Source organism: Helianthus annuus, chromosome 9 (genome assembly GCF_002127325.2).
Source record: "Helianthus annuus cultivar XRQ/B chromosome 9, HanXRQr2.0-SUNRISE, whole genome shotgun sequence".
In the NCBI taxonomy this organism is placed as follows: domain Eukaryota; kingdom Viridiplantae; phylum Streptophyta; class Magnoliopsida; order Asterales; family Asteraceae; genus Helianthus; species Helianthus annuus.
In genome coordinates this window covers 171,499,615-171,571,703 of record NC_035441.2, presented here as the reverse complement: position 1 = coordinate 171,571,703, position 72,089 = coordinate 171,499,615, and the positions used below count along the sequence as shown (strand labels likewise).

The following is a 72,089-nucleotide window of genomic DNA, read 5'->3' as shown; positions in this document are numbered from 1 at the left end:
CGATGGCTCCTCGGTTGTCATTCAAAGCCATTCTTCTATCTCCCTTGGGAGGTAGAAGGTAGCTTCATTCTCTTCGGTTTCCTGAGGAGGGACGCTCACCGGGACTCCTTGCACCACCCTTGGTTGAGGCACTTGGTGCATGGCGTGCCATTCGGCTGGAATGATGACCTCGGGTACCACATTCCACGCCCTTTGGGTTATCACCGGAACCAAAGGCGGGGAAGCGAGAAGGTTTAACCTTTGGTGCAGGAGGTTTACTTCTCGCAGGCAGCCCTCCAAACCCACCGTCAGATGATTAATACGGTCCACCAATGCTTCTTCTACTCCCGTCATCTCGTCTATGGCTTCCCTCAAAGCGTAAACGTAGTTTACTAGGGAATCCTCCGCCGTGGACGACCTCCTTCCATTCCGGTTATTTCTTGAAGATGTTCCGCTGTTTTTGCTGGCCATTTTCTGCGAAAGAAGCCGAAGATAACTAAATTTTTGCAAAACAGTACCTCGAACACGGCCCCGTGCTCAGTGAGCACGGCCCCGTGTTCAGCTGTCTGCAGGACTTTTGTCTAACGATTCCAGGTTTTTAAATTATTTTAATACACTTTTGTTGTGTTTTAAGCTCAGATAATTTAAAACAAAGTTATAGAACTAACTTTAGACAAGAATCCGTAGCTAAAAATCCTACAAACCTTTCATAGAAGATTGGAATCATGGGTTTCCAAGCTTCCATGGAGGTAATGTTTGAAAAATTTTTGGAAGAAGGAGAAATGAACAAAAGTGGAAAAGACAAGATGGTCCTTAGGAACCTTCTTTTAGCACTTTCCTAGGATGGTATATGTGAAGATCCCAGGAATCTCTGCTTGGTGAAGTGGTAAAAAATGAGCAGGATTCAGGCTGCATTTAAAGAAAACGACAGCACACTGGACACGGCCCCGGGTGTCCGCTGGACACGGCCCCGTGTGCAGAGAAAATCCTGACACATTTTGTCCGTATTCTGACAGAATCAGCAGAGAATCTTCTGAGTGAACACAGGGGCGTGTTGACCGGGCACGGCCCCGTGTCGGCAGGCTGTTTCATGGAGTTTTGTCTCTACTTAAGGAGCTAATTTATATCGGGTGGTTCTTGACTTGTTGGAACAACCCCAAAGTGCCTAAGATACCTTAATTGTCCTATACTAAGGCGAGAACGCAAGAGGTTATCGGTGAGGGTAATTCCTATTTTCATTCTAGGTGGACAAGTCCAACCCTTTTCCGGGCTCTCGTTAAAGAAGGTGTATGCCGAATCGCTCAGGTCTATGTATGCACCGAACGAAGTCGATGGGGAGTCCTTCACGGCATAATCGACACAGGGATGACTATCGTCCACGTCTTTTCTAGGTAAGAAGGTATTTTCGGGAGCAACGAGGTTGTCGGAATGCGGTTCCAACAATTCCTCATGGTCATCATCTTGGGATGGATCTATAAATCCTTCCTAAGTTCTTTTGACCAATTTAGAATTAGTTCTTCTAGTTGAAATAACTCGTTAAGGAGCATTTCTCCTAGAATATCTGGTTGGGCGCATTCGAGGGAGAGATAGTGCTTATTTTTACTTTCGCCCCTCTTAAGGTTACAAGGAATCGGTGGGTCTATATAGTGGGGCCTATAAGTGAGAAAATAACATTTTAATTCCTCATGTTCGCCTCCACATAATCGACACCACAAACCATAAGAGTGCCGAAAGTAAAAAGAATTACCATCACTCATGTTTGTGTCAGAAATTACCAACCGCCGGGATCTAACGGTTCTGCTTTCAGTAACTGAATCTTGGGCACGAGGGCGTGTTGAGTGGACACGGCCCCGTGTTCAGCCTACTGTCTGACTTAAAACAGGATTGCCAGTTCCAATGATTGAGCACGGGGCGTGTTCAGCAGGCACGGCCCCGTGTTGAGCTCTGCAGAAGCTGAAAATCTAAAAAAAAAATCCTAAAAAATTAAAGAAAAATAAAAATATGATTAGGCCGTTGATTCCTAACTTTCTTAAAATCCTTGTGTCCCCGGCAACGGCGCCAAAAACTTGATGTGCGTGAAATGTGTTATATTTTAGATGTATATTTAAGCCCTTTTTACACTTTTAGCCAAGTTTTAAATTTATAAAACACGATATTCACTAACACTAAACACACATATGGGCAAGTGCACCCATCGTGGACGTAGTATAGTGTTGGTAAGATACCGAGGTCGTCCAAGGACACAAGAGCTTTTAATACCGGTTTATCCTCAACGTCTAATCAAATCAAAAAGTGAGAAAAATGTTTTAAACTAAGAAAAATAAAAACTAACTAAATGCTGAAAAATAAAAATAAAATAAAAACAGATAGACAAGATGAATCACTTGGATCCGACATGTGTATTAGTATAACCTTTGATTATTTTCGCACTTTTGCACTTGTTTAAGAGATTATCTTAGTTATTGTAGTAGGCCCCTCTTTTGAAGGCGACGTTACCCTCAACCCAGTAGTTTGAGTCAGCAAGGATACAATCCTAAAGGGTCGGATTATTGAAAGATAATGAATTAAGTTATTAATGCAAATTGTGGTAGGCCCCGCTTTTGGCGGTGACGTTACCCTCGGCTAAGTAGTCTGAGTCAGCAGGGATACAGTCCTAAATAGCCGGGTTATAGTATTAATAGTAGTTAACTTATGAGGGGGTCAAAGAGTTTGGATCCCCGCCATCCAATACCTATGGGCATTGAAGGAGATCCTACTAAAATTGACCCAGGTCCCAAGCAGGACCTCTAAACGCTGAACAAGGGCAAGACCCTTACCAAACCGTTCCCTTAACCCCCGACCAGGTAGCCAACATACCTCCATATAGACCGTGGAGATATGAATGGTGAAAATCTTTTATTTTATATAGACAGTAAAATAATGCCAAGACACCACGGACAAACGATAAGGAAAGATCACCTTCAACATAAGTAACTAGTTATTAAAGTCATTAATACAAAACCAAATAAAAAGTGCAAAAGATTAAAAATAAAAAGTATTATACTAAACACTTGTCTTCACCAAGTGATGTAAGAGACTTAGGCAAACATGGCCTTGATTGTCAAGAACTCTTACTATCAATCTTGGATCCCGAGACGACTCACACACTCTACGATGGACAATGGATGATGGTGGTGGATGATGGTGTTATGGTGGTGGTGGGTGGTGGATGAAGTGTGAGAGAGGTGGTGTGCCAAGGGATGAGAGAGAATGAAACCAAGCTCCTCTATTTATAGGCTGAACAGAAGGCTGGACACGGCCCCGTGTCCGCTGGACACGGCCCCGTGCCCGTCTGACATTCTCTCTCTTCATTAATTGTAATTCGCAATTACAATTAATGCGCCTGCTGTACTTTCACCACGCCCCCGTGCCCACTGGACACGGCCCCGTGGTGGGCAATGGAAGCTTCTACTGGTTTGTCTTTTCTGCTGCTTCCTGGGCACGCCCCCGTGTTCGCTGGACACGGGGCGTGTTCAGACTCTGTTTTCTCTTCTTTGCCTTGGGAGGTGCCGTTGAGGGTCCGGGCAGTCTACTTTTGTTCCTTTTCTTGTGTTTATGCTAGAATTAGTTGTCTTTTTTGCTTCTTTTGTGATTTTGAGCTCATTTCATCCTGAAAATACAAAAGGAAGACAAAAACACTCTTTTTCCAACATTAGTACCTAAAAAGGGTTAGTTTTATGCCTTAATTGATGTGATTTATATGTTGCATTTTACACACATCAGAACCTCAGAAATCTAATCTGGCTCTTGTATCTTTAGACTCCATTTTTCCTAGCAAACTCCCCCTTGAATTGTGCTGGGATCGTAGTCTGGCCTTCACATGTTCACAGGTTCAGGATCGATTCCTGACTCTATACAACATCTACTCAGGATTTGAATCTTGGCTTACCTGCACACCCTCTACCCAAAACATAAGTTTCACAACAGATAAGATATAACAAATTTAGAATCTTTGCTAGCCACTTGTAATCAAAACATTCCAATATGGTTTAATATTTAAAACTCTAATGACCTATGTAGGAAAAACATCATTCTCAACCAAAAATTATTCCCAAAACAGTTCGTCATGTTTAGCACTCGGAATTTTGAAAATCAGCTCTTCAACATCAGTTGTCGAAAATCTTTTTGTACTTTTTCAAAATTTTATGCGAAAACATACTGAAAATCTTTTTGGATTTTTTTATAATGAAATGCAGTAAAGAAATATATACAAACAATATTTTTGTGAGTTTGTGTAAGAGGATCATATCAGTTTATGATACAAATCACCAACACCGTTAAGCTTTAAACATTTTAAATTCTAAACACTCCACTTAGATTGTCAGTATACTGATCCCCTTAAATTTTCACACAAAGTTCAATTGTTTCGAGATACGATATTAGTGTTTTAAGCACTTCAACTTATTCGCGTCTCCCACCTCAGAATATACTCTCGTATCCAGATTTCTATATTCAGTCTTACAGGTGAGTGTACACTAATGATATTTGTAAACGGGTAAATGCGAAACCATGAGAGCTCAGGTTAGAACTTCCGTTCAGACAAAGAGATGATGGCTCGTCTTTAGGTGTGTCCCGTTTGGGAATCTTTTCTTCAACAGCACATGATTAGCATTTTTCAGTGTTTCATCATTTTTTATGCTGAGAGCGAGCTTTAAAGATTAAAGCAATGCAAAGTATTATACAAGGACTAGGCTATTGCTTTCGCAAAATCAGAAGTCCATGTATAATACCCCAGATATCACCACACACAAAGACCTAGTATGTCAGAAATAGAAAGTTCTTCAAACAAGATTTCGGGGGTTACCCATATATCCGAGAGATGTTCCCCACGAAATAAGTAAGTATTTCTTATTTAGGTTTATATCTCAAAAACAATCTGTTGAATGTGTAAAAACCTACTGACACATCCTCAGTGAGACCGTTTATCACTTTTAACTTTACAATTCTTTAGCGTGCTGTGATAGTCCACTGATGTACTATCACTTTCTCTTTTTTCACAACAAAACTCATTTTTGATTTTTATCATGTTTTTGGCTTTTTCAAATTTTCTAATGTTTTTGGATTTTTCTGAAATTCTGACTCCCCCTAAAATTCAAAACCATTTAAAGAAAATTTTGAAAAACAAACTATACAAGTAAATTGACAACTGTTGTGAATTGCTTCAATTCGCCATCCACTTGTCATAAACAATCAGAACTCCCCCTTACAACAAACTATTTTCCCATTATGATTTCAAAACACTTAAGTTTGTTTTAATCAAAATGGTTTTTCAGGAAAATTAGTTTTGTTGATTTTCTCAAACCACTTGTAGGTTAGGGGTTCATTTCATCACTTTGTTTCTCTTTTAACCACTTTTGAAAAATTTAACATTTTTAGATGCAATCAATATCACATGAAACAATGATAAATCAAGTACAACTTAATGTCCTTGATTAACCACTTGTAGGTTGAAACCATTTTCGTGAATTTCTTAATAAAGATGCCGATTCATGCTCCACGATTACCAACTTGGGAGCTCTGGCAAGTCAGGTTCTTTTAAGTAGAAAATGTTGTCACCCAAGCCTGACCAGCCTTGGGTGGTTGTTCATCTCTATCCCACCATCTTTTTTATTTGTAAAAATATTTCACACCCTTTACCTTACCGTCAACCATTTTCCCAAAGATATGTTTGACTTTCCCATTGAAAGCCTTTTCAGCATCAAATTCTTCTTTACCAGCGAAGAATTGATCTGAAATCTCAATCTTTCCAACTTTCAACTTCAAATTTTCCTTTCACAAAGGTGGAAAGTTTTCATTGTTCAATTCTGGAACATAATTCTCAACATTTTTCTCAACAGATAGCTCCTCTGATTTTATGGAATTAGATTCATCGCTAGATCTTTTGTCTGAACTTTTGACAACCCATTTTTGTTTGTTTAAATCGACTTTTCTTTTGTAAAACCGTTTTACATTTTCACTTTCTTCAACAGTCAAATTTTCAAACCTTTTAAACTTCTCACATGTTTGTTTCTTTTCATCAACACGTTTTTCTTTCAATTTTGAGTTAAAAGAAACTCCTTGTTTTATGTTGTTGGACTGTTAACAATTCCAAGCAACGTGTTCAACTTTTTGACATTTGAAACATGTTCTTCTGTCAAATCTTGGTACAGATTTCTTCAAATTCTTCTTTCTTTCAGCAAGAAATTCTTGGTTTGTCTCCAGAATTGTTTCTTCTCTTCTTTTACTGTACTTGTTCTTGAAACGAATTTAGTTTTTGGTTTATAATTTTTCTCATTTTTATAATTTTATGGGGAAATAAAGCCTAAACCCTTCTTTTTGAAATTACTATTATGGTTTGGTTTCTTTTGAAAACCATAACCAGAATTGTAACCCATTTTCTTGTTTACTCTTTGTTTAATCCTTGAAGTGTACCTTTAGATTTTCCTGAAAGATTTATATCTTTTATTTCAGAAATATTAATTTCTGTCAATTTGAAAACCTGTTTGATCTGTTCAGTTTTGACACTTCTTATTGGAAATTCTTCATCAGAAAATAATTTGTTAGAATCATTTAAAGTATATGTAACTTTAAACGTTTCATCATTCAAATTAATTTTTGATAACAAGAATTCTTTATTGTAAACCCGTTTGACTGGTGAATTCGGACTCTTGTCTGACGAACTCGAACTTTCAGATTTGGACTCCGACTTTGACACTTCATCCATATCCAACACCTGATCGACCACTTTCTTTAATAACTCAGACTCATGATCAGTGTCAGACGCTGTGAATGTGACATCAATGTTATCTGGTAACTCATCAATGGTTTCAGACTTTAACTTGATGTTGACTGCCTTTTTTAACCGTTCCTCATTAGGCTTTCTAGGAGAATAACTATTCTAAATCGGAGGCGGACATTTATTATACTTGACATTTGGTTTCTTACTAGCATCTGTATCTTTTGTCTTTTTATCTTGAAAAGCTTCAAGTCCTGCAACAGTAGGATAAACTCTATCAATCAAATAATCACAAGTTGTATAACTCAACAGTAATCGTTTGATTCTTTCACTTTCAATCTTTTCAAGTACTAAATCCCGCTTCAGTTTAGCACAATCTTCAATATACTCATTGATCACTTTCTGCTTCGTCATTAATGTTGAACTCATCATTGTCATAGCAGCATCAACTTCTAAGTTTGTCTTGTTCAACCCATCAACTGTTCTGTTCAGTACATCATACGATTCCTTCACATACTTCACATCAAACAATAATTTTTCTTTCAACTCTTCAAGTTCACAAATATTCTTGTATTTCTCCTCACAATGTTTGCAAGATTCCAAACATTGTAGACAAGGTTTCGTAACTTCAACAATTTTTTCAACTTCGATGAATTTTTCAACCTCGACGATCGTCTCAACCTCGACGATTTTCTCAACTTCGACGATTTTTTCAACTATTTTCTCAACCTCAACTATTTTTTCGACTTCAACAACATTCTCCACCACTTTCTCTACTACCTTTTCAACCATATCCGATTCTTCATCAAATTCTATTTCTGCTTCCCATCCTTCAACTTCAATCTTTTTCGTCGAATTCTCCTTAACTTTTTCTTTTTCAGTTTCCAATTTCACCTTTTCTTCAGCAATTCTTCTTGCTTCCAAATCTTCCCATTCTCTTTTCAGTCGAGCAGCCCTTTTCTCTTTCAACATCTCGATCTTATCTGCAAAAAAAAAAAAAATTAAAACTGTAAGTATCTAAGCCTTTCCTGGCTTTATTAATATATTCTTCTTCGTCATCGGTATCTGCATCACATCCTAATTTACTAAAAATCGGTATTCTCTTTGGTTTAGATTTGACGAACCCTTCTCCCAAGATTTGAGCAACAAAAGCTGATTTCTTTAAAAATTCTTTATCTGGAACGTAGTTGTCCTAGCTAAAACCTTCTGCTAGTTTTTCATCATCCTGATTGACAAGAAAAGCTTTTTTCTTTCCATCTTCAATAGCACGTGATGACGATGGTTGTTGTTGAGCAAGCTGATGAAAAATTGATTTTTGATAATAATTGTTGTTTCCAGATGGGTCTTGTCTTTCAGTTGCTTCTTTATTTTTGCATTCTCGTTTAAAATGTCCCTTTTCTTTGCAACGAAAACAAGTGACCATTGATTTGTAAAACTCTATCTGAGATGCACCCATTTCACGAAAATCATCTCTACCAGTGATTTGTTGAATTTTTTTCTGCTCTTCTTACAGCACTGGCCAAACACCACTTTATATCCATCAACTCAAGTTCTACAAAATCAATTTGGTCATAATCCTCTTTGGTGAGCATCGGATTTCCAATTCGTCCAGCAACTAAACTTTCATACGACTCTAACATAGTAACAAGTGATGCCATGTGTTGCTTAGCCATTTCTGGAGAGAGATTTTGACCATTTTGAATGTTCAATGTAACATTGCATTGCAGATTTGTTGAATTCTATCGTTGAGAACTTGGTGTTGTGAAATTTGGATCAAAACTTGAATATGATGATGAAAATCCACCACTCTGAGTTACAGTACTAAGATTTGCTCCGGAAGAACCATCAGCACTGAAAGCAGTTTTAATCTTCGGACTTGGAGTAGTCTCAAACTTGCTTCCTCTGTAGTATAAACTGACATCTTGTTGAGCATTTGGATTATTCATGATTGCAGTTTTCTGAATATCCAATTCATGTTCTTCAAGCTTCTGAATGAACTTAGCGAAATTCATACTTTCATGTTTTCTCGTATGTTTCAAAATCAACAAATATGTTCCCCATTTATGCTGAGGTAATGCATCAGCAAGCTTATCAACCCATTCATCATCTTCTTTCTTGATCTCCATTCTTCTCATTTCCTGAACAAGACGACAATATCTATCGGTTGTTGTTGTTGTTTTTGTTGTTTCACCTTCAAAAGCTGTAAACATATCAAAAGATTTCTTTAGTAAAGCACATTTATTCTTAATCATATCTGCACTTCCCTTAAACTTTTGAATTAACGCCAGCCAAATTGATCTAGCAGTGTCCTCATGTTGAAGCAAAACAAAGATGTCTTCTTTTACTGCTTGTTGAAGAATGCTAATCATCATTTTCTCACTGGTGTACTTTAATTTCTCACCATCTGAATAGTCACTTAAAGCTTTTTCATTCCCACGTTCATCTTTTGGTTTAACGTAATCGACATCTAACGAACACCATGCATCAAACCTATAAGCTTGCACCCAGTTTACAAAACGATTTTTCCATCCTCTAAAATCCTCAATATACATAAGCTTTGGAGGCTTCTGATGAGTTCCTGTCTCATTTTCACTATAAACAGTTTCAGCAACGGTAGCTGGAGTGTCACACCCCGAATTTTTCCACGTGTCACCGGTGGGCCCGGTGGGGGAGTATCGTGACGTAGTTGATATCATCATTTGTCAAACAACACAAATTATAATGCACAGCGGAAGCAAATGAAAATCGATTTATTTCAACCATTAAGTGTAATATCAAGTATCACAAATAGTCGAAATAGATCCACAGGCGGATCGGAATAAAAGAAGAAAATTGTTCAACAGATAAATGCATCCCAAAGCTTGCGAGACTCTATGATGCTAAGGAAGAACCAGCCTATTACGTATAGCACCTGCACTTAATCTTTTTGGGGAAAATACGTCAGTTTGCACTGGTAAATACAATTTAACTGACTCATTTTGAAAAGTTTTTAAAAATTGATTTAAATGCTCAAGGCACAAAACATTTTATAACTTGGGAATAATTAATCAAAGTTAAACTTGTAAAAGATTTACATGTTTGTTGTGCGTTCAGTCGCCCGAGTCGTGTCGGGTTTAAGGTTAATTGACACACCACTTAGTATAAGTCCGCGGCGGGAAGCCAACGTTTATACCTTAATAATATGGACATAATACCGGGTGTACGCCTACACCCAGGTGTCAAGGTCGTGGCCAAAAATGATGCCAAGGATATCCGGGACATGGTCAATAAGCTCCCAAAGGCGTAAAAACAAACAAAACCAAGTTTTCAAACGGGTCACATTGATAATACCCAACTACTAATGAGTTGGGGTCAATTGCCCGACCAAGCGGTATGTTATATACCGTACCCCCAAGCCCGTATAAGGGAAAATAAGTTAAAAGTATTTACCTGAGCAAGTATAAACCACAAAAGCAAAAATGCAAGTGTCTTTTACTGGGCTCCTATTCTGGAACGAAGGTTTATAATAACCTATTAGAATCCTAACGGGTCTTTAATATAGCCTAAGCCTAGACCGGTTAGCTTCAAAGAGAAAATACGGTTTAATCGCGAGGAATGCGAAAACCTGGAAGGAATGTGACTTAGACCCTACAAGCTTGGATACTTGTATAATATGGGTAAACTAAACACATTCTGGTTTTAGAGACTAAGATGATACGATTTGACCCGTTTCGGCTAATATGCGTGAACTAGTTACATAAGCCGATCCGAACGCGAAAATGCTTAACGAGTAACCATATAAGTCATATGCAAGTTTCCTGAGATTATATGCACCAAATGTGTTGTAATATCAGTAAGGTATGTCCAATTATGCCCCAAATGGTTTTAAATTCAATTTACGCCTTATAAGGGCATTTTGGTCATTTTAAAGGGTATAAAGAGTTAAACTAAGATTCTGAGTCTTATATCTGAATAAATCAGTAATTATATTTAGTTTATCATGTTATAACAGTAGGGTATCATATATATGTGAATTTTATTGATTACAACCATCTTATGTACCAAAAGGGCATTTTGGTAATTTCACATAAGCTTAAAGGGTCAAAACTGGGAATCTGAGTTTCTAACTCGGGTTTTACTGTTATAATATAAATTTTTTTTATAAAATATATCAGTAGGTATTAGGCCTTTTATATAAAAACTAGTTTTGACATATACTATGTCGTAAAAATGCCTAAAAAGGCGATTTGGAGCCATTTCCGGGTTTTAAAGGAAAAGCTGATATTTCTATAATCCCAGAAGGCTCAAAATACTATATTCAACCTAATAAATCAGTAGGAAAAGGTTTGGGGTCAAAAGGTTTTGTAAAACTCATTTTATGGCCGAAAAGGGCAAAACCGGCATAAGCCGAATTAAGTTTAAAACCTTAAGTTATGCTTAGCCTAAAAATAAATAAAAATCTTTAAAATTCCCAAAATATTATTACATAACAGTGGGTATAAGGTTTTTGTATAAAATCTAAGTTTAAATAGGCTATGCGTTAATTACGCTAATTATTCACTAAGAAGGCTTCTAATTACGCTAATGAGTATAACTCTTAATCTAGACCTCAAACTGATGTAAAATTTTGGGAACAAGTTTATATTTCAGTAACTAACATGTCTACCCTTTTATTTTTCAAAAATCATGATTTTTAGACCTTTGGGCATAATGGTCAACATATGTGCATTTAACGGAATCATGCATATGAACAAGATATCTAATGAACCGAGTTGTATAATCACTGGAGGATATACTAACATGTTATTAGGTTCAAAAGAAGCTCTAAGGAAATCTTAATCTTGACTAAAACGGGTCAGAACTGAAAGTCAAAGCGAAAGTCAAACTATGCGACTTTCGGTTCCGAACCGGGTCTAAACAGAAAATTGTCGAGTTGAACATGTTGGAACATGTTCTTATACTTATTACCAAGTTATATTAATGTTCAAACAGGTTACATGCAACCTACATTGCTAATTATGTATTAATTTGAAATTAAGCATCCTGTTGACTTTTTATAGTTAGCTTTGACTCGACAATTGACATGCTTAGAGTGGGAATATGGAAATACCCTTTTAAGGGTTTGTTACCCACTCAATTACCTTCCTAAAGGTATTTTTAATTCGTGATTTGACAGAGCACATTATGATTAATCACGAAGTCAAACCTTAATTACGATGGTTTGACTTTTACTTAATTAGTTAAGCTAGAATGGATTAAAGGCACTTACAAGAGTCCTAAGAAGGATTAGGGACCTAAAGAAAATGGGTTGCTGACCAGGAAAGCTCCAGAGAGTCTTGAACAAAAATGCCAAGAGAGCAAGTGCCAATGGTTACAATTTCAAGTCTTTATATAGTGAGCCAAGAGGTCCAAGATTGTGACAAGCAAGTCTACAATGGTTGGAGGATCATCCCAGGTGTTCCTAGAGGCCTATAAACTGCCTAGCAAGCCCATGGTTTCATAATTTTACGTTTTAAGTCGGTTAACAGGCTGAACAGGCAGCTGTCCATTTTCTGCTGCCAGCGACCTCCTTACGGACCGTAAGCACAAGGTCTTGCGGTCCGTATGCTCCTCTTACGGACCGTAAGCTTAAACCTTTACGGTCCGTAACCGACCCTTGCGGAACATGCCCAGGTACCCTGCTTACGGACCGTAAGCCAAAGGCCTTACGGTCCGTATCCGATGACCAGAGACAAAAGTTTGGGAACTTTTAAGTCTTGACCATGCAACCTTGAAATGTCGGAATCCCCATGCTTTTACTGCAATGTAGGGCCCATTAACTCAGACCTTGCATGCTTGCATGCCTTCTACCATGCTCCCTTCAAAATTTTTGGATTCTTATGGGATATAAATGACGGAAAATAACAAGAAGGTCTTGGATTCTTTAATAATTGGGCAATTTTATTTACCCACTTCCAATTGCCTTTAAACAAAGGTTAAAATTAGAATTTTATTTAGAGTTTTGAAGTAACATTCCCAATAATCCAATTTTCATATAAAAGATGGAACTCCATTTATTTAGAACAATCCGGTTAGTATATAAGATGTTTCGTCACACAATTGATGGGTCTTGGGACTTAAAATTCGGGTCGCTCAGAGGTGCTTTAATAACATGTCGCCCTTGGGCCGTTCAGAGGTATTTTTAATAACATGACGCCCTTTTTAAAATCCTACCATACATCTATTTACTTGATCCGGGTTCCTGACACGTGTCCTCCATGACACGCGTCTTTATTCTATTGGACAGGAATTTTTGAGGTGTTACATCCTCACCCCCTTAAATGAAATCTCGACCTCGAGATTTACTGAAACAATTGAGGGTATTTCTCTTTCATCGTGGATTCTAATTCCCACGTATAATCAGGACCTCTGCAGCCCTCCCATTTGACCTTGACAATGGGTACATACTTCCTTCGAAGCTTCTTTACCTGTCGGTCCTCAATCGACACAGGTTTTTCTATAAACTTTAAGCTTTCGTCTATATGCACATCCGTATGCGGTATGACTAGCGATTCATCAGCTAGACATTTCTTCAGATTGCAGATGTGGAACACGTTATGAATACCACTAAGCTCCTCTGGTAAGTTCAACTTATAGGCCACCGATCCTACACATTCAATGATCTCGAATGGTCCGATATACCTCGGGCTTAACTTACCTTTCTTGCCAAATCTCATTACCCCTTTCCATGGTGATACCTTGAGCAAAACTTTATCACCAACCTCGAACTTGAGGGATTTTCGCTTACCATCAGCATAGCTCTTTTGCCTATCACGGGCAACTTTTAGGTGCTCACTAATCTGGGTAATCTTGTCCGTTGTCTCCAGGACTAATTCTGGTCCTGATAACTGAACGTCTCCTACCTCTGCCCAACAAATGGGTGTTCTGCACTTTCTACCATATAATGCCTCAAAAGGCGCATCCTTAATGCTGGTGTGGTAGCTATTATTGTAGGAAAATTCGATCAGAGGTAGGTGCCTATCCCAACTTCCTCCTAGGTCAATCACGCATGCCCGAAGCATGTCCTCCAAGGTTTGAATAGTACGCTCACTTTGCCCATCCGTCTGGGGATGATAAGCTGTACTAAAATTCAATTGCGTACCCAGGGACTTTTGGAAACTCTTCCAGAAATGAGATGTGTATCTGGTATCCCTATCGGAGATGATAGATACTTGTATGCCATGCAGGGATACAATCTTATCCACGTACAGTTGGGCTAGCATGTCGGAACTGAAAGTTTCTCTAATGGGTAGGAAATGTGCTGACTTGGTCAGTCGATCAACTACCACCCAAATAGTGTCATTTCCTTTCTGCGTCTTAGGCAACTTGGTGATGAAATCCATTGTTACCATTTCCCATTTCCAAGTGGGAATTTCAGGCTGTTGTAGCAAACCTGACGGTTTCTGATGCTCGGCCTTAACTTGAGCGCACGTCAGACATTTAGCCACATGGGTGGCTATAGACTTTTTCAAGCCTATCCACCAATAATTTGCCTTTACATCCTGGTACATCTTATCCGCTCCAGGATGGATGGAATATCTGGAACTGTGGGCTTCCTTAAGGATGACGTCTCGAAGTCCTCCATAAACAGGAACCCATATTCTTCCATTTAGTCTCAGGATTCCGTCTTTGCCATAGGATAACTGCTCTTCAGTTACTCCTAGCTTTTCATTAGGGTAGTTAGCTTCTAATACTGCCTCTTTCTGTGCGGCTAACAACCTTTCATTTAGACTGTTCCTGACCTCAATGCTTTTGGCATTGATCCTGATTGGTTTTACCCTCTCCTTTCTGCTCAAGGCATCTGCGACTACATTAGCCTTGCCTGGATGGTATCTGATTTCACAATCATAATCATTCAGAGTTTCCATCCAACGTCGCTGTCTCATGTTCAATTCTTTCTGGTTGAACAGGTGTTGGAGGCTTTTGTGATCGGAATAGATCACACATTTGGTACCATACAAATAGTGTCTCCACAACTTTAGTGCAAATACAACGACACCCAACTCCAAATCATGGGTGGTGTAATTCTTCTCATGCACCTTCAACTGTCGTGAAGCATAGGCAATGACCTTGCCTTTCTGCATTAACATACAACCCATCCCGGTGTGTGATGCATCACAGTAGACTACAAATTCATCAATCCCATCAGGTAACGTCAACACGGGAGCGTTACTCAATTTCTGCTTCAAAATGTCGAATGACTCTTGCTGCTTAGGTCCCCAATTGAACTTGCTATTCTTGCGAGTCAGCAAAGTTAGGGGTGCTGCAATTCTTGAGAAATTCTCGATGAATCTCCTGTAGTAGCCTGCTAAACCTAGGAAACTGCGGATTTCCGTAGGCGTCTTTGGCTCCTGCCAATTCATGATAGCCTCAACTTTAGCGGGATCCACTTGAATACCGTGCTCATTGACCACATGTCCAAGAAATTGGACTTCTCTCAACCAAAATTCACATTTTGAAAATTTTGCATATAGCTTTCTTGATGAAGCAGTTTCAGAATACAACGGAGGTGTTTCTCGTGGTCAGCTTGATTTTTGGAATAGATGAGGATGTCATCAATGAAGACAATAACAAATTTGTCCAAATATGGCTTGCAAACGCGATTCATGAGATCCATGAATGCGGCAGGCGCGTTAGTGAGCCCGAAAGGCATCACTAGGAACTCGTAGTGACCATAACGAGTCCTAAACGCAGTCTTGTGCACATCTTCATCCTTAACCTTCAACTGATGATATCCCGACCTCAGATCTATCTTGGAGAAATAGCTTGCCCCTTGAAGTTGATCAAACAAATCGTCGATCCTGGGCAAAGGATACCTATTCTTGATAGTAACCTTGTTAAGTTCTCGGTAATCGATACATAATCGCATCGAACCGTCTTTCTTCTTGACAAATAAGATCGGCGCTCCCCAAGGATACGAACTAGGTCTAATGAAACCCTTGGCTAGCAAATCGTCTAGCTGTGTTCTTAATTCCTTCATCTCCGTAGGTGCTAGTCTATAAGGTGCTTTAGCGATAGGTGCAGCTCCAGGAATGATATCGATCCTGAATTCCACTTGCCTGTCTGGTGGCAAATCAGGCAGTTCTTCTGGAAAAACTTTAGGGTACTCCGAGATAACGGGAATGTCCTCAATCTTGGGCTTCTGTTCATCAATGGTCACTTGTGCCATATAGATAACACAACCATTCTTCAAACATTTGGATGCTTTGAGCATAGACACTTGCTCAGGCAATCCATGATGTGTATCTCCCTGAATGGTGAGCGGCTCACCGGATGGAGTCTTGATTACTACTTGCTTCCTATTGCATACAATCTGGGCTTGGTTATGCGATAACCAATCCATGCCCAATACTACATCGAAACCGGCTAACTTAAAGGGTAGCAGGGAAAGAGGAAAAGAGTGGTTCCTAATGGATATAGCACATCCATCTAACACAGTCGAGACGGTTTCTAAAGTTCCATATGCCAACTCTACCTCATAATTTGCACTTAAGGCTTTAACAGGCAATCCTAACAGCTCACAGAATTTACTATCCACAAAAGATTTATCTGCTCTAGAATCAAACAATACTCTTGCGTAAACGTCATTAATGAGAAACGTACCAGTTATGACGTTATCGTTTTGGATGGCCTCCTGCACATTCATCTGGAAGACCCTGGCATTGGTCTTCTTTCCATCTTCAGTCTTCTTGACATTCTTTGGGCCGTTGGTCTTGATGTGCCCCTTCTCATTGCAACTGTAACAAGTTGCATCTTTCAACTTCTTGCACTCAAGAGTTCTGTGCTCAGAAGACTTACATATCCCACACATCTTGGGTTGGGATTTCAGTTCGAACCTGCACCTCCCAAAATGGTGCTTCCTACAAACCTTGCACTTGGGCCTATCGCCCGACTGTTGCTCGCTCCTCCTGGCCTCAGATCCCTTCTTACTGTCACGGTTTCCCCTATGTTTCTTGCTCGATCGACGTGAATTATCATCTTCACGTTTCCTCTTGTCAGAATCCGCATTCTTCAAGGTTCTTAGTCTCACTGCATCTTGAGTGAGGGACAGAGATAAATCGGTTACAGATCTGAATGTGATAGGTCTAGAGGCCTTCACACTAGCCTTGATTTCTGGGGCTAAACCCCCAATAAAACGCGCGATTCTCTTGGGTTCAGGGGTTACCAGGTAAGGAACCATTCTGGACAAGGTGCTGAAACTGGTGAGGTATGCCTGGCAATCTAGGTTTTTCATAACCAGAGATAGGAATTCAGATTCTATTCGTTCAACCTCATGCTGAGGGCAGTAGTTATCCTTGACAAGAGCAACAAATTGCTTCCAAGACATATTATACAAGGCAACCTTTCCAGAAGCCTGGATCAACGCTCCCCACCAAGCTAGAGCCTCCCCCTTGAAAGACTGGGATGCAAACTTAACCATATCCCTCTCAGCACAACCACTGATGTCTACCACTGTCTCTATCTCGTCAAGCCATGTCATACAGTCTACAGCCCCTTTTTCTCCAGTAAACTCTCGAGGTTTACAAGATACAAAATATTTATACGTGCAACCCTTAGCACGTGGGGCTTCATCAAACACGATCTTCTTGGGGTGAACACTGTTTTCATTCGAGGAGTGTCGGTCATCATCTTTCTTAGATTTGGGTGGAGTAGGTGGTGGTTTGTTGTGAGCCTCAGAATGATTCTTTGGTTTAGCATGCGGTGTAGGTAAGGTTCTACTACGGGTCTCACTGTATCACTGTACTGTCGTTCTAAGGCTTTTGCAACCGCATCATTCACAATTGCTTTTAACTCAGCACCAGTTACTAGGAATTTTGCATCATCACGGTTCCCTACCGGATGGCTATTGACTTCCTCTGATCCAGCCATGTAGCTTCAATTGCTACATATAAATGATGGATAAGGTTTTTAACTCAAAGGCTCTTATAGTATTTTATGTTTTATTAACCAAGGTTTTAAATTGCCATTTTAGGTTAATTTGTTAGAACACTAAGATTTTACTATTATCCTATGATACTTTATTATTGGCACATAAGGCCTAGTCATAAGGACAGTTAAAATAAATAATTAAGATTTTATAGTATCTAGGCGTGTTAGGTTGAATCATAGTTCATTTCCATTTAATAACAGGGAGTCATAAGCTACCACTGTCCTTAGTCACGGAGGACATTTAATTATTGCCCATAGGCACTTCACTTCAAAGAAGTGGTTAAATAATTAAGGGAATTTAAAATTAACCCTTTATGAGAGATGGCCTATGTGACTTTACTGATTCACAGTTTGCCAAAATCATTAACATACTAACAGATGTTAATAATTGAAATCTATTGTGTGGGTTGTACCATCTTGGCCAGGTTTGCAATAACACAAAGGCTAGGTTTTACCTCCAAGATTCTTTAATAATCAACGCAGAATAGTCCTAAATTGAGATGTTAATTATGGATCTTAACCTAATTATGGAACTACCATCTTGGCCTTGTTTTATAAATCAAAAGGCTAGGTCTTGGTTCTCTTTAGATTTTTACCAAATTTAATATAATGGCAGATCTTTTTTAAATTTTCATTAATTTTCATATTTCATGCAGATAATTAATCAAAATGAAAACTTAATTAAACCATCCCATAAATTGTCTTAAACAAGTACAACATTTGCCCAAAACGGGACTTCTACAAAAACAAATGCCCACGCAGGAGCGGAATTCAAGAACAAACCCACGCAGGGGTTAACTAACCAAACATGCCCACGCAGGAGCAGAGTACTAAAAGACAAGCTCACGCAGGAGCTGAATACTGAAGCAAAAAGTCCACGCAGGGACTGAATTACAACTAAATAAAAATAACAAGGATCTTCAATAGTCCCTCCTTTTGGACTTTCCCTTGATCAGATCTGATAGTCCTTTGAAGAATCCTCTGTTGTGTCTGCGCTCAGTCTGAATTTCCCGTTCACAACGGTCTAGTCTCTCAAGGACTTCCTGCTGGCGCTCAGGTGGAATAATCTGTGGCTGCGGCGGCTGATACACAGGTGGAGGAGGTGGCGGATGCTGGTCACATTGATAATACCCAACTACTAATGAGTTGGGGTCAATTTCCCGACCAAGCGGTATGTTATATACCGTACCCCCAAGCCCGTATAAGGGAAAATAAGTTAAAAGTATTTACCTGAGCAAGTATAAACCACAAAAGCAAAAATGCAAGTGTCTTTTACTGGGCTCCTATTCTGGAACGAAGGTTTATAATAACCTATTAGAATCCTAACGGGTCTTTAATATAGCCTAAGCCTAGACCGGTTAGCTTCAAAGAGAAAATACGGTTTAATCGCGAGGAATGCGAAAACCTGGAAGGAATGTGACTTAGACCCTACAAGCTTGGATACTTGTATAATATGGGTAAACTAAACACATTCTGGTTTTAGAGACTAAGATGATACGATTTGACCCGTTTCGGCTAATATGCGTGAACTAGTCACATAAGCCGATCCGAACGCGAAAATGCGTAACGAGTAACCATATAAGTCATATGCAAGTTTCCTGAGATTATATGCACCAAATGTGTTGTAATATCAGTAAGGTATGTCCAATTATGCCCCAAATGGTTTTAAATTCAATTTACGCCTTATAAGGGCATTTTGGTCATTTTAAAGGGTATAAAGAGTTAAACTAAGATTCTGAGTCTTATATCTGAATAAATCAGTAATTATATTTAGTTTATCATGTTATAACAGTAGGGTATCATATATATGTGAATTTTATTGATTACAACCATCTTATGTACCAAAAGGGCATTTTGGTAATTTCACATAAGCTTAAAGGGTCAAAACTGGGAATCTGAGTTTCTAACTCGGGTTTACTGTTATAATATAAATTTTTTCTATAAAATATATCAGTAGGTATTAGGCCTTTTATATAAAAACTAGTTTTGACATATACTATGTCGTAAAAATGCCTAAAAAGGCGATTTGGAGCCATTTCCGGGTTTTAAAGGAAAAGCTGATATTTCTATAATCCCAGAAGACCTAATAAATCAGTAGGAAAAGGTTTGGGGTCAAAAGGTTTTGTAAAACTCATTTTATGGCCGAAAAGGGCAAAACCGGCATAAGCCGAATTAAGTTTAAAACCTTAAGTTATGCTTAGCCTAAAAATAAATAAAAATCTTTAAAATTCCCAAAATATTATTACATAACAGTGGGTATAAGGTTTTTGTATAAAATCTACGTTTAAATAGGCTATACGTTAATTACGCTAATTATTCACTAAGAAGGCTTCTAATTACGCTAATGAGTATAACTCTTAATCTAGACCTCAAACTGATGTCAAATTTTGGGAACAAGTTTATATTTCAGTAACTAACATGTCTACCCTTTTATTTTTCAAAAATCATGATTTTTAGAACTTTGGGCATAATGGTCAACATATGTGCATTTAACGGAATCATGCATATGAACAAGATATCTAATGAACCGAGTTGTATAGTCACTGGAGGATATACTAACATGTTATTAGGTTCAAAAGAAGCTCTAAGGCAATCTTAATCTTGACTAAAACGGGTCAGAACTGAAAGTCAAAGAGAAAGTCAAACTATGCGACTTTCGGTTCCGAACCGGGTCTAAACAGAAAATTGTCGAGTTGAACATGTTGGAACATGTTTTTATACTTATTACCAAGTTATATTAATGTTCAAACAGGTTACATGCAACCTACATTGCTAATTATGTATTAATTTGAAATTAAGCATCCTGTTGACTTTTTATAGTTAGCTTTGACTCGACAATTGACATGCTTAGAGTGGGAATCTGGAAATACCCTTTTAAGGGTTTGTTACCCACTCAATTACCTTCCTAAAGGTATTTTAATTCGTGATTTGACAGAGCACATTATGATTAATCACGAAGTCAAACCTTAATTACGATGGTTTGACTTTTACTTAATTAGTTAAGCTAGAATGGATTAAAGGCACTTACAAGAGTCCTAAGAAGGATTAGGGACCTAAAGAAAATGGGTTGCTGACCAGGAAAGCTCCAGAGAGTCTTGAACAAAAATGCCAAGAGAGCAAGTGCCAATGGTTACAATTTCAAGTCTTTATATAGTGAGCCAAGAGGTCCAAGATTGTGACAAGCAAGTCTACAATGGTTGGAGGATCATCCCAGGTGTTCCTAGAGGCCTATAAACTGCCTAGCAAGCCCATGGTTTCATAATTAAACGTTTTAAGTCGGTTAACAGGCTGAACAGGCAGCTGTCCATTTTCTGCTGCCAGCGACCTCCTTACGGACCGTAAGCACAAGGTCTTGCGGTCCGTATGCTCCTCTTACGGACCGTAAGCTTAAACCTTTACGGTCCGTAACCGACCCTTACGGAACATGCCCAGGTACCCTGCTTACGGACCGTAAGCCAAAGGCCTTGCGGTCCGTATCCGATGACCAGAGACAAAAGTTTGGGAACTTTTAAGTCTTGACCATGCAACCTTGAAATGTCGGAATCCCCATGCTTTTACTGCAATATAGGGCCCATTAACTCAGACCTTGCATGCTTGCATGCCTGCTACCATGCTCCTTTCAAAATTTTTGGATTCTTATGGGATATAAATGACGGAAAATAACAAGAAGGTCTTGGATTCTTTAATAATTGGGCAATTTTATTTACCCACTTCCAATTGCCTTTAAACAAAGGTTAAAATCAGAATTTTATTTAGAGTTTTGAAGTAACATTCCCAATAATCCAATTTCCGTATAAAAGATGGAACTCCATTTATTTAGAACAATCCGGTTAGTATATAAGATGTTTCGTCACACAATTGATGGGTCTTGGGACTTAAAATTCGGGTCGCTCAGAGGTGCTTTAATAACATGTCGCCCTTGGGCCGTTCAGAGGTATTTTTAATAACATGACGCCCTTTTTAAAATCCTACCATACATCTATTTACTTGATCCGGGTTCCTGACACGTGTCCTCCATGACACGCGTCTTTATTCTATTGGACAGGAATTTTCGAGGGGTTACATGGAGTAACCGGATCAGTAGCAAAAGCATTGTAAAATTCTTCTTCCATATTTCGGTAAACGTTTTCACAAAATCTTAAAATCACAGTTTTTGTAACACCCGTACTATTATTTGGCGCTTTTCGTATAAATTATGAATAGAAATAAGTAATTACGACTACATATACTTATGAAAATACGGGTTTATTTAAACTTTTACAACGTGAAAATGATACAACAGAATGTAATTAGATTCGTCATTTAGAAATAACAACGATGCAACATGCGGAAGCTTCTTTTTCATGTGTTCGGTTCTTTTCGTCGCTTGATCCTCATCCGGGTACTCTTGATATTCACCTAAGATCAAAACCAACTTAAAAGTTAGTTTCGATATCTTAAATATTAGTATAATCAAGTTCTACTATTGAACAAATAAAATTTCAGAATTTAGTATGTCGCGCCACGCGACAGACTCCTCTTAATCTTTCGCGTGCCGCGAGCAAAACTAAAGATTTTAACAAATCTTAATGTTAGAAATTCTTAGGAATATTACGTAATCAATACTACGTTTAAAAACGGATTTGATTTCAGAAAATATACAAAGTTCAATATTCATTTTAGGGCTCACCGTAACTTACGGTAGTCACCGTAAGTTACGGTGGCTTCTGGAAAACTATGGTTCCACCGTAACACAGGGGTAATTTACCGTAGCCTTCTGACCTCTACCGTAAGTTACGGTGGTCCGTAACTTACGGTAGCCTCTGCACATGTAAGTTTTTGACTGTTTCGTTTGTGTTGCCCATACCAATTTCTCGAATCTTTTATTCTAACAACCAACATATTAAATTCTCGTGTTTTAATATGTCAATATTCAATTGTCAACAATAGAACAATCAATCATGTTACGAAGCAATATCCATGCTTTAATCACTTTTAACTATAACATAATTACACGTACCTGACTCGGATCAATACATTGACCCGTTTTAATACCTTGTCTCGAAAATTTGCTAATTCATAGCAACGCTAATTCATAAGCTACTTTATCCTGTAAGCATAAAACTCGACAAGTGCTTATTAGTCGATATTTGTCAAATGGTATCCACATTACTATTTGACCCGTTTTACTCTTTTTATTCATTAGGCTTACTTATAGTTGCCGTTCAAATACCCATTTTTATAATTAGCTTTTCATGGCTAATTTACTGTTCTATCTCTTTTACCATTAAACATGGTTTTTATCATTTATGTTAGTTCCGACCCGTATTATTTCGCGTCGGGAACCATATCTTGAAAGTTATTCTTAATGTATTTGAAACTTATAGGATGAACATTTATTTTACTAAAATGCGTAAGTTTCACTTACCTTGCATCCATGCCTCGCTTTTCTTTCCGTACTTGCTCCGTTTGACCCGCTTCATCCACAAGCTTCCATCTAGCTCGTTAGGTGTCAAGCTATCATCATATTTCGTAAGGTGGTTAGATTAGTCGTAATCATTTACGACTATTCCATCATACGGGTTTTATGTCGAATTTATCATTCGTCCATATCAAAATTATCATTCGATCTAATCATTGGTCGGTTCGACTTTTTAAAATTCAATTGACTTATCAACATATTCAAATGCACATTTGGTTCAATGAACTCACTTAGGCATATTTCATCCGACCTCTTAACGAAATCAAATTTTACATACTAACTAGTAGGCCGCGATTTCATTTAGGTGTTTCATATTACTGAAAATGGGCTGTTTTTGGTGACTTGTTTAACCTGTTTACAAGCCTTCAAAAATTATGATTTTTTTGCATGGCGTACCCCTCGGTGGGTTAGAACTTGTGTTAAAATTTCAAGATCTAACTCTTTACCAAAAATTCGTAAAAATTCATCTACTAAGCTGCAATCAGATTCGTCACTTCTGACTGCAGCTTACGGAAAAATTCATTAAAAATTCCTCGTTTATCCGATTGACGAAATTCCAATTGGCAATTCTTCTAATCACTTAATACTTTCTACAGTAAGAATTTAAGATCATAACTCAATTCCTAAATTTAGTTATGACATTCGTAATGGGCTGCAAATTCTGCCAGAAAACGCAGCTTGAACCTTTGATACGGAAAAATTCATAAAACGCTCAATTTTCGTCGAAAAAATGCGATTCCGGTGGGGTTTTAAAGATATTCCCTGGAATTACATTTTAGATTTAAGAAACAAACGTTTTTGTTATGTTTTGTCCACGTTACAGCCAATACAAGTCGGCTGTAAATTCTGATCAAGAGCCGTTTGAATTCAGCTTTCAATTTAAGCATGTTCTTGACCTCGTAACATTATTTTAGCAATCAAAAACCCTAACAACAATCACCTTCAATGGTGTTCATGGATTTTTTTACTAGAATTAGGCACGATTTCAACATATCTTGTCTAGGGTTTACTTCTAAACACTACAATGTTCCTATTTCATCCATATAACAAGCATGCATCAACCAATTTCGAATTCCCCAAATTCATGAGAATTTCAAGTAGAGAATTTTTATAAAATTTTACATACCTTATGATCTCCTTACAATGGGGATCATTAATCTATGCTCGATTTTCGTTTTGGACTTGATTTGATCCTTCAATTGATCAATTTTTGTGAGAGTTAGGGTTTGGTGAAGAACCCATGTCGCCCTCCTGCTTCTGGTACGACCAGACACCTCAATTATGGGGTATTTGGTTTTGTTTTCACTAATTTAGTAATATAAGTTTAAGTTTTGACAATATTAGTCCCTCACTTTTGTTTAACATAAGGTTTTGTTGTTTTAACCCTATTTAAGTTATTTTTAGACTTGTAGTTAACTAGGTTATAATTTTCCTAGTTATTCATCTTGTTCAAAAACCCGTTTTAGTTTAAGTCCCGTTAAATCGGGCCTTTTATCCATTCTATTTTTCCTGGAGGCTCTTATTCACTTTTAATTAATATTAGGATTATTCACTTGATTCCTAATATTTTCCGGTTTACTTTTACCACTAACGGTACTTTCCCCGTCTTTAGTATTAACGGGGTTTAATTACTAAACCTGTTTTCGGGGTGTTACAGTTTTCAAGCGAAATGCAAATTCACACGAAATCAAATCTCACACGAAATGACTTTTGGTGCGGAATAACCCTTTGGTGTGAAATGGAACTATTTGGTACGAAATAACCTTCAAGCGAAATGATCCACTAACAATCTATTTCGTGCGAAATAGAGATATATTTCAAGCGAAATGATAACTTTCAAGAAAAATGATCTGTTCAAGCGAAATAACTTTTGATTTTGTACGAAATGAGTAACTTTTCAAACGAAATGAAGTATTTCATGCGAAATGAAGATCTGTTCAAACGAAATGACATATTTCATGCGAAATGAAGATTTCAAAGTGTATTTCATACGAAATGAATGACCTGATTCAAATGAAATAGGCTATTTCGCGCGAAATGTTGCTGATGTCATCTTTTCGATCCGTTTTTGATAAAATTGACCAGGTTTTTGTTCGATTTTAGGTCCAATTCTTTCAAGGATATGTTAAAACAGTGTTTCGCTTATAATGTGTGAAATAAGTCATTTTGACCGTTAAATCTTGTTAATTTTGAAAAAGAAGGTGTAGAATTCAGAAATTATGATGAAATCGAGCTGATTTAGCAAGAACTCTTCCTCCTGAGCTCTGATACCACTTGTAGGATCGAGAAACGATCTAAATGAGTCTATCAGAAGAGTTCTAGTCCATATCAAAGGCAGAAACAATGATACAGACTTGAATACAACTAGATTTCCTCTTTAAATGTCTTGTATATTGATATAACACTGTTACAGATCGAATGACACGTCGGCAGCAGTTCGATACCGGAATCAGAAAACCTTACAAATGACTTGGCACATCAGGTATTTATAGGAGTGGTGATTTCGCACGAAATATGCAATTGCTATTTCGTACGAAATAGATATGTTCATTTCGTACGAAATAGCTTCTTGCTATTTCGTGCGAAATGACTTCACACCAACATTTCTCGTTTTTCGTGCCCTGATCTATCTAAATGAATACAAGACTCGATACAAGACGAAGTCGACAGACATATGCACCAACATAATCCTTCAACATCGAATGTTACATAATGAAGGTCTTAATGGGCTTTTAAGATATATCAAGGTCCAACATGGTTTATTAGGGAATGCATGACTTGTAATTCTTCGTTACGATGTAATAACACTCAATACAACGTGTTGTAACCTTTCAACATTGAATGTTTCAAAATAAAGGCCTGAACAAGCCATTAAGATATATATCAATGCTTACCACAGTTTATTAGGGCATGTATGACTTGTAATTATTCGTTACAATATAATATCACTCAATACAACGTGGTATAACCCTTCAACGTTGAATTTTACATAATAAAGGCCTTAATTGGGCCATTAAGATATATCAAGGCCCACACGGTCTATTAGGGCTTGTATGACCTGTTAGTGTCCATTACGATACAAGATTACTCAACATGACATGATATAACCCTTCAACATCAAATGTTACATAATAAAGGCCTTAACGAGCCATTAAGATACACTACAAAAAAAAGCCATCTAGTGGCACACATTTTTAATGGCATTTTGGTTTTGTGCCACTAATTTTTGTTTTTAATGGCACTTTAGGTATTTAACACATACATTTAGTGGCATTTAACTTTTATATCACTAATCAAGGCTTTTAGTGGTATTTTACATATGCCACCAAAATATTTTATATGTTTTAATGGCACTTTGTCTATCCCATATAAATTTTTGAATAACTCATTTAAAATTTTCACTATTTCCCTCTTAAAACCTAAAAATTTCCCAAGAAATTTCTTCTTTCTCTCTCACCAAAATCAATTTCCCTCCCCAAAAATCAAATGTTCAATTTCATCTATTTCTTTGACCATCTCTCTGATGTCGGTTCTCTACAGTGACAAATTGTTTTCATCAAGATTCAATTGCCTTCAATCCAATAATACACACCTTCATCATCCAAGGCTTTTTCTACTGCACCAACTATCGGTTATAATCTCTCTCAGTTCTCTCGTTTTTCACTTTATTTAGGCTACAAATTTGTTGGATTTACTAATATTAATTGATTTTGAGTTTAAGTTAACAGTTAGGTTTATTGTTTTTGGTGATTTAAACATATCTACTTAGCGACTATGATATCGATAGTTCATTTCTATTTTGAAAATAATTTGGGGATTAGTGACATATCTTGGTGAAACTTGCAGATTCAGAGAGGACCTGATATTAAAAGAGACGACGTATGTTAACGAAGGTGAAATTCGATGTTGACTGTGAATGTGTTCAATTTTATTGCAAATGTTAAAATTTAACCAATGAATGCTTCAATTTAGTGTTTTTTGTTGTATAAACTTGTGATTATGGGGCTCCTTTGAATCAATTTTGACATCTGAATAATGTTTATAACTAATGCACACCACTTGCTCGATGAAATGCCTGTGTGAGACTTGCCTTTCACTAAATAGAGTAAAGATGCATGGTACAGATTGAATAGAGACCAAGAGTTGGGGAGAGTAAATTCTTAACAACAAGTTTAAAAGTAAAGATTAAAAAAAAAAAAAAACCAAACAAATAGACCCAACGGAGAGGCAGAGAGCTAAGAAAAATAGGATGAGTGAGTAAGTGGACGGTTTTATGTTGATTTGTGTCAATTTGAAGATTGCAGAAGTATAGGTACAATAACAATTCTTTTTAGGAAATAATTGATCATGTTTGACTTTTAATACATGTATCAAACTGCTCTGTGTATTTGTATATCTTTTTATTTTTTGAACAATTTCACATTAGTCTTTTCATGATTGATATCGGATTTTCAGGTATTCCTTTCAGTTTCTTTGGGGTGCTCTTTATACGTGGATCACCAGCATAGAACCCACAAAAGTGAGTTAATAAATTCATATAAATCAATAATCGGTCTTTATTCTCTTAAGTTTTTATGTACTACATTTACAAATGAAAGTTTCTTGTGGTTTCTTTTTTTTCTTTCATAGTTGCAAGGTTTATGCTATTTTTCTCTGTTTCATCAACTTTCTAATTAGATATTGGATATCTGAACATCTTTGGGAAAGAGTGTACCGTTCTATGTGATTTTCAAGCCTATCATTTCTTTTCTTTTTTGGGTGCGAAAGTTGGGGAAGCTAAAGCTCCAGGTGTCCATGGTTTCAGGCATGTTATTGTAGTTTTGATCGGTTTAGTCTCTTCCTTAGCTGGTGGAGTGAGTTATTGTTTTTTAAGGGTTGCAGCAAAGGCCTCCGACCAATATATGTAAGAATGCTTTATCGTTCTATGTAAGAATGCTTTATCGTTCTATGGTCTTACGATATTTGTTTTCTCAAATTAAAAATCTATCTTTATTATCGTTCTATGGTCTTATGATATTTGTTTTCTCAAATTAAAAATCTGTCTTTCTAAAATATCTTCCATTATTCTTTGAAGGGTACTATATGTTCATTTGGTCTAATACGCACACACTTAAGTTACCATGACCAATAATTCAAATTCACGATTAAGATAACTAACATATCTTTTTAATTATGCCAAATTGTTATTGTGAAATAAACCACTAGCATTATTGAATTTTATAACTAAAAGATTACTAGCAACTATTGCTTGTTTAGTACTCTTTCGGTTCAATCAAACCAAAAACCAATAAATGTACTTATTTTACAGGTTGCATTGTTCTAGTAATGGGATACAGGATCATCACGAGTAGCTCTGTAATTTGGTAAAGTCATCGGATGTTTTCTTGTTATTGTTTTAACTTGTAGTACCGTATGTTTTAGACAGAAAAAAGAATTGGAGTGAGGTGTGCTTGGCCTATGACCTGTATACTTTGAACAGACCAGGCGTGTAAATGAGCCGAGCTACTCGAGCTCAGCTCGAAACAAGTCAGAGTTTTCGAGCTTAAACGAGGCCAAGCCCGGCCCAAACAAAATAAGCTTGTTGAGTAAAAGAGCCCGAGCTTCACTTATCGAAGTCTAGCTACCTTGCGATCATGTATTAAATTATAATCATTACTATTTAAAACTATGAAATTTAATATTAGTTAAAAGTTATATAACTAATAAAGTAATTGTATTAAATTAAAATAATTACTATATTAACCCCTAGGATGGCAAACGAGTCGAGCCCGGACTTGATTAGACTCAAGCTCGAGCTTATTTAACTTAGAAAGCTTGGGGTCGGCTTTTAGGTAGTTTTCAAACTCGGGCTTGGCTAATTAATTTATGTTAATTATAAATGTTATTTTATGTATAATATAGTTATATTTTATAATTTATAAAAAAAGTAATTATTATAATTTAATATATTAGTTAAAAATTGTATAAATAATCGACTCATTTTGGCTCACGAGGTGGCTAGAGCTTGATAAGTGAAGCTTGGGCTTGTTTACTCAACAAGCTTATTTTTAAGTTTGGGCTCGATCTCGACATTGTTTAAGCTCGACTCGTTTCGAGCTAAGCTCGAGTAGCTTAACTTGTTTACACCCCTAAGTACTTTGATCTTTGCTAATGTTGAATTTAAAATTTATTTGAATAAATTATGGAGAAAGCTCCAATTTTAGACTTCTCTTTAGGACTCTAAAATGGCTGAGTCGCCCTTGAATTGATATGGTGTGTTTGCTTTTATGCTTGGTCAATGAATTTTTTATTGGATGAATTTATGCATCTTATGATTTGTAGCATGAAGATATAGATGGTGAAGATAGGTTCTTCGATTCCTCTATAATGTCTTTCTTGCTAGTTTCTTAAAGTGCACAAGCATATTTCTAGTTCATGAAAAAGTAATGGTTTTGGATTTGCTGAAAACTGAGAAGGTTAGATTTTGTACGATTGTCATAACTCACTACTGATTACTTTTACTTGAATTGCATCCTTTTGAACTTGATTCTTAAACTAGAAAAGTGACTTTATTTTTCTTTATTAATTAGGTGATGTATTGACATTAGAAATACAATCTGTTACTTGAAACTCATGAGTCATGGCAGTGGTGGATATCTTCCACAGTTAACTTGGTAAGTCTATTTTTTTATCATGCCGTTATTACTTATAGAATGTTGTTTTATTCTTTTAAGTGTTTTTGCTATGCAGGGCTGCATCAACGGCATCTATTACTATCCACAATTTGCGAGTGTTGTATACCATAATGAGGACTAGCAGGTAATATGTTGGTTTTTGGTCTACATGTTAGGTGTTCGAGCTAATTATATATGTTGGTTTTTTGTCTAATTGTTAGGTATTTGGGCCATTTTTTATACATCATTTTCTTTTGTATCAAGAACAATGAGTTTTGTAACTTAAAGAGCTTTTATATATTTTTTAATCAATACTAATGCTTGTTTATATGATTGATAATGGCAGGGGTAGATATTATGAGAAGCTTTAGAGCTGACTTTTATGACAATGAAATTCTCACCAAAAGGAACTTATAGACTTTTCGTGTAAACATTAGAATTTGGAATATGTTACTCATTACACAACGTTTATGCTAGCATTTGGAATATTTTTTGGATGGAACTTATTATTGAAGTTATAATATTATGATTTCTACATTTACAATTTTTTCGAACTTTATTTTGTATTTTTTATTGTAAATAATGTGAGTTTTGTGGTAAAATTATGTGTAACTAAAAGTAGTACAATTGTGGCAAAATAAAGTGTCACTAAAACTTGTTTGGATATGTAATTAGGATTAATGGCACAAAAATTGTGCCATATTGTATTATGGCAAAAAAAAAGTGCCACTAAAAGCAAAAAAAACTTTGTGCGGCATATTGAAAAAGTGCCACTAAAAGGCTTTAGCGTCAATGCTTCTAGTGGCACTTTTTTTGTGTGCCACCCATTCCTACAAGGGTTTTTAGTGGCATTTTTTTTGTTTTTTGTGGCACCTTTTGTATGTCACTAAATGAAATTTTTTTTAGTGATATATCAAGGCCTAACACGTTCTACTAGGGCATATATGACTTGTAAATTTTTTGTTACTATATAATAGCACTCAATACAACGTGATGTAATCCTTCAACATTGAATGTTACATAATGAAGGTCTTAATGGGCTTTTAAGATATATCAAGGCCCAACATGGTTTATTAGGGCATGCATGACTTGTAATTCTTCGTTACGATGTAATAGCACTCAATACAATGTGATGTAACCCTTCAACATCCAAATTTACCTAAGAAAGGCCTTAAGGCCTTAACGGGCCTTTAAGATATATCAAGGCTCAACATGTTCTATTAGGGCATGAATGACTTGTAATTCTTCGTCATGACTTATAATGCAGGGTTTATCTTTGTAGTGTTTACATAGTTATTTTTAAGGGTTATTGGATTTTATCACCCCTAACTATTGGCTATTGGTCGCTGTCACCCCTAACTATCACTTTGACGCTCGCCACTCCCAACTTAACACTTAGTGTGTTCTGTCACCACGTCGTTAATTAATTACTAACTTTTGATCCTGTTACTATACATTTGAGTGTCCTAAGATCCCTAAAACCTTCCTAAGATCCATATGACACTCCCAAGAGTATAGTAACAAGATCAAAAGTTAGTGTTCAGTTAACGATGTGGTGATAGAATACACTAAGTGTTAAGTTGGGGATGATGGGCGTCAAAGTGATAGTTGGGGGTGGCAGTGACCAATAGTCAATAGTTGGGGGTGATAAAATACAATAACCGTATTTTTAACAGGTATCTTTTTGAGCGTATGTTTAATAGAATTGAGTACATCAGCAGCGAATGGCGATGTTGGGTCGGAAACTCAAGAAATGTCAATTCTACTTGGAGTTATTATTTTATTATGATTTTTTAATAGCCGAGTTCCTATAGGATCTTTTTCTTGTAGTGTTTACATAGTTATTTTTAACAGGTAGCTACAGTCCCAGATCAAGTCGAGGAAACGCTCTCTCGCGACAATAGTTCAGATCACGGGCCGAAGACCCCAACTCCAAAAGCCAGTACAATCTTGTCTTCTTCTCCATTGCCGGCTGGCAGTCATGCAGCCACCCCTGTTGCTGCTGCTTCTTCAATCCTTACAGGTAATGCGCTTTTAAAATATATGAAATACATATAATAAAAATAGATATAATTGATTTAAACACAAAATTTTAAAAAAGTAATGTTTCGTGGAAAATGCGTTGGAAAATTAATTCCGTGAGAAATGTGTAGGTGAATTCTAACGAAACATTTGTGTGGGAAATAAGTAGGAGAATTTGTAGGAAATGCGTCAGAAAAAATTACCCACGAGTAAAATTACTACAACCCATTTTCGTGGGAAATCCGTGGGTAAACACAGTTACCCACGAATTTCCCACGGAAATTGACGTGGAAATAGCAACAGTTTTCTAGTAGTGAATGGATACATAAGACATGTTTCATAACCGAGTAGTTTTTTCACTTTTTGAGCTTGTATCACAAAGTGGGTTGACGCCCCTACCAAGGGCGGTATCTCCATCTCAAAGATGCCGCCCATGGGTGAGTTATCCAAAAAAATGGCAAATGTTTCAGGGGTTTTTTTCTTGGGCTACCATCACTTCACAACTAACTTGTAATCAGGTACGCATTTTAAGACCAAGATGTCGCCCTTGGTAGGGGCGGTAATAGTCTTGTTAAAACTGATAAAAAAGTCTATTTGTTGTGATGCAAACTATGGGAGTATACCCATTTCTAGAAAGATCATATATCCATCCATGATTTGTTGTGATGAAAACTTTGAGCTTCTAGGGTTAAAATATCGACATGACTTGGTTAGGGATGTCCTTTATAACATATTCAGGCGCACTGGTATTTCTCTTATGAAGAGGCACCCGTCAATTTTTAACTGACCCATTGGAAGGGAGATCTACCCTTCGACCAGCCGACATTTTGGTCTTTGGATGGGTAGAAGGAAAACATGCATGTGTGGATCTAACAGGGGTTTCCCCGCTTGTGGGCTTAGGGGGTAGTGCTTTCACGGTGGGTTAGGCAGCTTTAAAGGCTGCTTCGGGCAGGGCCGGCTATCCCCAAGTGCTGGGTGTGCTTGAGAACAGGGCCCAAATAATTAAAGGGCCCAAAAAATTTTAAGTTTTCTTTATATATATGTAGCCCAAATTTTTTACAGGCCCAAACCTTTGTAACAAACCCAATCCCTTAACCGATTAAAGGCCCAAACCTTTGTGAAAAATACAATTGCCGCTGCAGGAAATCAAACGTCGCGGTTGTTTTGCACCAGGGATTTCTGATCGAACACAAGTTTTGCCAGCCAGATTCGCAGTCTCGCAGTCATCATCATCATCATCATCGCGATTCAGGAATCATCATCATCCGCAGATTCGTGATTGAGGAGGTATTTGTTTGTTGTCTTTTGATTTTTGTTTGTTGTTGTCTGTTACGGTCGCAACCACGATTCCGAGTTACGGTTCCAACTCCGAGTTACATCTTGATTTCGACAAAGATTCAGAGTCCAAGTGTTTTCATATCGAGATTTCGATTTTACGACAAGTTATAATCATTCATGATTAATGATCTTACTGTTGTTTATTTAGACTGTTATGAATGATGTGAATTGTGTTTTTTTTTTTTTTTTTTTTTTTTTTTGCAGTTGATATTCGTCTTCTTAAGCCCACTGCTGCTTAACCGAAGCCTAAAGTGACTTCATCTTGAGGTAAAATCTTGATAATAATAATTATTTATGTTTTATTAGTTATACTTTAAATGTATTTGACTTCGTGTGATTTGTGATTGAATGGATGTTATTCGTTAATATATAGAAATTATGCCTCCCGTTCCTAAATACAAACACCTATCCGGCCATCAAAAACGTAAGAGGAAGAAGCTAGAGGAAGAGAAAAGAAAGACGGACGAAGTAAAACAAAACTGAGTAGACAAGTTTTTTTCAAAAGAAACTCAAAGTTCTAGTTCTAACTTGGGTGATGATAATGTGGGTGAAGACAATGCGAAAGGAGATGAAGAAGCTAATGTGGGCGAAGACAATATGAACGTAGATGTAGACAACGTGAACGCAGGTGAAGATAATGTTAATGCTACCGTGGATGAAGAAGCTACTATGTGTGAAGATGATGTTAATCCCGTTCCGGATATTGATATTTTTGATCCTAGAAATTGGGGTGGGCTTAGTAATGACATGATTAAAGAGTTGGTTATGAAAGGTCCAAAAAGAGATAGGGATGTTGTTAAGGGGCCTGTGGATAAATTTGGAAGATATTTTTCTAATACCATGTACACTAGAATTCTATCAAATAGTGAGACGTGCGATAGAGAATGGCTAGTGTATTCGAAAAAAACTTGACAAACTCTATTGTTTTTGTTGTAAAGTTTTTAGAACGGGGCATCCGAAAGGTGGGTTGGATGATGAAGGTTATAACGATTGGAGACATGCCGGTGGCAGACTTAAAGAACATGAAGTTGGTTTAGAACATTTCAAGAATATGAATGAATGGTTTGAATTGCGCCAAAGGTTGAAATGCAAAGAAACAATTGACAAAGTGGCATATGAGCAATTTAGAAAAGAAAAAGATTATTGGAAACAAGTCATCTTAAGATTGTTGCACTTGTGAAGTTTCTTGCAAAATATGGCTTAGCGTTTCGTGGGTCAAATGAGAAGTTGTATAAAAAAGGCAATGGAAACTTTTTGGGTTTGGTTGAGATGTTGGAAGAGTTTGACCCGATTATGAAAGAACACGTGCGCCGAGTTTTGAATGCAGAGTGCCATGTACACTTTCTTAGCCACAATATTCAAAACGAGTTGATACAATTATTAGGGGATAAAGTTAGAACCGAAATCATCAAGAAGGTTAAGCAAGCAAAGTATTACTCCATCATCCTCGATTGCACGCCTGATACAAGTCACTAAGAGCAAATGCCCATAATTGTGAGGTTTGTGAATTTTAACTCTAGTTCCGTGACCATTGAGGAATCCTTTTTAGGTTTTTTGGTTGTTGATGATACCACGGGTTTAGGTCTTTTTGAAGTAACATGTAAGGAATTAGAGTCGCTTGATCTTGATATTGGTGATATGCGTGGTCAAGGCTACGATAATGGGGCAAACATGAGAGGAAAAAACAAAGGAGTTCAAACTAGATTTTTAGAAAAAAATCCTAGAGCCTTCTATAGTGCTTATGGTTGTCATAGTCTAAATCTAACATTGTGTGACATGGCTAACACAATTACTAAGTCTAAGGAATTTTTTGGAACAATACAACGGTTATATACTATCTTTGCCTATTCTATTAATAGGTGGCAAATTTTGAAAGACAATGTTAAAGGATTAACTCTTAGATCATTGTCTACAACCCGTTGGGAAAGTCGTATAGATAGTATTAAGCCTATAAGAACTCAACTTGGAGATGTAAGAAAAGCTTTGCGAGAAGTTAGGGGGACGGATAGAGATGCTAAAATCATAAGTGAAGCTAAATCATTAGAAGAGTATGAACTTGGTGATTTTGAATTTTTGGCATAAATTGTCATTTGGTTTAAATTATTATCAAAGGTGAATGTGGTGAGCAAACAGTTGCAAGCAAAAGATGTTGTTCTTGATGTTGCTATTGATGAAGTGGACAAATTAATTAAATTCTTTAAGAAGTATAGAGAAGTGGGGTTCTCTAAGGCACTTGATGAAGCTAGAGAAATTGCAAATGAAATAGGTGTTAATGCGGAATTTCGTCAAAAAACGTGTGATATATAGGAAAAAAACAATTTGATGAATCGTCAAGTGTAGAAGAAGTAACATTTTCACCCGAGGAGGATTTTAGAGTAAATTATTTTTTAAGTATTGTTCATCAAGCTATTTTTTCACTTGAAACAAGATTTGAACAACACCAAAAATTCGAAAAAATATTTGGGTTTTTGTTTCCTAAAAAGTTTAAGACTCTTGATGAAGCCAAGCTTAAGGAGTGTTGTTATCGCCTTGAAGATGCATTGAAGTATGAAGGAGAATCCGATATTGATGCAAAAGAATTGTATACGGAGTTGAAGTTGATTACTACATTTTTACCGAGACACATTGACAACCCTTTTGACGTTTTAGACTATATCTTCCAACGCAGTACTACTTATCCTTATGCTATAAATGCATATAAAGTGTTGTTGACAATTAATTCCGGTAACCGTGGCATCGGCAGAAAGAAGTTTCTTAAAGTTGAAGTTGTTGAAGACCTATTTACGTTCTACAATGTCACAAGAAAGGCTAAACGGGTTGGCGACAATATCTATTGAAAGTGAAATATTAGATACTATGGATTACAAGGAGTTGATCGAGAGCTTTGCTTCAAAAAACGCTAGGAGAACCACACTGTTTACTTAGCAAGTAAGTTCGATACTTTGATCATTTTTGCTACACTATTTTTGCTAATTTGTTTTATCTATTTCATAACAATTATCGTAGTATTATGAATTTTTAGTATATATATATATATATGATTCAATGATTGATGAGTTTATGCTATATGAAGATTTGCGAATAGGGCCCAAATTTTTTATTTCGAACCGGGCCAATTTTTTTTTTGTGATTTTCGGAGACGGCCCTGGCTTCGGGCAAAGTGACAAAATACGAGAAAACGTGCCTTGACAACCAGCACGTCTTTATCTCATTTGCTTTTGATACTTTGGGTTTGCATTTGCTTTTGATACTTTGGGTTTGCTGGCGCCAGAGGCTGTGGACCTACTTAGTCGAGTTCAAAGGGTCATGCATAGTAATGTTATGATCCCGAGATCTATTGGCGTAGTTTTTAAAAGACTTAGTTTTGCTATTCAAAACAGCTTGTTGCCCGTTTACCATTATCTCGATATAAATTCTTAACATGAAACATGTAAATGACATAATTTAGAAAGGTTTTATAGACGTAAAAAAAAAAGATACAGTTGTCTTTATTTAATTTACATTGAACTAGCTGTAGTTCTGTCGAGTTCGTGTTTTAAGTTTACCCTATTTGGTCAAATCAAATCAAGTTCGACATACAGTTTGTCGCTTTACCCGAAATTATATCTCTTATACAAAAAGCAACTTAGGGTGTCTTTAACCACATTCGCATCCCTTCATCAAAAGGCACCTTTTCACTCAACATTACGCATCCCTTCATCAAAAGGCACCATTTCAATCAACAATACACTTTTACTTTCAAACATTTTAAAGAGCATTGATTCAACAACATATATACATGAGTAAACCGACGTCACAATTAAATAAATCACATTTCAAAACCCAAAGCCCAATCGACATACCCTTACAATTCCGTTCCCGTCCTTTCAAATTATCTTAATTCTAAAAGTAAAATATATTTTAACATCCATCTAAAATAATATAATGAAAGCGAAGACAACCGAACTGCCATAAACATTCAACCACCGTCGTGAGTGGATCACAATTTATGATAATCAAACCGACACGTCTGCTCCCACCACTGTTTCTCCGCCGTCCCCAGGGCTTCACACCCTATATCACCCTCACCACCACCGCAATAACCACCGACATGTGCTCCGGTCAACTTTTTTAAACTAATTTTCATCACTCAACAGTTTATTTGAAATACTAGAAAAGGTGTCAAGGAAGGATAAGAACAAGATGATGATTAGACTGAATTTTTCAGTTGCCGCAAACAAGAGGAAGAGGAGTCAAAATCCAGTCACTCAATTCCCAAATGATAATTTCTTTCAGCCGCAATGCAATTTGATGCATAACACCAATGTTTTTGTCAACAGTTTCGGTACCAATCTTCAACTTTCTCCACCGGCCGGAATGCACGAAGAACAGACAGTAGACGATAGTTTTATTAATTGAATGATGTTGCAACAAAACTTCATAATTAACTACCATGTAAGTAATGGGTGGTTTTGAGAAAGGGATATGGAAAAGATAACAACAATTGGGATTTGCTATGTAGGAAGAAGGAAACCGTTTTCAAAACTAAAATTAAGATTACGTAATAGAGGGTGGGGTCAAATACCATTAAAATGGCGTGGGATATGTTGGATTCAATTCAACCATTCCCTTCTTGAATCGCAATTAGAGTAAAGTTCACGTTCCTCGCTAAACATGAATCGTAATCGCTCAAGTAGTCGAAGATTCAAACATATGCATTTTCATGTTATTCTTTCTTTTTTTCATTCTTAAATGGCAATTTTTGAACAATTCCGATTCAGTGGCGGACTTTACGAAACCACTGAAATTACACTCTTATTTTAAATGCTTCTTATTGTATTTCTCATCCAGTGGCGGACTTTACGAAACCACTGAAATTACACTCTTATTTTAAATGCTTCTTATTGTATTTCTCATCCAATTACAGATCAACGTACTTCAACAAATGTAAGTGCTTAAATTTCATTTTCTCCCTTCCATTGAATTTGATTTAGTTTTCCATAAATCTGTAACTTCGTTTACTTTTTTAATTTTGTTATTGTTTATATTTTATTTTTTAAATTTCAGCCATCAATCCATCGTCAAGTATCAGTAAATGGTTGCACCGGATGAAGAAGCTCAGTCATGTTTAGTATGATCTTAACAATGCCCAAAGAATGTATGTGAAGTGCAAGAATACGAGACTCGATCTGCAACAATGTGGTGGCTTTCATTATCATCCACAAGTTCTTAAACACTAAACCTATATAAACCCACCCTTCTTTTTTCGGTAGCTCGATCGATTACTTCCATAGCATCTCTTTATTTGATCCCGATTATTTGTTAATAATTCAAATGAATCGGTTTTGTATACATATAATCAGTTGTTACAGTGTATGTTACACAAAAACGTATAAAAGTTTGAAGCCTATTTTATATCACCTTTTTCAAGATCCCGCTGCAACGCGCGGGATAGCGTCAACTCGTTTAAATACAAACACCAACAATTAGTTAAGAAATAACCACACACATCATCAGTCACAATACAGAAAAAGTGGAGGGGTACTGTTTGGATACAACTAATTAAAGTCTTTAAAATACATAGGAGAGGTTTGGTACTAGCCAAGCAATGCATAGGTGGTTAGGTCTGATGCAGCAGCATGAAGATCATTTGGATGATTAGGCTGCAGCCGCAGAGTGAGGATTCGTGGTGCAGCAGCGATATGTGGTGGGTATCCATACAAGGCTTCATACTCTCCAGCATCTTCTATCATCCCGTATTGCGGATCCTCTCCTCTTATATCCTAGTTAACATTCAATTCAATCAAATGGTTATATGACTCTGCCAAACATGGTCTTGATTAGAACAAACTAAACCACTATACACAGTCTAATGACAGTGAAATAGTAACTCATTTGACATTGTTGTTCTACAGTTGAAGTTATGAGGGCTTACAAATTCATGCATTAGCTTTTTGTACACGTCTTGAGCACTTCTCACCTGAAAGAAACAAATAAAAATGCATGATTTGAAAAGGAACTGTGATTCCAAGTATTAATGTTGATATTATTGTGTACAAAGTTAATTACCTTCTTCTTGCAAGTCTCCAACTTATTACTAATCACTTTAAGCTGCATTTTGGTCCCAAAAAAACCCGGCATGAGCTTCACACTACTACGTACGGAAAACCATTTGACGAAAATGTCCATCGCTTATATGACAAAATAGCGACATATATAGCGAAGGATTTGTTATAATCCATAATATCCATTGCAAGGAGATTATACAGAATTTAAAAGAAACTGACCTTGCGTTCGCGAATGATGTATACAGCCTCCTGTGACTCCCTCTCAAGATCAAGCAATTCTTCAAACCCTACATTCTCCAAGCAATCCCCCAACCTTTGTCTTTTCCATTCCCACCACCATTAAAAGAATGAAATTAGTTAAAAAAATATATGTTTTTTTAAAGCCGCTTACTCACACACCCTCTAAACCAAATCTACACATTTTGGTCCATACGGGACTTGAACCCTCACATGGTGAGCGACACATTTTTTCCTAACACTTTGGTAGCAAAGAAAGGAAATAGTTAGCTAATATTAATTAGTCTCCTTCAACCTGATTTGCCTTCTTAGATTTGTGTTCACATCTTTCAGCTGCCTCAGCTCCTCTTGCATTTTCTGCATAAATTCCCCTAATTAAAAACTGCTACAGATTATAATTGGTGTCTACTCTCTTATTAAGCATCCCTTTGACCAATTTAAGATGAGAATTAAACAAGAATTAGCCTAAGTAATTAGACTAAGCGGTATGGAGGGTCGGTGGAGGCCCGTCCTCCCGCTGCCGCCCCAAACTCCCCACCCCCCATGCCCGTCGCCGCCCCATTTCCGGCAACTCCGGCTCCCACCAGCCGAACTCGACGGCCCAACCTCCTCTCTCCTTCTCTCACATATACCTATACATACATATATATATATATACACATATATATATAGGGTAAGGTTCATGCGAGAACCACCCTTATTGCGAGAACCGCGAGAACCAATGTGAACACAAAATAAAATCTAAAAAAAATCAAAAAAGCACTCAAAAATTTTTTTTTATTTTTTTAATATTTTTTAACAAAAAATCGCTATATTTCGTTCCATAAAAAAAAAAAAAAAACCTTTTTTTTTCGAGTAACAGTTATCCATGCACATGTGCATATGTATCATTACTTCAACAAATTCGGTAATACATTATCAGGAATAGACAATTGCACTTTAATTTACAATACCATTAGTAATACACTACTTTTTACATTACCAATATTCAAAATGCACATGTGCATAATTAGGTATAACCATGATATAACGTGTTTTGATACAAAAAGTTTGTGATTTTGAATGGAGAAGTAGACCCATTACATGTTTTTTGGTTAGTTATATCTAGTGGTTGATGGTTTGGTTATAGTTGTCAATTTTTTATGTAATATGTTGATTGGATGGTATAAATGGTGTTTACATACATGTAATAAAGTGAAAATATTGTTAATGGTATTGTATTATGGATGGTAGGAGGTAATGGTATTGTATTATGGATGGTAGGAGGTAATGGTAGTGTATTATGGATGGTATGATAGATGAAAGGGAAAGTGTATTCAAAGTGGTGTACCAAAACACCTTATTTCATGTTGATACATATAATGCACATGTGCATTTCTAATATTGGTAATGTAAAAAGTAGTGTATTACATATGGTAGTGTAAATGAAAGTGCAATTGTCTAATATATGTAATGAATTACGGAATTTGTCAAAGAAATGACAGAAATGCACATGTGCATGCTTGTGTATTATGGATGGAATGATAGATGAAAGAGAAAGTAGTGTACCAAAACACCTTATTTCCTGTTGATACATATAGATGCACATGTGCATTTCTAACATTGGTAATGTAAAAGATAGTGTATTACACGTAGTAGTGTAAATGAAAGTGCAATTGACTATTATTTGTAATGAATTACGGAATTTGACAAAGAAACGACACATATGCACATGTGCATGGATAACTGTTACTCGAAATTTTTTTTTTTTTTTTTTGAAATTTTTTTTTTATTTTTTTTATTAACAAAATATAGCGATTTTTTCAAAAAAAAATAGTAAAAAAATAAAAAAAATTTTTTTGGGTGTTTTTTAGATTTTTTTAGGAATTACTGTTTGTGTTCACACTGGTTCTCGCGGTTCTCGCAATAAGGGGTGGTTCCTAACGGATCTTTGTCCTATATATATATATATATAAAGAGGTCCATCCCCCACCCCTAGTTCCATCACCCTCAAGCCCTTCCTACGTGGCGGTGACGTGGCGGCCCATCCTCTTAAGGATGGGGCTCTCCATACCCTCTAGTCTTAAAACAACATCTTAAATCAATTGTCTAGTAATAATATGTTCATGCTTAATTAAGAAAGGGAAAATTATGGAAATAGGCAAGTTGACAAAAAAAATTAACAAAACAGGCATTAACTTTTTTTTTGTTTAAATAAGCATTGACTTTACATGTGTCGGTTATGGAGGTGCTCGCTTATCGGAGTGTGAGCTATGGAGGACCTATTTTGTTGTTTTAAATTGCCTCTTTTGTTCTAATTGCCTAAGAAATGGTAATTTGGTCTTCCAGTTCTAGATCATCTACTACTTGAGGCTTTTTCACTCTACAAATCTTGAGATTTGAGACATTCAAGAAGAGAAACACAAATATATTCAGGATTTTTACGAGCAAATGCTTTAAATACAAAAGAAAGATAGATAGAAGGTGTTGTCCAGAAGGAACAACATGTAACCCTAAAAAGCTATGTGTAACAAGAAGAAATAATTAACAACCTCATAATGAGAGTTCCATAGATCAATTCCAGACGCCTTCTGATACTGATCAAAGAACTGCTTCGTCCTGACAATAAACAAAATCGAATGAGCAAACGTAAACCTAAATTTAGGGTTTCTAGTTACTAATAACTTACGTAATGGAAGGGCTTATGTACTCATGAAGCTTCTCAGTGCAAGAGACCATGATAATGGAGACTTTAGCATCACATAACACCGTCAGCTCATTCGCTTTCTTGAACAATCCGTTCCTTCTTTTGGAATACGTCACCTGCCTGTTGGTGGAGTTCTCAATCTTCTTGATCTGGATCTTTCCCCTCGCCATCCCCTATGTTGTTGGCACCTCCGATCGATCTGAGGATGAACTTATGGTGGTGGATATGAAGTAATAAAGATATAGATGAAGATCGAGAGAGAGAGAGATTAGGAGAGAGAAGGGAAGGGGTACAAGAAGAAAGTGAAGAAGAATAGTTTCCAGAAAAGGGAAGTATTACTATAAACGTGAAAGAGTAAGAGAAGAGGAAAACACTATTTATGAATTGTTTCTCTTTTCTTACTTAGGTTTGTGCTTCCTTGACCAGCTAGTAAAATAATTATTTTGAATTAATAAGGTAAAACAAAAGTTAATAAAAGATACTTAATTGAATTACAACTCCTAAGAGCTTTAGTCATGAACATAAGTTTGTAGTTTTACGGACTTCAACGTGGAAGAGACAAGGCAACGAGAGATTGGGTGTGGGTATGTGAGAAAAGAAGGTGAACATCGTGCGAGCGGGTGAGAGAAAATAGGTGTCATCAGTAGGGCTGCAAATGAATCAAAACGTTCGACGAATAGTTCGTGAATTATTCGCCGGGAAGTTCATTTGTTTATTGAACAAACGAACATGAACAAAAAGTTTCATTCGTTTAGTGAAATGAACGAACATGAAAAGAGGTTACGTTCGTTCATTTATGTTCGGTAACATATTCATTTGTGTTCGATAGTTAATTAGTGTTTTTAGTTTTTATATTTTATTTAAATACTTCAAAATTCTGATAAATAAAATATTAATAAGTGTTCATATTAGTTTGTGTTTATTTGTGTTCATCAACGTCCGTTACCTGAAATTAACAAACATACACAAACAAATTAATTTTCTTAACAAACGAATGTGAGCAGAAATTCTCGTTCAGTAAGTGTTCATGAACAGTTCGTAAACATATATATTTTTAACAAACGAACTCGAATTGAACAATGTCTTGTTCGTGTTTGTTCGATTCATTTGCAGCCTTAGTCATCAATAAAGGTTTTTAGGTAGTTTTTACCGGATATATTTGATGTTCCACGGGCACCAGCCCTAGATGCTCTAACAATTAGTTAAATAAAAATATTATGAGATTACAAGTCTGATGATAAAATATATATTTTAAATAAGTAATTTGTCCTGGCGGGCTTGGACAATAGAGTGTAAAAGTAAAAGTAGGAATTATGAGATTACAAGGTTGCAAGTGTTGTCACCTCGTAAGTCCAAGCCATACGTCTCTTCAATAGTTGAGTTGAGTGCCGCCATCTTCTAAGGCCGTGAGGTATGAGGTATGGGGCGTGGGTTGGGGTAAAACATCCAAATCACCATCCCGGGTGAGTTTGGATTGGGGCGTGGCCCCTTGGAGGTTGGCTTTCAAGCCGGGCGTGGGGCGGAATGACCAAGCGAGCTGGCGGTATTTCATTGGCTCACCCCGTCACGTCAGGCGGCTAATTCAAATTTTGAATTTAAAAATTCTAACGGTCCCCCCATACCACCAAACCGCCACCCCGGTCTCCCAACATCCTCTATATATTTGTAACCCCCAATCCACTGGTCCTCCCATCTCACGAACCGAAACCCCACCGGCTACCCATTCTTGAACCCGCTACCCCACTGGTCCCCCCCATCCCACGAACCCAACACCGCTATGGCATCCTGGACCCGTGAAGAAGAAATGACACTCGTCACTAGCGTCGTCGACGCTATGAAGGGGCGGCCACCGGGCTAAACAAAATATTGGACGGAAACATTCGCGGCCTACCGACATAACGTCGGTAACAACCGCCACAACCTTAACGCGTGCCAACATAAATGGCGCGAGCTACGGCCCAAGCTCGAGCGTTTCAAGGCTTACTACGAAGCCGTTTCCGGTGGCGAGTTAAGCCACGAGGACTGGGTGGCGGTGGTGAACATAGAGTTTCGAGGCAAGGAAAACAAGGCGTTCGACAAGATCAACCTTTTTGAAATTTTTTTAACGCTCTAGGTTTGTTTATTTTGTAATTTTTAGAAATTATGTAATTTTTAGGATTATGTAATTTTTAAAATTTTAATGAAGTTGTAGGTTTTTTTTATAAATGTTGTGTGATTTTTTATAAATTTTTTGTATTTTTTTTTTTAAAAACCATTCTGCCACGCCGTGCACCCAACCCAAGCCCAACCCACGCCCGCCATACCCCGCGGACACGTAACCAGGCAGTGGGGGACTCCCTTTACACGTGTCAGCAAATGCCCCAACCCAAGCCCAACCCACCGCCCCACCGTACCCCACGATCTAAACCATAACACATTTAAATACAATAAAAAAAGATATTACATTAATTCAATCTTCAATTAGTATTATAATATATCAACAAATTTTCGTATTAGGTATAACAAAATGTATTTAGTAAAATTATACGGCACACGAAAATTGAAAAGTGTTAGTTTTATTAGTAAAGTTTTTTTTTTTTTTTTTTTTTTTTTTTTTTTTTTTTTTTGTTGACAAGTAGTCTTATTAACACTAGGACATATAATTGCATGGTGGCATGCACAAGTCATGTTTTGAAAACCACAGATTATTGCACATAGGACACATCAGTGTGTACCCACCAATTATTTTTCATTAACTTGGTCTTTGGATGTGATACGAGAAATTATTACAATTTAAAGTCGTCGTAGTTAATGCTTAGTATATGTTAAAATTGATTTTGAATTTTCAAAAGTAACATAATCAAATTTCAGTAACATGTAACAAATTAAATGCCCCTAAGGGATTTTAAATATAGCTAAATGATCGATTTATTGATCATTTATTAGCATTTATTTTCTTATAACGTATTAGATTATTAGGGTGTAAGGGGCACTCCTCTAAGTGGGGAATGACCTCTCTTACCCACAGCCAATTAGTACGCGCCACGTCAACTTCCCACTTAATTCTCCCGACACCCTCAATTTGATGGCGGCACTCCTCTCTTGGGAGACTTGTTTTTTTTTTATTTTTTTTAATTAAGAAAATATTTTTATAAAAAGTAAAACATAATTTACATAAAATAAAAAATAACATTTCATTTAATAAAATAAAAACAGGGGTTGTGTAGTATATCCGAAAGGTGGTTGTGGTTGTGTACTTGCACCGCTCGAACCACCACGAGACGGTTGCTAGACGCGTCCCTTAGTGTTAGAGCCGACGGACTTTTTCTTGGCTTCGCGGGGTTGGTTCTCCATTGCTCGGTTTGGGTTTGTGTTGTATTTGAAAGAATTTTAGAGGAATAAGATTGAAAATTTGTGTGGTAAAAAATTAGATTTAATGGGGTATTTATAGGTTAAAATTGGATTTTTTTTAAGGAATAGCCGTTGCCAAACGTTCAAAAAATCAAAAAGTTTGAAAAGTTGTGCGGTGAATCAATGCTGCAGACCTGTCCCCGCTTAGACTCCCCGAGGGGTCGGCGGCGGTGTTCCCGAGCGGGGAACTCACTCACCGCACGCCACCCCGAGGACGCCCCGTTCACCCTTATCTATGTCACACGAATACTTTTGAGAAATATATACATAACGTTTACACAAATAATATAATTCGTCCTTTACTTCGGCTATTTTGTCTTTGATGGCGTTTGTTTGATTGATACTCTAATTTATGATTCAAAATTTGTGAATAGTTTGTTCTTTGAAGTTTGATGCTCACTTGTAATTTGCCCATCGTTAGAAGCGGATGGAATTGGTGAATGGTGAGTATGTGAAAATGTAGGATCACCATTGAGCGAGTGTCAAGTGTCGATCAAATATAAGTTTTATTGAACACGTGGGTTTCACCCACCCACCAAATACGTGGTTGTTTTTAGTTTTTTTCTATCGACATTCAAATATAAGCTTTATTGAACACGAAGTTGAATTCTAAATGACGATACGGTGACGAACCGAGGCGATACCGACCTAATAACATATGTACCAATATCATTGTATTGATATTTGTTTTCTTGGATTTCGATATATAGATCAATAACTTTTTTTAACGGTTAATATCTTTAATCTCCTGTCGTCTGTGGGACTTGAACCCAAGACCTTCCCCTTCCCAGCCTAGATGTTTTTAAAGGCTTTTGCCTTTGCCAATGGACCACCACCCCATTGGTATATATCGATCAAATAACTTGTCGATTGATTTTGATTAGGAGCACAATTTTCACATCTGAAGGTGAACATCATCACACGTAAGTCTTTTGGTTTTGGTTTTCTAAAATCAGCAAACTAAACCAATCTATTGATTGAATCTTGCATTCGAATGTGTTGATTGATTAATTAGGGTTTAAATTAAAAACTATAATAGTAAAAAAAACAATAGGGTATAAATTCAAACAGGTTGATCTATCCCTGAAGTTCCTATGATTTGAATCTGGTCATGTTCTTTAGATTCTATACATGATTACATGCATATATATAGACATGTATACAATATATAGTCATTTGTATTGGTATGTCTTTTTGTTTCGAGTTGTGAGTTAGTAAATTCTGCATTGATAAATGGTACTTGTTGGAGATGAATACATGATCAAAGAATGGAACTATAAACTGCATAGGTGTTTATTTACTCTTATTGGGCATCTTGAAAGTTCAATTTCAGAGTCTCCCTGGATTGTTAGTTCTAGTAATGATCAAACTATTAGGATTTGAAACTGGCAGGCTTGTACTTGTATTAACTGGACCTAATTATCATGTAATGCGTGCTTTGTTCCATCCAAAGGAAGATCTTGTTGTGTCTGCATCATTAGATTAAGTCAAATGAATGCAGAATTCTTCGGTGGCGTTGATGTTGATGATTATATCCTTAGATTGTGAACTCTATATCATACCTTAAGAGAGTTTTAACAACGGTGATACAGTTCAATTGTTATTTCTGCAACTGAATATCTTTTCTGTATTTAGTTACAGGAAATTTAGATTAAATGGTGTTTGTTATGAGTCAGTTTCATAATGCTTTGTACTTGGGTGATGTTCAAGAACAAATCAAGATTTTGGAAAATGCTGATCATTTGCCACTAGCTTATGTTACAGCTAAGACCCATGGGTTGAATGATATTGCTGAACGTCTTGTTGCTGAGCTTAAAGATAATGTTCCAGCTTTGACTAGTGAAACCCCGAAAGACATCATGGCCAGGTCATCAGTATTTGTGGCACCGACACCTGGCATGCCTGTAAGCCAAATTTGGGTCCAGAAATCATCTGTGGGTGCTGAACATGCAGCAGCAGTAAACTTTGACACTGCAGTGCGGTTGCTAAAACGCCAGCTGGGATTAAAGAATTTCACACAGTTGAAACCGTTATCTATTGATCTTCACAGGGGAAGTCATTCTTACCTGCGTGTTTTCTCATCATCTCTAGTAATCTAATAAGTCATTGTAAAAGGTTGGAGTGATCAGCAAGCCCCAACGTCCGGGGCCCCACTTGCGCTCGTGTTTAGTTTTTCCCAATTGGAAGATCAACTCAAGGCTCGTGGTTTATAGTTAACGATGTTAGTCAGTACGAGTTGAGAGCTTACTTTATTCACTGTAATATTCAGCTGCCTCACTTCGAGATTAGCATTAATTAATGCTATGGGTGTATGTTTTAAGACGGGTAATCTTATAACAGCATCAAGCTTCGCTAGGCATTTATTAGAGACTAATCCTAATGAAAATCATGGTCAGAAAGCCAGGTCCGTTATTCAGGCAGCATAAAGGAACATCAAGCATTCCACACAGCTGAATGACGACTATAGATGTGTCGTGTCCTTACCGGAGACATCAAGCATAAAGGAACATCAAGCATTCCACACAGCATAAAGGTCCGTTATTCACTCATGTTCCTATTTATCGGAGACAGAAAGATGTGTCGTGTCCTTACCGCACTTCAACTTTTGTTGCATCTCAGGAAGGACAAATTTGTGCCTTTTGTAATCTTTTAGTGGTTGGATCTGATCATCTAGTTTATATCAGATGATTACTATCAGGTATACTTGTGTATGTATTATATTTTTCTTATTTCATTTTCTTTCTGTTATACATCAACATGTACATACAACCCATGCATACACTAAATGCATACAACATATAGATAACACATATTTATGCACCATTCTTGTATACTGATAAGGTGATTTTGCCTCCAAACAGGTGGGATTTTATTCATAATACTTAAAAAAAATGCACCAGTAGAGAGTTAAATACATGTCCTGCATATTCCTGCTGCTGTTGGTGTCGCTCGCTGACTGGTATGTCCTACTGTTTCGTTTCACGAAAGAGAACACCATGGTATAAAAACTCGAACTGATTTTGGTATCAACTTAGTTTCTTGTATTTTAATATTTTCTGCACCTAATTTTCAGTTTTTTAACATTTTGAGAGATTTTCTATTGATATTACTGTAATTCGAACTTGCACGTTATCTCCCAATGCTAGGATTTATATTTCTTTGTAAAGTTCAATGGTGTGTATAGTTTTAATATACCCATGGCCCGCGGTGCTTGACCATGTTTACGAGTCGAATATGCTTGAATTTGATAAACTTTCTTATCCGAAAAGTTAGAATCCTAGGTTTTGCATGCATAGCATATATTATATATATAAGATTGCTTTATAGATGTTTTGATTATGTATACATAGGTAAAAGTGGTCCCAAATCTATTTTTCCTTAGAATACGTTTGACTAATTGTCCCAGCGTGCTTGAATTGGTAGTACGGAAGTGTGATTGTGTATCTATAACTAGTACCATTTCTTGTATGGCACTTTTGTTTTCACAAATGGCCTCTTGATTAAACAGTGTTACTTTAGTTCGTTAGTTTCTTGGGTAATTTAGCCATTTCATCACAAAAAAAAAAGTAAAAACCTCAACCATAACCTTTGAAAGATCATAATTTATTATAAACTAAAAGAACTGTTTTCAACTGAATATTAACATGATTGTGTTTTTTGGTTAATGGAAATTTTGAGTAATTACTAAATTTATATATTTTTTGTTATGTTTTGATTTTATGAATTATTAGGATTTCCTTCGTATTTCTGATTTTTGGATATCGGATTGACAAATTATACTCCTATATTTTATTTACGATTTGTTAGGATTTCCTTTATAGGGGATGGTTCAAATGAAATCACTTTTAACTCGAAAACTCGAAAATTAACTAAAAAAGCATAAAAAACACACCAATTTTTTTTTTTTACAATTTTTATTAAAAATCGTTATTTAAACTATATAAAAAAATTTCAAAAAAAAAAAATTTTAGTACGCATGTGTAATAATACACGTGTAGTATACATACACATGTGTACTATTACACATGTGCAGTACAATTTTTTTAAAGCTTTTTTTATATACCTAAAATAGCGAAAATTGGTATGCAAAAAAATTTTTGGTATGTTTTTTAGGCTTTTTTAGTTAGTTTTCGAGTTTTCGCGTTAACTAGTGGTTTTCATTTGAACCTTCCACTTCCTTTGTATTCCTAGTATTTTAGCAATTTTATTAGTTAACAAATTATATATCTAACATACTATGTGTATGTACTTTATAGGATTTGAACCATGCACATCTTAAATAGAGGGGAGATACCTTAACACAACACATGTTACGACTTTGATAGATTTATGTTAGGATGGTGGTAGATTGTGGGGAATAGTGCCGTAGATTGTAGTAAAAGCATCAAGAACACTTAAATAGTTGATTCAATAAAAGTTAAGGCTAAATTAGACTTTACGTCCTTTAAATTTAAACGAAGTTTCAGGAGGTGTCCTTTAACTACAAAAATTACACTGGATGTCCTTTATTTTTAATTGCTTTACAATCGGTGTCCTTTTGTATAAACCCACTTAGTTTTTTTATGTTAAATACATCCATGTGCCACCATATGGTCAATTTATTTTCATTTAAAAATTAGTAGTGGTCTCACTCTCTTTCACTTGTCTTGTCGTCACCCTTTTTGAAGAACTCTGGCGACTGCCGTTAGCCACCACGCGTCCACGCCGACCACCACCTCCACCCCCGCCCCTTTGTCACCAACTCCTCATCTCCCTCTTCATAAAACCACTTTCTTTTATTTTTGAGGGGTTACAGTTGCATTCATACAGGGGTGGATTTACTAGTAAAGATCGGGTTCCTAGAAAATCATTCGGTTTAGAATTTTTAGTGAAAATGTATATATAAAATATAGGAGGAATCCATAAATTAATTAAGGGTTAACCAATAACAAAACATATCAAGTGTTTCAGTGTGTTATTACATCATGTTCTTTTCGTATTAAAGACGTATATTTTGAGTTGTTCAGTTACAAGCTATGCATTCGCTAAATAACAGCAGATTTTTTTCTGATTCTTTTCTTCTATGAACCATGAGACTTAAATAACTAGCAGCCATATAAGTGCTATATAATTAACATTAACACCCATGAAGGAAAGATACGGGAGTTATAAAGAGCAAAAAATTTAAACCTTTGGTCCAATATATCCTTGAAATAGCTTAGTACTAGATATCGAAAATATTTTGAAATGTCCAGGATTGAATATTTAAAAATAAGAAATAGTCTAATATATTGTTTTGGTCCATTTCGATTTATAAAAACCGGTTCTAGGTATAAACAGTAAACCAAACGACTGAAAACTTAAATAATGTGGACAATTTCATATATACCCTTACAAACTTGCAAAATATCATATATACTCATGCAAAATTATAAATATCATATATACTCTTACAAAGTAGTTGAAATATCATATATATACCCAACTCATGAAAAACAATTTAATAAATAACAATTTTACCCCATATTTTTCTAAAACTTTGAAATCTCATATATAACAGTTAACTTCAAACATTATATTTATTCAGCTTAAATATTATATATGGAGTATACTATTGTTTATGGATAAAAATAAATTTAAGCTAAAAATGTGTTATATAAAACATATGAAGTTAAAAGATGAGTATATGTGAAAACTTGAAGTTAAAAAAAAGAGTAAAATGATCGTTTATTAAATTGTTTTTAATAGATTTGTTATATTTGATATTTTAACTATTTTTAAGGGCATATATGATATTTTTAGTTTTAGTTGGGTATATATGAACTTTTAAAGTTTGTAACGGTATACGAAATTAATCCTAAATAAAAGGACCGTGAAATCAAATTGATGATCCGGTTTGATGGATTCATTGTTCTAAATCGAATCATGAACATCCCGAATCCACATTGATGACGATTATTGCATTATAACCTAAAGTCTCAACTAATCTTAGGTATTATAGGGGTTAGAAAGAATCCCACGAGTCATTCTCTTACTAGGTTTACATAAACAAAAGCGAGGTTTTGAACCAAAGTTACGTCTTTCAGTTTTAAAGTAAGGATGATTAGAACATGCTAGAAAAGTTTTAATTTAGTATCTACCATAACTATGCATGAGGTAGAATATTGATATAAAGTCGTTAAGTTTTATCTAGAGTGGGGTTTGAAATTCTAGTGAGTTTATAACACTAATAATTGGTTATGATTGATAATAATCGGTACGAGACGTGTTTTGGATGATAATACAAGTAACGAAAACAAAATGATAAAAGTACTCAAATTAAACCCAAAGAGTGATTTTGGTGAATTTGTTATAAAGCTCATTTTGATTCACTTTAAATCTGATAAACATAGCGATGTGGATGCAAAATTGATCAAACTATGATATTTGAAGTGAGTTAATCATGATATTAAGAAATTTGGTCACATTGTGACCATAAATTGAATATGACAGTGAATTCAAAAGAATGTGAAATTGGAAGTATTCTTATGTGTATTGTACGCACGTAGGTGTTGGATTTGGAAATGATTGTATTATTGGGAGTTTAAGTGACAAAAGTGACTATATATTAGTTTTTACAACATAGTTATATTTTTACAGATTATGATTAATATGCCAACAGCCCTTTTCTTACCCGAATTTCAAATTTGAGATCAAAGTTGTGTGGCTAGCCAGATATATGCATAAAAACGTCATTTTCACGTCCCTCCCACCCCTTGTTTTTTTTTTTTTTTTTTTGGCAGGCCCCTTTGTTGACGTAGCTCCACATGGCTCTTAATGCATCCTCTTCATGTCCTCCCACTCCGTATAATTTAAAAAGATAGGCGTATAATGTAAATTAACATGTTATCCATGTACCGTAGTTCTACAGTGGTTCCATCATAGGCATATAGTTATCCCAAAACTCGATTTTTAATAAGGGTTTGTGTTTTTGAAGTATTTTTATGTTAATACTCAACATGTTAAAGTTAGTTTACCTCTAAGAATGTATAAGTTGAGATGATACATCAAAGAACCAAATGTGAGAAGTGGAATCTTTATGAGGATTGTTCAACGCATCATGCCGGCCTGTTCATGCATTTGTATTTTATGGAAGACGATTGAACCATATAATGAAGCAGTTTGTTATTATGTTAAACTTATTTTTATTATCAAACATTCAACCATATAATGAAGCAGTTCGTTATTATATTAAACTTATTTTTATTATCAAGCTTTGAAGCTTTCCGAAATACTGAGGCTGCTTTAGAGCTTTAAACATGCTTTAGGGTGATAAACTCCCCAATGCACTAAAGCTGTCTCCAAAGTATAAACCTTAACTAACATTTTGTAATTTATAGTATACATATTACATCCAAAGACACAAAAAAAAAAAAAAAAAAAAAAAAAAAATTAACATTGACGTAATATTTTATCTTTGTATTATATTTATTTTTCCTTATTGCCGTCCACATGTTTTATTCTTTTGAAAGTTATATATGAAATTATATACCCTAACAAAAACTTTTTATGAGTATATCTATGGCTATGGCAACAATAATTGGATGTCGTAGATTAGGTTTGTTACCTTTTATTAGCTAGCATATATGCAACAATACCGGGTGTTTTTTACTAAATACAAAGAAACCTAGATCGAACACATAAACCAAAAATGGGGAAAGAACATTCGAACATTAAACAGAAAAAATCGACCGATAAATTTCATCTATTTACGTTTCATGGTATCAAACTTTTATCAACATTTTTCTAAATATACGGATATCATATAAAAAATTTACATTTTAAATTGAATCATATTTACTATATTTGACAATAATACAGTTTGCCATAATAAGCATGTGGTCCTGACTTTTGGTCCAAACCCTATGCAACTAGTTGAAAGAGGATACGTAAAGATCAAAAGATTGGTAAAATAGGCTATCATATGAAAGTTTAATTAAAAAGTCCTTATGTTTACCGGCATATTAGGGAAAGGTACGTGCTTTATTGTACAAGTTATAGCCTTGATAGAGGCATAGCAGCTATGCACATGAAACGTAAGGTGAAGGTCTTTGGGTTAAAAGCCGAGTCCACTATCCATTGTCTATGCTTATACGATTTACATTGTCCATGATAGTTATGGGACCGGGTTGTTGGACACCCTAGAAGGTGAGTTACCCTCCCCTATTAGGCTATCATGCGCGTCAACGCTAAAAAGGTGCATGTGAGATCCTTGTGGATACGACAAGATTACATATTATAAGTCTATAGGATAAACTCGTCTCATAAATTAACATTTAATATCCACAAGACTTCTTACTTAAACTCGTCCTCATCCATTTATAGAATGGACTAACACAACCAACCCCTATTTCTTTAAATAGCACATAAAACTAACAGGTTTCTAAGTTAGAAGACACATTTATAGAATGGACTAACCCAACCAAACCCTCTATTTCTTTCCTCTAAATAGAACGTAAAACTAACAGCACATAAAACTAACGTTTAATGGTTTTTCATTTAAACGATTGGTCGAGTTTGATAACATTTTTATCTAGCAATCTCGATGTGTACCTAGCTCGAAAGAAAAAGTGACTAGTGGGGGAGGATGTACTAAAGAGTTGCCAAGTAAATTGTTTTGTGTTTTATAGTATCGGTCCGTTACGTATCTTCTTTGTATTATAGACGTATTTGACATTTCAGGTGACATTGATTCAACGAATACTTTTGTATGGTGCCATTGATAAAATAATGATAAAACATCTTTTTTTAAGGCGAATTTCTTATAATCCCTATCGTCCGTGGAATTTGAACCCAAGACCCCCCCTCCCCTCTCCCAAACTTAGGTGTTCAAAGATTTTGCTTTTGTCAATGGACCACCGTCTCAATGGTAATGAGAAAACATCTAACGTGCTAGAATGGACTCTATAAGACGTTCGGTAGTGTGGGATGACCAAATATACGGACAATCTTTATATGATAAATTTATAATAACCTTTTATTCTTAGACACCTATGGTTATGTCATCTCATACGTACAAAAAACAGATTGTTTGCCACTCCTTTCATTTTTTCTGTTTTTTCTTAATATAGTATTCTAGTAGCTAATAACTTGGGTTGGGAATGAATTTCAAAATTTGTAATTTCATGTTAAGTTTGTAGACATATTTTCATGTTAAGTTTCAAAATAATAATAATAATTATTGACAAGGCCAATACTATTATAGTAGTAATCTGTATTCATAGGATGAGAAAAATACTAGTACAAATACCAATAATTAGTATCCACAACAACAACAACAACAATAATAATAATTATTGACAAGGCCAATACTATTATAGTAGTAATCTGTATTCATAGGATGAGAAAAATACTAGTACAAATACCAATAATTAGTATCGACAATATATATAATATACAGTACACTAGTATGGTTTTGAAGAAATTAAAAACCTTAATGGTATATATCAAAAGGTTTTGAAGAAAATTATATGTCCTAATTCTTAGTCAATACATGCCTAGTCCTAAGCCCTAACTCCTAACAGAAGCATAGGCATAAGTTATGAATGGTAACCAACACTTGGTGGGCTTGGTCCCATATTTAGGTTTCATTAATCAATCTCTTTGCTTAGGCTATATGATTATTTATAGTTCTTAATTGCCTCTTGTCATGATCCTTAGAGTTTTCTTATACTGTGTTCGTAGTTTTCTTTTCAACTAATTAAACACTTATACCGAATTAAAGTTTTAGCAATAATTCAATATACAGACAAGTTTTAGCAATAATTCAATATACATACATATGAATGATTATTAAGACTTGAGAAGTGTTTTAACACACCGGTGACCATGGCATACGTTATGTAAGGAACAAGTATGTTAACGATGTTGTTGTGTTAATTGTTATGCTACTTTAAATGGTGTGACTTGTTTTTTTTACAAGGTCTTAAAATATCGTTACATTTTCATGTTCTAATGAGAGATGAGTCTATATCAATTTAAAGAAAAAAAAAAAAAAAGAAGAAGCAATGTAGCTCCTACAAGAACTATTTTTTTAACTGGCTATTGTTTACTTGACTCTCAACATGCATTATTTTGTTCATCTACAACTTCAAGAGCTCTAAACAATTATGTGATGACAATTTCACGAGTTTGAAGTTGCGACTCACATCAGGGGCGGTTCTTTCCATGGGTCCCCCCCCCCCCCCTCTATTTTTTTCCAATGTTTTTTTTTTGTAGTTTAAAATATTGGATTTTGAGAGCACGGTTCTCTCTGATCATTTTACTGATAAATTAAGTTTAAGATCCATCAATGCTCATGTCATCATGTAGATCTTATGGAGTTTTAGGAATAAGGTATTGAACGCAATTAGTTCATCTGCCTTCCATATTATTTTAAAGGTACAATCATCATCATCATCATCATACTCCATAGATCTTACCAATAGCAAAGCTAAGGTAAGTTCTGAGAAGGGCATGATGTAGGCAGTCTTACCTCTACCCCGTAGGAATAGAGATGCCACTTTCAGTGAGACCACCGCCTCGATTGTAGGTTTGCATCAAGACTTCGACATAAGACACATAACACTCAATAAGCGGGACAAAGGCCGATTAGTGCATGTACCTTTTTTGTCCTTCGGCTATCAACGCCATGCAAGATTAACCGTCCACCGCTTTTAACGTTATTTTCACGATATTAGTAAAATAACGTTAAAATTAGTGCACTAATCAAAGGTGTTTTTTTCAATTTTAGATATTCACCTTTTCACTTGGTTGGGTTTCAATTCTAGACAATGGCGTAGCTTTCAAGGGATCGGGGTGTATCCGTCATTCGAATGTTTCGGCTAGAAGTGTAATATTTCTGATTTTTTGTTCAAAAATTTTAAAATTTTTGTAAGTCTTAAAGGCACTTACCATTATCTTAAGGGAAATTGGCCTGTAATAATCTCACCTAAACCTTATTGGCCATTAATAATCCCACCTCAGAATATTCCCCCACCAGTCCCACCTTTCACTTATTTTTTCCTACAATGATCCCCCGTTAAAAAAACTTAACGGAGTTAAGCTTTTTTCAAAATTACATACAGATTTTTTAGGGCTTTCGATTAGAACGACGATACAGTCCATTGATGTAAAACTTGCCTCGAAACGATGCTCCAAACGATGAAAACGACGCTTCAATTCGGGTGTTTAATTTTTCAATTAACCAAAATCAAGTCACTTGGAACATCATTTCGAAGTAAGTTTTACATCAATGGACTCGTATCATCGTTCTGATCAAAGCCCTAAAAATCTGTTTGTAATTTGGACAAAAGCTTAACTCCATTAAGTTTTTTTAACGGGGGACCATTGTAGGAAAAATAGGTGAAAGGTGGGACTGGTGGAGGGAATATTCTGAGGTGGGATTTTTAATGGCCAATAAGGTCTTAGTGGGATTATTACAGGCCAATTCCCCTTATCTTAAAGATCGTTGGGTTGAGTTGTAATTCTTCATCTAGGTTTTGAATGAATATTCAAATGAAGATTATGCGGTTTTATTTGTAGTTATTATTGTTTGACTCGACCGAATCGAATATCCAACCCGAACATATAACCTGAAACATAGCGATAGGAGAAAAAAAATTGGTCCCATAACTTTCCTTCCCTCGAAATTTTTGGTCAAGCTCCGCCACTTAATCTAGATATTCACCTTTCACATTGCTTAAATTGACCTTCAATCATACGATTCATTGTGCACCTCTACCACCAGGACCGGTCCTGAGAATTCGTGTGCTCTGTTCGAGCTTGAAAAAACGTGCCCTTAGGCCTTAACGAAATTGGGTATTGGGAGGTCTAAACCTAATGACAATGGGCTAATAACTAATCTAAATCTTAAAAATAGTTTTGTAATTGGGCCTATGTTGGTGTTTGTATGGGTATACCCTGTTAATTTATTTTTTTACATATACATATCATTTATTTTTAAAATAACGTGCCTTTCGAAATATCGGCCTTGGCCGGTGGTCCTTGCTGCCTACCCTCAGGGCCGGCCATGTTGCCAACGTCTTGAGCCTATAATATTTTATCAGTTACATGAAAATTTCAGCGCGAATTGTTCCAAATCCACTAATGGCGGATATTTGGTCATGAACATTGAAGAGTGGAAATGGAGCTTCGTTAGCTCATCTTCTTGGCTCGTTGCTCATGGGCGAAGCATAGTGGGGGTGGGAGGGGGCGGCCCATCCGTCGAACTTTTCACCCAGTAGTGAAGAGTATGTACTTTTCATATAGAAATTTTTTGGTATATACGTTTTCGACCCTCCGGTTTTATAGAAATTTTTTGGTATATACGTTTTCGACCCCAGGTCAGAATTCTCAAGCTTCGCCACTGTCGTTGCTCGCTCACACACATGGGCATAGGATAATAGGGGCGGGAGGGGGCGGCCGACCCCCCGAACGTTTCGTTCAGTAGTGAGGAGTATGTAGTTTTCGTATAGAATTTTTGGGTATATACATTTTTGACCCCCTGGTTTTATAGAAATATTTTGGTATATACGTTTTCGACCCTCGGTCGGAAATCTCAAGCTTCGACACTGCTCACACACAAGAGTTTTGCCTATGTATCATGTGTTCTGATGGCTAAGCTAACTACATGAAGATTAATTCTAGGGACTTAAGTTTGCCATTTTTGTGGCTCAAGTCATTTAAGGGAAAAGAATTGAACATTTATAACCAAATTAGTTAAATATTTACACGATGACCATGTTTTGGACATTTACTGGTATTTCAGTCTAATTCTCAAAATTCTAAAATTGAAATCGTAGAAACTCAAAATATATAGATATTAATTTTCTCATTTAAAATATAATATTCTCATCATTTTATATAAAAAATCCTAGAATGTTACATAGAAGAAGCAAGATACATGCATGGAAACAACAATCAACAATGATGAAAGAAAACTACTAAAAGAGTATCAGGTATGACTGGGAAAATAAAGAACACGTATGCATATGAAAAATAAAAAGAGTTAATTACACAAATAGGTCCTGTGGTTTATACATAATTTCGCCTTTGGGTACTAACTTTATTTTTTAACAGATTTAGGTTCTATGGTTTCAATTTTGTAACATCTTTGGGTACTAATACCAAAATTAGTTAATTAATGACTAAAATACCCTTGCATTTTTTTTAAGTTTATCAATGTAACACATTTGGGTACTAACACCTAATTTTATTTAAGTTTAAATCAATTTTGCAAAATATATTTATTTTTTTTATTTTCATCTTTTTATTATATCTCTTAATTAACATAAAGTCTATTTATTTTTTTTATTTTAATATTTTATTAAATTTCTTATTTAACATAAAATCTACTTGTTACACCAGTATTTTTAAATAGATTTTTTAAATAAAATCTCCTAGCTATATAGTTTTACGTAAATTAAATTTCTTACTAGTTTTAAATAATGTAAACCTTACTTGTTTTCAATTTTGGATATATATGATTGATAATAACAATAATAAATATCTTTCATGTAAAAAAAATTAAGCCATTTTTAACTTGTTTTTTTTTGTTCATTTACATTTTACTATTTTAGAAAGACATTTAATTTGCATAAAATCTACTAGTTGCACCAGTAAAATCTACTAGCTATATAGTTTTATGTAATTAAATATCTTTTTTTTTTACAAAAAACGAGTTAAAAAAAGGCTTAAATTTTTTTAGTTTTATCTAAAATACCTAGCTATATAGTTTTATCTAAAATATCTAGCTATATAATTTTATGTAAATTAAATATCTTTCTAAAATAGTAAAATGTAAATGAAAAAAAAACGAGTTAAAAAAAGGCTTAAATTTTTTTACATGAAAGATATTTATTATTATCAATCATTTCAATCCAAAATTGAAAACGAGTAAGGTTTACATTATTTAAAACGAGTAAGAAATTTAATTTACATAAAACTATATAGCTAGTAGATTTTATTTAAAAAAAATACTGGTGTAACAAATAGATTTTATGTTAAATAAGAAATTTAATAAAAATATGAAAATAAAAAAAAATAAATAGAGTTTATGTTAATTAAGAGATATAATAAAAAGATAAAAAAATAGATTTTGTAAAATTGATTTAAACTTAAATAAAATTAGGTGTTAGTACTCAAATGTGTTACATTGATAAAATTAAAAAAATGCAAGGGTATTTTAGTCATTAATTAACTAATTTTGGTGTTAGTACCCAAAGGTGTTACAAAATTGAAACCATAGAACCTAAACCTGTTAAAAAATAAAGTTAGTACCTAAAGGCGAAATTAAGTATAAACCACAGGACCCATTTGTGTAATTAACTCAAATAAAAACAAACAAAAAATGTACCTTAAAAGTTATAACATTCTACGTATATACATAAAACATGGAGGGGAATTCTATCCGGCACTCTCCTACTGATCCAAAAAATTTATGATTTTATCTCAGTTAAAAATTATAAGTCCGTCCCATGTTAAAAAACTCACTTTTGTCCTCTGTTAAAAAATCCGATTTTGTCACCATCTCCAAATTACAATTTTGCCAAAATATGAATTTACCCCTAGCTTAAAATTACGATTTTACCAAGTTCAAGTCTACATATATACATAGACCATGGACGGGAATAGTGTCAGGAAGCTGCTTGACACTCCCCTATTGGTCTAGAAAATTTACGATTTTACCCCATTTAAAAATTACGATTTTGTCCCCTGTTAAAAAATTACGCTTTTCCCTCTATTTAAAATTACGATTTTGCCACCAGCTTCAAATTACAATTTTGCCAAAATACGAATTTGCCCCCAGCTTAAAATTATGATTTTACCCAGTTCAAAATTACAATTTTGCCATTATTATGGTTGTGTTTGTTTTAATTGGTTGTCTCCATGTAATTTATATTTCTGTCAAACAGCTGCCTAGCACTCGATCATTTATCCTGACAAAATTATTGCCTTGTCATCGTTTTAGTTTTAGTTTTTTTTTTTTTGCGCAAAACTATGATAATGTTTTCTTTTAATTGGCTTAGAAATGTTTGGCCTAGTGCCCTACAACGCGAGCGTGACATAAAAGGTAGATGGGTGGCACTTCCGCGTTGGTCCAACCAAATTACAATTTTGCCCCGTTTAAATTTACAGTTTTGCCATTGGTTTTGTTTTTTTTTCTTCTCTTAGCCAAATTACGATTTTGCCCTTAGCTCAAATTTATAAATTTTCCATTATTTTTCTCCTGCCAAATTACGATTATGCCTCGAGTGTAAAATTCGTTTTAGTGTTTCTTTTTTAGACAAAACTATGGGAATATTTTGTTTTAATTGGTTGGCTCGATTTAATTTTTATTTTAGTTTTTTTAGTAAAAGTATGGTAGTGTTTTTTTTTAATTGGTTGACTCGATATAAGTTTTTTGAGATCATGTTACACTAGTATGTACAAGTAACCGAAACACAAACGTATATATTATAAGAGAGAAATATTCGACATAGTGTCTCGCAACGTAGAGAGGGCAATAACTAGTAAAGATACATAATGCACCGGGCCGATAGGAGATAAAATAAATCATGCATTCATGAAAGACAAGGATTATATTATAGGTATGCAAGAAAAGAAACCAACACACCCTATGTCCCGATAAACATCTTGTGACTACAACCGAGACCAGGGTTTGATTATTTTGTATATTATTTTATTGCTTATGTTAGACTTGTTAGAGTATTCATATTTTTTTCCATCATTTGTATCCTAAAATCACATTAAAAACAATTAAATTTTCTCTCTTCTTTTAATAAAATAATATTCTTTTATACCTTTATCATTGTCTTTTTTCTCTTCTATACTCATAATTACTTTCAAAATATATTAAAAAATTACAGATGGTGAGCAGTGTCCTCTTAAATATACAGATAACAGTTTCTTTCTTCTTCACTCACAACACTTACACCCAATTTTTATAATATAAAAAACACCCTCAATGAATTTGATGGAAGAGATGTGAATGCTCTTAAGAATGGACGTTACATAGGAAAATCACCAAAATGAACATTGACAGGGTATTTACCAAAATAAACATTGAAGACGTCTAGGTTTAGGTAACTCATGCAAAACAAGCAACTTCAAAGGAAGACACGTAGAAAGCGTCTAGGTTTAGTGAATTCATATCTAGTTTAAAAATTATTAACACCTAGCCAATTTTTGAAGGAAAAGACTATGTAGAAGCCAAAGAATTGAGGAAACGTCTACATAGCCTCCAAATTAGGGAAAAGAAGGGCTGCAAATGAACCGAACGAACTGAACTGAAACAAGGCTTTATTCGTGTTTGTTCGTGAACAGTTAAGAAAATATATGTGTTTACGAACTGTTCATGAACATTTACCGAACGAGTTTTTTTTGCCTGTGTTCGTTCATTAACAAATTGAATGTATTCGTGTTCGTTTTTGCTTTTCGTTAAGTTTAGGTAACGAACGCAAACGAACACAGACAAATGTTCATGAACAGAAATGAAATCAAACGAACTCAAACGAGCGTTCATGAACGAAAACGTACACATACTAAATATTTTATTAGATATAAGACACACTTTAATTTATTAAATATTTTATTAGTGAGAATTTTGAAGTATTTAAGTAAAATAAAAAAAAATAAAAACCCTAATAAACTATCGAATATAAACGAACACGTTAGGACCTCTGTTTATGTTCATTCATTTGTTAAACGAACTACCTTCCGAACGGTTTCCGAACTGTTCACTAAACGTTCGATTCGTTTGCAGCCTTAGGGAAAAGTCTAAGCCTAGTCTTTTTTTTTCTTTTCTACCACAATTTTTAAACAAACGTAACATTTTCATACGATAATATTTTTTTACAAAAGTTACACTAGATTAAAGAGAATAAACATGTTTAAAAAGTTACGGTGAAAAAAAAATAAGAGGTTAGACATAGACTCTTTCCCAACTTAGAGGCTATGTCCACGTTTTCATGGAAACGGTCTACATATAGACATTTCCATTCTTCGGTGTCTGAGCCTAACTTGAGATCATGTTATACTAGTATGTACAAGTAAGCGAAACACAAACGTATATATTATAAGAGAGAAATATTCGACATAGTGTCTCGCAACGTGGACAGGGCAATAACTAGTAAAGATACATAATGCACCGGGCCGATAGGAGATAAAATAAATCATGCATTCATGAAAGACAAGGATTATGTTATAGGTATGCAAGAAAAGAAACCAACACACCCTATGTCCCGATAAACATTTTGTGACTACAACCGAGACCAGGGTTTGATTATTTTCTATATTATTTTATTGCTTATGTTATAGTTGTTGGAGTATTCATATTTTTTCTATCATTTATATCCTAAAATTACATTAAAAACAATTAAATTTTCTCTCTTCTTTTAATAAAATAATATTTTTTATACCTTTATCATTATTTTTTTTCTCTTCTCTACTCATAATCACTTTCAAAATATATTAAAAATTACAGATGGTGAACAATGTCCTCTTAAATATATAGATAAATAGTAACACTTTCTTTCTTCTTCACTCACAACACTTACACCCAATTTTTATAATATAAAAAACACCCTCAAAGAATTTGGTGGAAGGGATGTGAATGCTCTTAAGAATGAACGTTATATAGGGAAATCACCAAAATGAACATTGACAGGGTATTTACCAAAATAAACATTGAAGACGTCTAGGTTTAGGGAACTCATGCAAAACAAGCAACTTCAAAGGAAGACACGTAGAAAGCGTCTAGGTTTAGTGAATTCACATCCAGTTTAAAAATTCTTAACACCTAGCCAATTTTTGAAGGAAAAGGCTATGTAGAAGCCAAAGAATTGAGGAAACGTCTACATAGCCTCCAAATTAGGGAAAAGAAGGGCTACAAACGAACCGAACGAACTGAAACAAGGCTTTGTTCGTGTTTGTTCGTAAACAGTTAAGAAAATATATGTGTTTACGAGCTGTTCATGAACACTTACCGAACGAGTTTTTTTGCCTATGTTCGTTCATTAACAAATTGAATGTGTTCGTTTTCGTTTTTGCTTTTCGTTAAGTTTAGGTAACAAACGCATACGAACACAGACAAATGTTCATGAACAGAAATGAAAACAAAAGAACTCAAACGAGCGTTCATGAACGAAAACGTACACATACTAAATATTTTAGTAGATATAAGACACACTATAATTTATTAAATATTTTATTAGTGAGAATTTTGAAGTATTTAAGTAAAATAAAAAAATTAAAAACCCTAATAAACTATCGAATATAAACGAACACGTTAGTGACCTTTGTTTATGTTCATTCATTTGTTAAACGAACTTCCTTCCGAACGGTTCTCAAACTATTCACTAAACGTTCGATTTGTTTGCAGCCTTAGGGAAAAGTCTAAGCCTAGTCTTTTTTTTTCCTTTCTACCACAATTTTTAAACAAACGTAACTTTTTCATACGATAATATTCTTTTACAAAAGTTACACTAGATTAAAGAGAATAAACCTGTTTAAAAAGTTATGGTGCAAAAAAATAAGAGGTTAGACATAGACTCTTTCCCAACTTAGAGGCTATGTCCACCTTTTCATGGAAACGGTCTACGTATAGACATTTCCATTCTTCGGTGTTTGAGCCTAACATTTTTTTTTCTTTTTTTCTTTTCCAACACAACTTTTAAACGAGCATAATTTTGTTGATACGAGAATATCTTTTTAGAAAGTTGCACCAAATTAAAAAGAATTTATTCTCTTTAATTTCGTATAACTTTTAATAAAGTAATATTGTATGAAAATGTTATGGTAGTTTAAAAATCGTGGTGAAAAGGAGAAAGGAAAAGGCTAGGCGTAGACGTTTTCTACATGAAGTTGCTTATTTTGTATAAGTTCCCTAAATCGAGACATCTCCAATATTTATTTTGATAAATATCCTTGATCAATGTTCATTTTGGTGATGTTCCCATGTTATATTGTATTTGAACCGAATGCAATTAATGAGTCTCTTATGTCTTTTGCGTTACATTGTGTGTTGTATCAAATGCAAGATAGCATTACGTGAACCTCCTAGTTATACAGAATTGAATCTAGTATTAGTTTGACAAAGCTAAGCTACGGTAAAGCATAAAATGTGCCCATAATGGATTTGATTAACGATATGTTATTATGTTAATCTAATCTAAGTTAAGCAAACCATTATAGATCCTGATAAAATCTAAAGGCTGATGTTATTGCTAGCTAGTTTCTTATATAAACTAGAGTTTTTATCTTATGTTTACATTTGCTAATTAGGTTTGCATTTGCTTCGGTTTCACTTTCATATGCAAACAAACAAATCTTTAGATTTTACTATATAAAAATAAGAAGTATAGCACTCCCCACATTTTGCTCATGAATACGATAATCACTTACCATATCTATCAGAAGGTAATTATGTTGTTCTTGCATGACTTGAGACATTAAGGACCAAAGCTAATGGAGCTTGGCGAATGCGCCTGACTCCAAGGTACGTCATAATCTAGCTCTGAGCGCAAGGAGTGTACATAATGCTTGTGTGTTGAGGGATCATGAAAACCTCATTTTTCGTGAGAAATCCAAAACACTCCAAACTACATATATATACAACATATATATGTAGCATGGAGTTTTTTTCATACGAATGGTTCTTTTATGAACCTTTTATATATATATATATATATATATATATATATATATATATATATATATATATATATATATATATATATATATATATATATATATATAGGGGGAGGTTCATTTGAGAAGAAAAAGAACAAAGGGTACAATTGTAAAACATTAAATAGTTTTCCTTTAATCTCATTTATTATTATTTTTGACTAATTAATTAATCATAAAGACTATCATTCTCCACACTAAAATTTTTGCCTAGACACATCAAAATTTAACCTACACGTTTTTGAAATTTATCCTACACATACTGAAATTTATCCTACACAACTCATAATTCATCCTACATACCTCATAATTTATCCTACACTTTAAATTACATTTTTCTTCTTTGAAAAAATATTTTTTTTTTTTTGAAAATAAGTTACAAATTTAATTTAGTTAGCTATTAAAAAGGAAGACTAACAATTAATAGATCATTAATTGTTAGTCTTCCTTTTTAATAGCTAACTAAATTAAATTTGTAACTTATTTCAAATGAATATACTTTTTCAAAGAAGAAAAAAAAATTAATTTAAAGTGTATGATGAATTACGAGGTGTGTAGGATGAATTACGAGCCGTGTAAGATAAATTTCGATATGTATAGGATAAATTTCAAAACGTGTAGGATAAATTTTGATGTGTGCAGACAAAAAATTTAGTGTGGAGGATGATAGTCTTTATGACTAATTTATTAGTCAAAGATAATAATAAATGAAATGAATGAAAAACTATTTAATGTTTTACAATTATACCCTTTGTTCTTTTTCTTCTCAATTTAATTTTCTTCTCAAATGAACCTCCCTATATATATATATATATATATATATATATATATATATATATATATATATATATATATGAAAACCACCTCTAGTTGTAAAAACCATGAGAACCACTTTATGGCCCTTAGATCAACTAGATGGATGGATGTGATTAAAAGTAGTTAATATTAATATTAAAAGTTTTTTGTCTTATTATGTCTTTAATATTATAATACAAAAGGGTATTTAAGTAAAATAACTCTATTTTGTCTTTTTATATATATTAATTTTAAATTACTTTTTTTGTCCTATTCATTAATTACTTTTTATTACTTTTATTTTTTAAACATAATTTCTTTATTAAAAACATTTTTAAATTCAGATTTTTTTTAAAAGATTTTTATACTTTTTACAATTTAAGTTTTACGTTAAACTTTTTACGTTTTTTTGACGCGCCGTTTTTAACGCCGTTTTTTAACGCGCCGTTTTTTTACGCGCCGTTTTTCAAGCGTAACGCGCCGTTTTAACGCTGTTTTTTAACGCGCCGTTTTTTACGCGCCGTTTTTCACGCGCCGTTTTTTACGCGCCGTTTTTACACGCCATTTTTTAAGGCGTCGTTTTTCTCAATCGGCGTTTTCTTAACATGCCGTTTCTAACGCGCCGTTTTTAACGCGCCGTTTTTTAACGCGCCGTTTTTTAACGCCGTTTTTTAACGCGCCGTTCTCAATCGACGTTTTTAACGCGTCGTTCTCAATCGGCGTTTTTAACGCGCCGTTTTTAACGCACCGATTTTTTAACGCGCCGTTTTTAACGCCGTTTTTTAACGCGCTGTTTTTCCGCGCCGTTTTAACGCGCCGTTTTTCACAATCGGCGTTTTTTTAACGCGCCGTTTTTTAACGCCGTTTTTTACGCGCCGTTTTTTTTAAGTCGTCGTTTTTCTCAGTCGGCGTTTTTTTAACGCGCGTTTTTTACACGCCGTTTTAAACGCGCCGTTTTTTTCACTTTTTTTAACGCGCCCCTTTTTGTACACTTTTTACGTTTTGCGTTAAAAATTTAAACTTTTTACGTTTTACGTTAAACTTTTTACGTTTTACGTAAAACTTTTTACGTTTTACGTAAAACTTTTTACTTTTTACGTTAAAAATTTAAACTTTTTACGTCTTACGTAAAAGTTTTTACGTTTTACGTTAAAATTTTCACGTTTTACGTAAAACTTTTTACGTTTTACGAAAAACTTACGAAAAAGTTTACGTAAAACTTACGAAAAAAATTTACGAAAAACTTACGAAAAAGTTTACGTAAAACTTACGAAAAACTTTTTACGTTTTACGTTTTACGTAAAACTTACGAAAAAATTTACGTAACACTTTTTACGCTTCACGTTTTTACGTTTTACGATAAAAAGTTTACGGTTTACGTTAACAAGTTTACGGTTTAATTTTTTTTTACAAAAAACGTTTTTTTACGTTAACGTTTTTTTAACATTTTACGCGCCAATTTTTTACGTTAACGTTATTTTACGTTTTACGCCCCGATTTTTTACGTTTTACGCCCCGGTTTTTTACGTTTTACGCGTCGGTTTTTTACGTTTTACGCGTCGGTTTTTTACGTTTTATGCGTCGGTTTTTTACGTTTTACGCCCGGCTTTTTCACGCGTCGTTTATTCAACGCGCCGTTTTTCCGTTTTACGTTAAAAATTTTACATTTTACGTTTTACGCTCGATTTTTTCAAGCGGCGTTTTTTACGTTAAACTTTTTACGTTTTCCGATTTACGTTAAATTTTTATGTTTTACGTTTTTACATTAACGTTTTAGTAAAAAAAATTTACGTTTTACCTAAAACTTTTTACTTTTTACGTTAAAAGTTTACGGTTTACGTCAAAAAGATTACGGTTTATTTTTTTTTTACAAAAACGTTTTTAGGAAAAAACGAACGCACCCAGAAATCGCAAACTCGGTGAAGCGTCTCGGATATATTGTTTTCATCATCGACGCCTAAAAAAAAACCCAACAAACAAAATATTTTACGTAAAACTTTTTACGTTTTACTTTTTATGTTAAAAAATTTACGTTTTACGTAAAATTTTTATGTTCTACGTTTTACATGAAATTTTTACGTAAAACTTTTTACATTTTGCGTAAAACTTTTTACGTTTTTTACGTTTTACGTTAAAACGAACGCACCCATAAATCGCAAAACAAATGCACCCAAAAATCACAAACTCGGTAGGTGTCTCAGATAGGTTGTTATCGTCATCGACGCCTCAATTTTTTTTTTTTTTGAAACAACAACATCAAAACAAAGTGTATCTCGAAAAAAAAACGTGGTTTGGCTCAGATTTTCCGATAATCAAAAAGGCTGCAAAGTGGGGTTGCAGGTTCAAAAACCTAACCTCCGCCGTCCTTGCCACGCCATCGTCATCAAAATCTATTTTTTTTTTTTTTTTTTGCATCATTGCCGCCCCAATCGATCATATCAAAACAGATCAAACCCACATATCAAAAATTTCCACATAAGTGATCAAACCCACATATGAGCTCAAACCCACATATCAAAAATCAAAGTTCATTCACTGCCAGCTCAACCCCGATATAAAAAACACATATCAATCCAAGTTCCAAAATAAAAGCAACTCAGTTTATGAAAACACAAAAAACCATCAGAATCCCAGCTTTAATTAAAAAAAAAGCAACTCACTTTATGCAAACACAAAATCAAAACAAAAAGCAACTCACTTCAATCACCAGCACCTCCGGCATCGACGGGCACCCACCGGCATCGACGGGGCACCACCGGCATCGACGGGCACTACCAGCATCGATGGTATTAAATCAGATTTAATAACACACCACCATCGTCGCCCTTCACCCACCGTCGACATCAACCCCCAACATCGGAGTCGTCGGCCTCAAAACCCAAAATCGGAGCCGTGGTGGTGGTGGTGTTTCTTCAGCGTGTAACGAGGGGGTGGGGCTGTGGTTGCGATGTGGTGGTGGCCGGTTCTTCAGCGTCGCCGGAGAAAGGTGGGGGCCGCCGTCACAGGTGTGGGTGACCCATCCACCACCGTCGCCTTCACCCACCACCACCGCCTTCATCCAACATCTTGATGATTATTGTTCAAGCCCATCAAGATTTATCAATGATTGTCAAAACTAAGAGGTACCCAGATGGTAAAGTAACTAGCTTTGAAGGAAAGATTAGTGATTTAGGATCTCAAAATGAAGGAAAACTGAAGAGAAAAAAAGTGGATATTGGTGCCAATTATTATGGGTGTTGGTGATAGTTTCTTTGATGTGGTGAACGCACAACTCAAATAGTCAATTGTTAGAGGAGGATGAGAGAATTTTGAAGCTCTGTGAATTTGGTGTTTGAAGCTTTGGGAATTTTGAAGAGAGGGAGGAGAGGTCTTTTATGTGTTTTGAAGAGAGATGAGAGAAGATCTTTAATTAATTGAAGTGACAGAGAGAGAGAGAGTGGGAGGCTTAAAGTAGATAATAGATTAGACATTTGAGTTAAATGACCAAAATACCCCATATTCTGATTGGTGGAAAGGGGTTCTCGCGGTTCTTACAACTGGAGGTGGTTTCTATTTTAGCGGCTCCCTATATATATATATATATATATATATGCACACAAACTAAAATGTACACACGTAAGCGGAGAATATAGATACGCATACTAGTAATCATGTAACATGTCCTTTTAATTACTAAAAGACTATAGAGTATTATACTTAAATTAAGGAGAATATAATGCTCGTTTTATGGTGTATTAATTTTTAAAAATATAAACGTAAGAAAATGTTATGATCCTTTTAAAAAATCATAAAGAAAAGTTAATTTAAAAGTCAACAATATGTTACAAAGGATTGCAACATATATTATAAATGTTGTAATTACTTAAAGTTATATTATAGTGTGTGTATATATATACATATATATATAGAGAGGGTAAAGATTAAATACAAATGAGTCTTAACATGGGAAGTGAAGAAAATTTTTTTTCCTTCTAATTAAGTATGATGTTTAGTTACAAAATATATAAAAAATAGTATATTTACTCTAGTAGTGTTATTGTGTGTTACTCTAAAGTAACACATAATTACTCTACTAATGTAATATACGATTTTTTAGATTCTGAGACTAAAATATGTGGTTGACAAGATGAGAAAAAAAAATTCCCTTCACTTCTAACGTTAAGACTCATTTGTATGTTTAGAATCGTTTGTACAAGTTTAAAACAATTACATTGTGAATTAAGAAATATATTATTTTCTTAAAGTGATAAAGATTTTTTCTTAAAGAAAATAGTTTAAAAAGAGTTGGAAGTGTATTTACTTTAGCTACTTTTTTCTTACTAGTAGGTTGCCCGTACGTTGCAGTGGGAATAAAACAGTTAGGAAATGTTTCATAACTGGAGGGTAGATGTAAAAAGTTTCGAAGGTTCACTTAAATCATAGAGTTGTCATTATACTTAATAATAAGTTCACATAAAAAGTAGCAAGTACGTATGAAAACCATTGTTGTGTCTCAATAAACACACACTATACGAAAATAAAATTAAAAAACATAAAAGTTTAAAATAAAAATCCAATTGTCAACGACTTGCATTGTGATACGTTGTAATTTAGTCGTAAGCCTTACACACTTCAATTATCGCATTTAGATTTTCCAAACACCATTCTTCATCATCGAGAGTGCTATGAAAACAATTATCTGGTAGTTTCTTGTTCTTCTTTCACTACTACATCTACCGGACGAGGAGTTTGTTGTATGTTGTCCTGTTTGAGTCATGTATATATTGGATTAGGTTTGGCCACTAATAAAAAATAATGTTTACTATCTTAATCATATATGGTTTTATCATTTGTAATATATAGTGTAGATACCTGACACATTTTTCAATTATTAACTTTTTGTGTCATCCAGAACAGTTTCCTAATTTCTGTATAAGAGAATAATGAACAAGTGAGTAAAAGTGACCAATTTGTGTGAACTAAAAATATAAAAACAAAATGCATTAACAATCATTATAGTTTGATTAGCGAGAGTTGCAAATAATACTATGATAATGCATGACATAATCCGTACGATATGATATGAGAAGAAACAAAATAATGGAACAATAATAAAAAGAGCATAGTTTCGGTATACGGGAACAAATAAAAATACAATAATGGCATAATTAACAGACCGCGAAATCTGTACCTTAGACTTACAAGATTTGTATTGAGTTGAACCAAATTTTACTGATGAACTTCAATCTTTGGAGCTCTAATGACGATATGCAGAAGTGAATATGAAATTGAAAAAAACTAGATGCTAAACAATACTCATGTAAACTTGTTGGAATCAGATTCTTACCAGATTTGAATGGTGTGAACGTTTTCAAGATTGGGCTCTTTAAACTTGACAAAATAAAACCAAAACAGACAAAGAAATTACAGGGGGAAGCCGAACCTGCGCCCCTAGTTCATATGACTCGGGATAAGACCACCCTACAACTTGATTGAACTGCAAGATCTAGTTCTTTTTATTTTTATATCTTATTTGAACATACCAACAATAAGTCATCTTCTACGTTAACCCATCCTACTGAAACCCATGAAAATCAAACTTACAGTTTATGTTTATTAATGAATTGATGGTGTTTCTAATGTAAGATTAATAACGAATCGTTTGGCAATAAGTAAATAAGACATATACCGAACGCTGTAAGGTCCTCGACTTGCTCTGGTGAGTTTCTCCGATCTCCGGCGACGCTTTTGAAGTCTCCGGTGATACTTCTTGTTTCCAGAATCCTTGTTTCCTTCGGTAGGTGTGTTCGAGAGGGGAGAAAAAGGGTTGTAGGATGAGATTCGAATGTTGCCGTCGATGACTCCGGTTGGCTTCGGTGACGTCTTCGAGTTCCGACGAGGATGTAGATGAATCGAGGAAGGTTGTTTATGATTGGGGGAACTCAAAATTTTTAACGTAAGAATTTAATCTGAATGTAGTAATCTATACTATCCAATTGCATGATTTAATTCTCTACATGGATAGCTAAAACAAACGAAGAGGCTGAGGAGTTTAAATAATCCAATAATTTTCTTCTTGAATGTAGTATTTAATCTGAATTAATTAATCATTTAA

The 72,089-nt window shown here is 35.1% G+C and overlaps 3 protein-coding genes and 2 long non-coding RNA genes across 8 annotated transcripts; 3 read left to right on the top strand and 2 right to left on the bottom strand.

Moving 5' to 3' along the window:
- Positions 1-21,909: 21,909 nt before the first annotated feature.
- LOC110879582 lies at positions 21,910-24,653 on the bottom strand. Its single transcript, XR_004867816.1, has 2 exons — positions 24,268-24,653; positions 21,910-23,176 (listed from the first exon to the last, which is right to left on the bottom strand). It is a non-coding gene; the product is annotated as an uncharacterized LOC110879582 (long non-coding RNA).
- Positions 24,654-26,570: 1,917 nt separating this feature from the next.
- On the top strand, positions 26,571-30,340 carry LOC110879580. Of its 4 annotated transcripts, none has more exons than XR_002558778.2 (9): positions 26,571-26,772; positions 26,988-27,034; positions 27,597-27,660; positions 27,946-28,044; positions 28,450-28,504; positions 29,463-29,596; positions 29,711-29,794; positions 29,871-29,939; positions 30,141-30,340. It is a non-coding gene; the product is annotated as an uncharacterized LOC110879580 (long non-coding RNA). The 4 variants fall into 4 exon arrangements; XR_002558776.2 differs by having other exon boundaries at positions 27,909-28,044; XR_002558774.2 differs by having other exon boundaries at positions 27,819-28,044.
- A 3,192-nt stretch (positions 30,341-33,532) lies between these two features.
- Positions 33,533-35,991, top strand: LOC110876755. Its single transcript, XM_035977123.1, has 8 exons — positions 33,533-33,578; positions 33,660-33,996; positions 34,100-34,181; positions 34,283-34,584; positions 34,675-34,923; positions 35,014-35,125; positions 35,267-35,420; positions 35,462-35,991. Exons 1-8 carry the CDS (start codon positions 33,533-33,535, stop codon positions 35,989-35,991), a joined length of 1,812 nt encoding a protein of 603 aa, XP_035833016.1.
- A 2,607-nt stretch (positions 35,992-38,598) lies between these two features.
- LOC110879579 (floral homeotic protein DEFICIENS) lies at positions 38,599-42,434 on the bottom strand. The gene is made up of 7 exons (XM_022128059.2): positions 42,107-42,434; positions 41,970-42,036; positions 39,734-39,795; positions 39,421-39,520; positions 39,203-39,244; positions 39,069-39,113; positions 38,599-38,916 (listed from the first exon to the last, which is right to left on the bottom strand). The coding sequence occupies exons 1-7, from the start codon at positions 42,292-42,294 to the stop codon at positions 38,731-38,733; spliced, it is 690 nt and encodes a 229-aa protein (XP_021983751.1). The 5' UTR covers positions 42,295-42,434; the 3' UTR covers positions 38,599-38,730.
- Positions 42,435-47,155: 4,721 nt separating this feature from the next.
- LOC110874948 (coatomer subunit alpha-2) lies at positions 47,156-48,647 on the top strand. Its single transcript, XM_022123265.2, has 2 exons — positions 47,156-48,212; positions 48,376-48,647. Exon 1 carries the CDS (start codon positions 47,170-47,172, stop codon positions 47,611-47,613), a length of 444 nt encoding a protein of 147 aa, XP_021978957.1. The 5' UTR covers positions 47,156-47,169; the 3' UTR covers positions 47,614-48,212; positions 48,376-48,647.
- Positions 48,648-72,089: the final 23,442 nt, after the last annotated feature.

What these genes read in the sequence shown, in the direction of transcription:
- LOC110874948 (XM_022123265.2), top strand. Translation starts at nt 47,170, where the DNA reads ATGGTGTTTGTTATGAGTCAGTTTCATAATGCTTTGTACTTGGGTGAT.
- LOC110876755 (XM_035977123.1), top strand. Translation starts at nt 33,533, where the DNA reads ATGCCTCCCGTTCCTAAATACAAACACCTATCCGGCCATCAAAAAC. An exon ending in AAGAAGGTTAAGCAAGCAAA is followed by an intron (nt 34,585 to 34,674) that starts GTATTACTCCAT and finishes TTTTAACTCTAG; the next exon opens with TTCCGTGACCATTGAGGAAT. An exon ending in CATAGTCTAAATCTAACATT is followed by an intron (nt 34,924 to 35,013) that starts GTGTGACATGGC and finishes TTCTATTAATAG; the next exon opens with GTGGCAAATTTTGAAAGACA.
- LOC110879579 (XM_022128059.2), bottom strand. Translation starts at nt 42,294, where the DNA reads ATGGCGAGGGGAAAGATCCAGATCAAGAAGATTGAGAACTCCACCAAC. An exon ending in TACATAAGCCCTTCCATTAC is followed by an intron (nt 42,037 to 42,106) that starts GTAAGTTATTAG and finishes GTTTATTGTCAG; the next exon opens with GACGAAGCAGTTCTTTGATC. An exon ending in ACATCATTCGCGAACGCAAG is followed by an intron (nt 39,245 to 39,420) that starts GTCAGTTTCTTT and finishes ACCAAAATGCAG; the next exon opens with CTTAAAGTGATTAGTAATAA.